At 38.8% G+C, this 70,938-nt stretch overlaps 1 protein-coding gene and 1 long non-coding RNA gene across 2 annotated transcripts; one reads left to right on the top strand and one right to left on the bottom strand.

Moving 5' to 3' along the window:
* Positions 1-24,571: 24,571 nt before the first annotated feature.
* On the bottom strand, positions 24,572-44,798 carry LOC148743017 (uncharacterized). The gene is made up of 3 exons (XR_015990243.1): positions 44,727-44,798; positions 37,139-37,210; positions 24,572-24,644 (listed from the first exon to the last, which is right to left on the bottom strand). It is a non-coding gene; the product is annotated as an uncharacterized LOC148743017 (long non-coding RNA).
* A 5,024-nt stretch (positions 44,799-49,822) lies between these two features.
* LOC148743016 (uncharacterized) lies at positions 49,823-50,713 on the top strand. The gene has a single exon (XM_088749455.1). The coding sequence runs from the start codon at positions 49,823-49,825 to the stop codon at positions 50,711-50,713; it is 891 nt and encodes a 296-aa protein (XP_088605581.1).
* The last annotated feature ends 20,225 nt before the right edge of the window (positions 50,714-70,938 follow it).

Below are 70,938 nucleotides of genomic sequence, written 5' to 3'. Positions count from 1 at the left end.
ATTATCTACATCTTATAAATATGGCTAAAAATAAAACTGTTCTTAAGCGCTCGGTTTTGCATATGGGGAGAGTGAAATCACTTTTGCGCCTCAGTGCGTATCTACAACTCTTCCTTTGGGGGAGGAGGCTGAGGAGTCAATGGGTTGGGTTACGGAATATCTCGTCAACCAGATTGGTTGAAATTTTTTCCCTCCTCTCGTGAGGCTTCGGTAGGCCAGCTGTTTCTAGTGCTACACTATATGACAGGTCAGGATAGATGATTCTGAGTGCTCTTCTTTGGATCCGTTCCAAATCTTCGCTGATGTAGTTTGGTAGAGAACGGTGGAATACAGGACTTGAGTATTCCAAGACGGACCTAATATATGTCAGATAGAACTGCACAAGTTCGCTTGGTGCAACTCCGGATCTCTTCAGTTGTCTCAAAAAGTAGAGACGAGAGGAACATTTTCTACTTAGTTCAGAGGTGTGCATGTTCCACTTTAAATCTTGGCTAATGGTCACGCCTAGCACTTTGGCACTGGTGACTAATTAAAGGGGTTTGCCATTTAGGACCAGGGGTTCAAAATCGTAGTTACTGTTAGAGAATCCAATTCGTAGTTCTTTGCACTTGGCCTCATTCAGTTGGATTCCATCGATACTCGCTTGTCTTGAAAGGTCATCTTCAGCTTCTGGGAGTTTGCTCTCACTGCCCTTAGTAACTATTTCGGAACAAGATGTGTCGTCCACGTATTTCCACTAGTCAGCTGGGGTTTCCAAGTCGTTAATCAAGATGAGAAATAACCAGGGACCTAATTTTGTCCCCTGGGGGACGCCGGATGGTACAGAGCGCCATTCAGAGTGACAATCTTGAGCAAGTTTAACTCTTTGTTTCCGGTTCATCAAAAAGTCAACAATCCAGCTTTTGGTTTGATTCGGATATCATATGTTGCTAGTTTTTGAACGAGAACACTATGATCGATAAGGTCAAAAGCCTTACGGAAGTCAAGTAGAGCTACTCTTGCCGTGGCACCATTTCCGTCGGTGTTAACAAGCCAATTATGCGTCATGTTGACCAGAGCATGTGTGGTAGACGATTTGGGAATAGATCCGAATTGACGAGGGTCGATACTTTGTAACACGGCTGGTTTAACATATTTCTCAACAGTGTGGTCTTCAGCGAGTTTGGACAAGATAGGCGTGTGAGAAATGGGACGGAGGTGCTTGTTAATATCATTTATGGGCCTTTGTTTTGGGACCGCAACTACATCAGCCTCTTTCTAGGAAGGCGGAAGGCGGGATTCGTGGATCGAAGAGTTAAGGATCACAGAGACTGGTCCCGCCAAGAGATCAGCGTTTTCGTTTAATAACCATACCGGGATGCCGTCTGGCCCTTGTGCTTTGGAGAGGCTGAGTGCGGACAGTTTCATAAAGGTTGAAAACTCCGATATCGTATTTACTGCATGAATTTCTCTGTTGGTTTGTGGTGGATCAGAAGGATTATGGGTAAGAGGTTCAAAACTCTGCATTGGAGTCAGGAACGCTGAATTGATGTAATTCGCCAGATCACCAGGTGAAAAACCTAGGTGTTGCAGTAATTTGCTGGTGTTAACACGCGTTTCTGAGTCATGTGACATGCCGCTGAGCTTTTTCACCTCTTTCCACCACACGAATGGCTTGCACTCCCTCAAATGGCTGACTTTTGCTTCGTAGTACTTTGCCCGGCAGATCTAACGCTCGCGATTCACGCAATTTCTAAGCGTTCGAAAGGTGTCCAAATTTCCTTTGGCAAGGGTGTCCGAATTTCCTTTTTGCAATGGACAATTTATTGATAGAACCATTGTGTTTAACATCTTTGTTTGTCCTCTTCATCGACTCGTAATAAGATACTTGAGCCCGAAGGATACATCAGTGTTGTCCCTTTCAAATGGTCTGACTGTGTAACTTGTTCGAGATTTCCAGGCTGAACTGTTTTTCATTTCTGAAGTGCTGGTCACGTTTAGATACTTATAAATGTGTTGCACAACCATTGTAATCAGCACACTCGCACAAGCACCCAGAAATGCGCACGCACAAACATGTAACTACCCGATACCACCAGCACACATACGACCTACTTAAGTCTGAAAACGTTACGCTTTTGAATGATTACACTTTGGATTCAAAACTAAACTTTTTCAAATGAGATCATGTTCACGCTGCTGACATATGCTACCTAGTCAGAAAAAAAAAGAGAGAAAACTGAATTACTTCTCTAATGTTTGTTCGAAAAGGTGCCAAATAATTGCTACTCACAAATATTTTAACGAATATTGCTCAGCGAAGAAATCTTCAGATAAGTTCTTTAAGTTGTTATTTCCCAGCCACCTGTAAAACACATTAAGTTAAATACCCGTTAGTATCAGAAATAATTTCATTGCTTGTACTGACTACAACTTGCAAAATGCGCAACTGTTTGCGTAAGGCTTGTTCTCGATGGACAGAGAAACATGAACGGATTAAACTGAGGCCGGTTAACATGGAACTGTCTTGGAATGAATTATCTTACGTCTAAATCATATGCCATTCAAAGTGATAGAAAGGATCTTTTTCCCCCTAATTATTAACTATGTTGTTAAAGAGGATTTATACAAGTACCCAATGTTTTTGAACTGCAGTAATTTGTTAGTATTTTATTCCGATTTTCAAAAAACATTAAAAAGCAAATAACTTACAGATCATTTAGCCTGTAGCCCTTGAACAGATCACTTGGAAGAGTCTCCAGTTTGTTGAAGTCCAGAGTTCTGCATAAAAAGATACATTTATTTTCTCGACGTTCCTCGATTACTCAGTTGAGAGTGTACGATTCTCTTTTGATCTTGTCCACAGATGTAAAAAAAATAGAGACAGACTGTGGTTGCACACTAAAGTTAACATTGAAAGTAACAAGAATAAAGATTTTTGAACAAAAGCTTAGACATTTCTCAGCAATGCAAGTGAAACGAACTCATTACAGCGTCCACTGATGATTTAAAAGAAGGAAGATTCAAGTGAATTTCAAATTAGTCTAACTATGTTACAGAGAACAGTTTGATGGTCAAAAGCACTCATTAACAGTTATCAGTTATATATAAGTTGATCAATTCTGTCCTATTAAACTTTGCTTATTGTTTTGGTATGATTCGTTTTCGGCCAATAGCCCTATTGTTCGTTATCCTCTGAGACTTTTATACCGGATGGTTTAGATCGCGCCTGGCAGGCATCGAGTTCGGGCAAGAATAAATTCGGCGCAACAATTTTTGCCTCGGGATAGTATCCTTGGGAATTTATGTAGCCCAAGAGATTTGAAGTAAGAAATATTGTGGGAGACAGAAAAGTGATTGATTGCCACTAAGCAAAGGGCAGCGCTGATTTCACAGTTTTTGTTGTTACGACCACTTTTTTTTTCGTGTTCTCTAACTTGCTCAGTTTAGGGCTCCAACTTGGATTTGTGGTATTTGAAGAGGGTTCAGAATGCATTACATTCCCTGGAAGTGAAAACCGCCAGTTATACCACAAACTAAACATCCTCAATAAATACTGCGAGAAAACTGTGGTTACCTCCAGCTTAATATCATAAGTTGACTCAATAGCATTATGATGCGTTATAAACTTTGAGTTATTTTTTAAGAACAGAAATCGAGAAAGAGAATCCTTTTGATTATTCCAAAGGCGCCAAAAAGAGAAACCTAAGGAAAATATTGTTGCCCACACTTTCCTAATAGGACACTAAATCTTTCCTGAGTTTTTAAAAGTTTTTATGAATTCGCTCTAACATGGAATAATCATATTGATTTGAAATAAGTCTTTAAGCTGTAATTTATAACTGAAAACAAGATGAATGCAAAGACGGACGACGTCTCAGGCTCAGTGAATCGTGTAAAAACCTGTTTGTCTGCTTTCCTTGGAATCCTCCAAAATCAATTTAAGGCGCTAATTGTTTTTGAACTGTTTTTTCCCTGCTATCAAAAACGTCTGCCTTTCTTCAGAGGTAAAAGTTGTTTAAAATTTTCAATGAACTATTTGCTCACTCTTTGGCAGAGTTTGTTATCAGCTTAAAACCATTATATTAACCAAGAGTTGATTATGTGTGTCTGAGAGCCGGGTTTTTCTCTTTATAAAGCGCAAGACTAGCCAATCACAATTTACTTCCTAATGAGTGAAACTTCTTATCATGTTCAATGCTGATACATCGTGCAATTGCAGTTTTCAAATCACAAACTCGACCATCGTTTAGAAATCTGACCACACATATATTCAGAAAAAGATGCAAGTTTAGAGTCATTATTTAAGTGCTGTGCTCGCTCTGCGAGTTCAATTTTAAAACTCGAGCAACAGGTACGTCACTGCGTAAGCGGCTTAGAGACGAGCTACTCAAATAATTTACTCACAGCCAACTATAGAAATTGAACATCTAAGAGCTTATTAAAGGAGCTACAGAAATCCAGTAGCGATGCAACCAGCATTAAACAAGTAGCCCATTCATTTTGTGGCGCACAAGGATGGAAACAGCCCACTTTCACCTTGAAGATAGACAGTTTTCTTTCCAAAAGTTATGACCACATCTTTCTCAACTTTATGTGTTACCAACTAAAACTCTTTAATTCGAGGAATGTAATTCTACGCTGAGCACGCTTCGCCCGCTGCCAGTTCCAATTCATGAATCCTTCCCAGTGTGGCGACCGCAACTTCACAAGTACAGTCATCGCCATTCCTTTTGAACAATTTTATGGTTCAAGAATCACCAACATATTTAAACTAAGATTACTCAAACTATCCTAGGATTGGCGGTGCAAAAGTGTTCATATTCCCACTCAGTATCTCGGAGGAGGATATGTTGCTATATGTATTTCAGAACTTTAGATTTGGTAGAACTACTGATCTAGAATGGAGTAAGAATCCAAAGCCACAGAACTTACAGGTTTTCAAGGTATTTCCGCCCCGAATATACAGGGGGTAGTTGGTCAGAGGAGAGGTTCTTTATGTTGTTGTTGTTCAGGAAACTGCGTTCATTTGGAAAGAAGGAAAAAACAAGAGGTTGATTTCCTTGTATGCTGCTATTGCACTCTTACAAGATAACAACTGAGAAATGTGACAACATTAGATATCTTTCTGAACGCTTCGTACAACAGGAATTAATAACTGCTCTTGGGGAGATTTTCCTTAAACTAAGGCGTAAATGACTGGAACGCGAGCTCTGTCTGTTTGGCTTTTCTCCTGCCAAAGAAAGGAGACTGATGGGAATCCATTTTCAGAATTCATCTTTGCGATGAAAATGTTGCCTCTCTTTTTTAACATGATAATATCTGCCGTACTCAGTTTCAATTTACTTTTATCACTACTTAATTTACTTCTGTTTTAAAAAGTTCACTTTTTATTGATGCTTTGCCAAGTTATATAACACATGCCAATAGAAAATTATTTCCTTTTCTTAGTGTCTTTGAATCAGTTGGTAATTAGGGGATTGAACAGATTAGTGCTGGAAACAGACCAATCAAAATGGACTAGAATCTATTTACAAAAGAAGTTTACGGGAGAAATGTCTGCGGAATAGTATTTGGAAAAGCTGGAAATAAATTGCGAAGGGGTTTGAATTTTCTGTTATCTAACTGGGAATAGACCGCTCTCCAGGTATCCGTCTGCTTGAAAATGACAGAATCAATGTCAGGTAAAGACCTTTGCGATTCAAAAAGGATCATCCCCATAAAATCATTTATTATCCGTCTGACCTCGCCAAAAAAGGCAAAAGGGGAGCCTAGACTTTCGTTCGACCATATCTGCTTCACCAAAATATCAAAATGACCATAGATATTTCTTTCATGTTGAGGTTTGCGATTGCCTTTATACTTGTTTCCTGACAGGGCGTGGCGTTGAACTCAGAAAAGCGATGGAAAAAAATCAAAATTTTAAAGCTGCACAGCGCTGCATGTTGCCAAGAACTCGTACCGACTAGCACCTTATGACCTTCAAGTAATTTATAGTTGAAGTGGAAACCTGAAAAAGCCCTATTGTGCAGCTAATTTTATAGTCGGATCTGTTTACCCGGGCGGGTGGTCTACAAGTTTTAAACCACCGTGAACGAGAGATATCTTAAATAGAATGAACGCAGTAATTTCTGTGTCAACAAACCATGTCATCACTCTCTCATACAGACTTAATTGGCTCAGTTGATAATATGGTTATCGTATGTCCAAACAATAAACACAAAGTATCCGTCCTAGTAACCACATTGGCGCAATAAAGAGAGAGAAAACAAAACAAAATAAAACAAACAAAAACACTCCTCTTCTCAAGGTGAACTCTCTCTTTTTTTTTTTTCCTACCTGTTTCGCTTTAAAAAGATATGTTAAAAAGTTATCGCACTAGATGGAAAAATTTAAACCGCGGTCAATATCGGTTTTTGGCCAGCGAAATAACTGAATTTGGTTCAAACCAGTCCTTCTGAGATATGGCAATGAAATAAATAGTTATTTTCACAAAAATCACGCGAATAGAGTTAGTTAAAGTGAGAAAATGATTTATAACTCTATAGCAAGCGAAACAAACGTTTACTCACAGTTCGTAAATAGACCGACAATGAAAGAAGGCTCCTGAAGGTAACTTTTCCAGTTGGTTGTAGGACAAGTCGCTACACCAGAGTGAATAAGGAAAATCCAATATTAGAGAAAAATCGTTTGAAACGAGCTTCTATATATCATGAAATTATATTTTCAACTTTGGGAAATTGGCTGTTTACGAATCTTGAATACAAGAAAGTGATGCAAGAGGAAGAGAAAAATTGATGAGAATTTATTCATTATAATCAAGTGAATGAGGGCAACAAGGGTAAAAAAGAGGCTGCGTTGGCTATGATTTAGTTATAATGGAATATATCGCTGGAGTGTGGTATGCGGGTGAGCAGCCTAATGAGAATGTGCAACATGATTTCAATGAAAGTAAAATTAAGAATATACAAGACCGCCATATTGCCATATCTGACAAACTGCAGCCTCGTTTGGCACTTTTGCAGAGGCTCAGATCAAAGAAAGTTTGAGAGGGTCAATGAAAGGCGTCTGCGAGCTGTATTTTGTGATTGGAAATCGTCATATGGCAAGTTACTAACACGTGCACGGATGACTAGTCTTTACAAAAGACACCTGCAGTATATTGCAATCCTCACGTATAAAGTGAAAGATAAGTTAACAGCTTTGAATGTTATCTTTTCAGCGTATCATAGATTAGTTATAATCGACGAAATTCAGACTTCTTCATCCCTAGGTTCAATATTGTAAAATATGGTAAGCACTCCATTAGATACATTAGACCACTCTTATGGTCCAAACTGTCTGATAAGGATAGGGCCCTAGCCTCGTTATCGGCCTTTAAAGTCTTATAGTTGAGAGCAAATGTTCAAATTGTTACCTGTGTAACACTTGATACTCTACTTATTAAGTTAATCTTTCGCTCACTTTCAGATTAATTATATTACATTGTAAACCATTTTATTATCATCATTATTATTTATTTTATATACAGATATAATTTTTTAATGCTATTAATGAATTTTTTATAGTAACTATTCTACTTTAAATATTCTCAAATGTAACCTTAAGCTTTATACAGATTTTATTAACTAGGTGTCCCCGATTAGCAGGCCACTTGTGGCCAGCTAGAAGAGTTTGACACATTACTAAAGTTGATTGATTGAAGGGTTATTTATTGAAGTATACTGCGCTGCAGGGTACCTATAGCCAGATAGATTGAGAGAAAGAAAAGTTCCAATTTAAAATGACGCAACTGAAAGGAAAAAAATAACAGGACGAGTCAAATGACTTAAGAAGACTGCTCTATCTTCAACCCCTCACCCCATTTCCCCTCATTTTTCAAAGGTTTTCTTCGCTTCGATCTTTAATGCTCCTTGTACTGTTATTGTAACCCAGAAATCCTGTATTCTTTGATAGCCATTGAACTAAAAACAAGTCATCTTTTTCATGACATAAGCTCTCCAGCCTCTCGCAGCTTGAAAGATCACCCAATATACGTGATATGGTACGCTTCACCACCTGTGAATTCCTGCACCAATCAGTTGACTCTGGATCACCCACAAGTCCCGGTAAGTTAGTTGTTATAAAAGTTGTATAGAGTCAGAAACATATCACTCGTTTTCGAGATATTTTATTTGGTCAGAAAGTTAACGCTTACAGCTTGTATTGATAATTTAATATAATATTGCCAAAGAAATAAGCCTGGGATGGCTGAGCTATATGTCGCATTGGAAGCAAGGATATATATATATATTTTGAATTAATTTCGTTGTCAAAACTGGTCATTGAGAATGACCCAGTGATGTGATAGTTGTTAATGCCGAGAACTGAACCCAGTCAACTATCTTCCCTTCTTCCATATAATAGATACGAGGGAGTTTTGTGTGGATTGTAAGAATTGGAGTAAATCAGATTATCTTCCCTTGTTCCATATAATAGATACAAGAGAGTTTTGTGTGGATTGTAAGGATTGGAGTAAGTCAGATTATCTTCCCTTGTTCCATATAATAAATACAAGAGAGTTTTGTGTGGATTGTTAGGATTGGAGTAAGTCAGATTATCTTCCCTTGTTCCATATAATAGATACAAGGGAGTTTTGTGTGGATTGTAAGGATTGGAGTAAGTCAGATTATCTTCCCTTGTTCCATATAATAGATACAAGAGAGTTTTGTGTGGATTGTAACGATTGGAGTAAATCAGATTATCTTCCCTTGTTCCATATAATAGATACAAGAGAGTTTTGTGTGGATTGTAAGGATTGGAGTAAATCAGATTAATACAAATGCGAATTATTGCAGCATATGCCGCACTAATTGCTACTAATCAGAGGCAGAGTTTCTAGGGTTCACTAGTCCTTCCAAAAACATGCCTCAGGAAGTCCACACTCGAGATGAAGTAAAGGTGTCAGTATTGACAATAACTTTTTTAAAAGTGCGTTACCCTCGCTCTGGAAGTCTCAGCATATAAATTGTGAGATTCTTTGTTTTCGGTGATCGAGATTGCTCACTGCAGTATTCAGCAAGCACCAACAAAAACATGTAAAAATCATGCGAGCAATTGGTGTGTCCCCTGCTCTTTCACCCAGGAATGTTTGACAAAGAAATTTTTCAGTTACTTCGGTTAGGAAAACTGCAAGTTGAATCATCGTGCTTCAACAATCCAGAACAACAACCAGGCTCTAGCTTGTCGTACATTGTTCATAATGCACGCACATATAATGCAAGCCTTTTCACCGGGGGGTATGTAGAAGATCTAGAGTGCATTCTTAAAGTGAGGCTCATAGGAAAATTGGACAAGGCTTTACACGAATCCTGTATGCTTAGCTTTTTAAATTTAGCATTTACATTAAGATCGGCTTGTGGCGAATTGTTTTTCAATATATTTTCGACTACTTTAGGGGTATTTTTCAAACCTCCTCTTCTGGACATTTTATTTCATCAAGAAAATGGTGTCTAACAGATTTTACTTTTATCCTTTGATAAAGTTTATTAATATTCCAAGAAGTGTTAATGAAACAGTTTTAATATAGGGTCCTAAACATGGTTTTAACGCAAAACGCACACTATAGAATAAGGTAGAGGTAATGATCTACCCTCGTTCTTTGGTTTCCAGTCACCTCGAATACGAAAATGCGTGATAAAGTTACTCATACTCGTTGCTGCGTACACTGAATAAGCTGACTTCTAGTTCCCTCATCTCTAATTAGTCATTATTGAGGGAGGGGTTTCCTTCACACATAGACGTCCCGTTTCAGTGAGACAACTTTAAAACATACAGGGACCTCGGAGTAAAGTGACGTTTGAGGCTCCGAGTGCATTGTTTAAGTATGGAATTACCATGGATTATTGCTCACTATTTCAAGATTACAGAATAAAGCCCGAGTCTTATTCAAGGTGTTAATCCACACCAGGTATAATGGAACATGCTTCCTGTTGTATTTTCAGTTTTCGATGTCTGTTAGATTGAAAAAGCCTCGGATGCTGATGTATTTTCACATCAGTAAGACTTAAAGCAAGGCTTTTCGTGGACTCTGCAGCATCAGACAGGGCAGAAAATGTCTCTCTAATGCAATGGACAAAGACACCGGTCTTCGCTTTTGTATCTCCGCACCTTTATCACAGCAACTCACTTCCTCTTGTTCTACCTAAATATCAATTTGATTGTTTATAGAAAGTTCAGAATGCCACAGCTGGGGTGATTTTCCAGATTACGAACTTTGAATACATTACACCGGCTCTCATGGACGTACACTTGCTTCCTGTATCATTCAGAGTTCAATTCTAAATTTGTTTCTTTATGTTTTCAAGTCGTTAAACAATCTAAGATCTCTAAAGCCTGCCTCCAACTATGCTCTTCATTAGTCTACACAATCTCTTCTGTCCGTTCCACGGTCAACTGTTCTAGACTTGGGGATCGCACTTTTGCTCATGCTGCCCTTGCCTTATGGCACTCGTTGCCGTACGTTACCAATGAGATCCTTGGCCGCCTGGCTACTTTTAAGAAAAAAGTCAAAACATTTCTTTTTATGAAAGCGTTCAGCACTAATTTATGGTCCATGATAAAACGCTTTTGAACATGCGCATAGTTTTTTGCGTTATTAAAATGTTTTTTATTTCATTATTATTTTTATTAATTTATATGCAAGAACCCATTTACGATACGGGCAAAACAAAGCTCATCCGAACCCAAGTCTAAGTCTCATCCATTCCTTCTTCTTTTCCTTCTTCTTTTTCTTTCCTTTTAATGGTTTGTAGATACGCCAGTTGACACGTGCAGGTTGTCTGCAACTTTATAATTTGGCGATTAGTTACGCCGCCGATAAACTACTTTTGATACCGCACGAATTCACTTCCAGTTTGCTCAATAAAGTGTCGTTCCTAGTCTTTTACAACGCTTGTGACATGGCTAAAACTGCAAAGCTGACCTCAGGCAATTTTCTTTACTATGGATACTGTCTATCTGATACCAATCCGCGGAAAAGGATTGCCTAACTGTAACTCTTTTTTTGTGAAAACACCGTTTCACAGAGAGGTTTTGGAAATTGCTCGCTCCGAGGATCGACTATGTCGATAGCGTCATGTCTTTGTACAGTGTAAATAGAATAATTTTGTCATGCCATTACCATGGCAATCAGCCGCAAAAAAATAGTCCTTCTCTGTAGCTCTATTTTACAATGTGCCGGGGTCCCCTATATGCTAAAGTTCATTTCAGATTCCAGACTGTTGGCTTTTTGTGGCCTTCAGGATGCTGATACAACCATCTCACACACTGAAACACACGTTCCTGTTCGCAGGTTGAATATTTCGTTCATAGCGAGATAGATTTCGTCGAAGTTAGAGGAAACAACGAAATTTGAAGAAAGGTGTATCATGTGTGTGATTGACACTTCCCAATTTGGTCATGCCATGTGCTTAGTGATCTCTTGTTGAATGTGAGTGAATCTGTAGAAAGGAAGCCCTTAAAGATTGAAACATGAAAGTGATGGATCATTTCCTATAAGTAGCCGTTCATGCAGGTGAACTAGAATTTTCTCAAAGAACAGTGATTCAAATCAAATCGTGCCAACCAACGCTTTATTGCTGACACTTAACCAAGCGTAAACTGAGCGTTGTATATAATAGTTATAAATCTCCTCAGTATCGCTTAGCCGTGCCTCGTCGATCTGTAATATTTTGGATTGTATACGTTCCTTCTGTTTCTTGAACTTTTAGTCATTTTCGCAACACCACTCATTTTCAATTACCATGTAGATTATCGCTTTGGCGTGACACTGTATTTCTTCGTAAAGTTTTCATCGGTCGCGCTCCAAAAAGACGAGAATAGGACATATTTCGATATTTCTTCACATTTCTGTGCAGAAATATCAACATTCTGTTAACATTCCGCTAACATTCTTTCATTTGTAAGGACCTCTTGAGGTAATTGTTTGTACTGTGCTCAAGAAGTGTTTCATAAATTAGGCTTTCCTCAAAGTGCCAGGGTGTGCAGTCAAAATCAACTAACAAAATTCTTAATCTAATTGACAAAAATCATTGATAAGAACGCAGTGTTAACTCATTTACTCTCTGAATGATAGACACGCGACCTCTTTATATAATTTCAAACCCTTCCCAAAAGCTCACGAGTAATGAAATTGCAACATATGAAAATGGTTAAACTAGCTATGGAGGTTCAGTTGTGATTAGACATCGACACGAGGGAAGGTACCAAATCACAATCATTTGCCTTGAAAAGCACTTCTAAGCTGTGTGTGCTAATTCAAAAATCTACCCTGTCAAGAGAAGTCTTTTGGACTCTGTAATACCTTGTGCTTCCATAATTTTTCCGTTTTTCCGGAGATAGTGATCAAGATGGGAAAGGAATTCACTAGACTGAAATAACGAGAGGTAATTCAAATACAACGGAATCAGTTCACTTTTTTTTGCTTCTGCAAATTGGACTGTCATCATCTATTAAAGTAACTTATGAAATCAACAAGTCGTCCATTTGAGGCTCCATTTACCTTTAAAAGCTATTATAAGTTCTTCATCGAGTTCAAGTTATGTTTCGCCATACCTCGCCGTAGCGTGCAGTGCGCGCTTTGTCAGATATTGTCTGAGATCCCAAGATCACAGCCGACATATACCGAACAGACGGTGTGGTTATCACTTCTAGTTATAGTCATATCCAGTGTATGGTTACAATCAGTGATCGCTTCCGACAGTTCTACGTTCATTAAGACGTGGCTCTAGAAACTACAAAACTCCGTCAAAATCACCTTTTCGAAATGTCTTTTACACACCAAACGAGAATACGATACTTTTTTTTATCGATTTCTCTCACCTTGATGAATCCTGAAATAAGTACCGACTTTCTTCACTTAAGGAGGATTGTTTTTAGATAAATTCAAGCATTGAGATTCAACAATCCAGAACAACCAGGCTCTAACCTGTTGCATACAATTCGTACTGTGAACGTTTATGGTGCAGACTTTCTCTGCAGAGGTAAGCTTGGAATACATTGGTAAGGATGGACCCTAACGTTAACAAATTTCAGTTCACTATGAATTCCTATCTCACTCGAGACAAGTAACATTGGTGGATTAGGTTTAAAGGAAGATCTTTTTCGATGAATATGAAGTGAGACCCTCCATACAACTAGCCAAGATAAAACTCTTTGGTAGAAGTATGCTGTAGACAGATAATTGAGGATTTTTCTAGTTTAGTGCAACAAAAGGTAATAGTGAAAATTTAGACTTTTATGAGTTTTGAAATATTAAAAATAAAGGAATTAAGACCAAAGGTAGTTGTTTTAGGTTTACTAAGTGGAAGAATGAAATTACCACGAAGATTATAGGAAGAGGAACGGAGTGATAACATATTCTTCATAAACAGGAAAATGAACGAAAAACAAACTCTGAAATAACAGTATGAGGAAGTTATGAACGCGCTTCCAAAACTAGTGCTTATAGCGTATAGATTTTGAAAATAGCAGGAGTTTTGATAGGTTTTTTTTTTGGGGTCGGCCTGTCAAAATCTAATAAAACTGACGGCGTTTGTTTAACTGAATTACCAGCCTTCAAGCTTTCACAGACATCCAAACAAGCTGGACTGTATACCTTAGCAGATGAAAGGCTAAAAAAGATGTGAGGCTTTTTTCATATTCCTATTGGTTCCAGAGAGAATCGATCGTTTATGAAGTCGAACAAAAGAAAATATTTCGACCAATATTCCTACCAATATTCGTCAAAATCAGACAAAACTACATACCCTTTGAATTCGTTTAATTGAGTTAACTCGCGTTAACTGAAACAAATATCAAGTTTGCGGCCCCCAAAGAAATTGAGTGTAGGTTTTTGTCGAAAGTCAAGGGTAAAATGTCAAAGGTTCAAGAAGAGTAATCGCTATTTATTATCTATTCGTTTACTTTTTTTCTTATTCTTACATGTACCTTGTGGTCAGAAATGTCCGGAAGCTAACTTGGGCGTCTCTTCTTTTCTACTTGCATATGTTTCAGTGCGTTATAAAGTTCGTAGAGGAGGGATTTTTGATAGCGTGTTACTGTCTAAGTAATCTTTGTTTCGATTTGTTGTATGTCTCTTGAAAGCTGGGATGCTAGATATGGAAAATAAACTAGAGAATTCCCTTCGTTTGTGCGGTGCAATACAACTGTTAACGAAATATGCTAATCGAGATCTCAGACGAAAGTCCGTGAAAACCCTCAGAAATTGCCAGACTCGGTCCTAAAAAAAGAAGGCAATGTTTCACTGCAAACGCATCTCTTTTGGAATTACGTTTGTTCAAAAAAAAAATTGAGGAAGGGAAATCAGCGAGACATTGTATGTTTTTAGGATTGACTCTGACAATTTTCAATAAAGTAAAGCCGGAACTAGAGGAGAGCGATGCAAGTTATCCACGCCTGAAATGATTTTATCTCGTCCATTACCGCTACCCGTTTCATCTGTAGCTTGCTCATGAACATATGTTTCAGCTTCGCAAAACGCTGTTATTGGGGAGCATTTGACCTATTTGGCGGTCTACATTACAGTAGAGTCCACATTAAGCTGATGCGCGAGATAGAGTGATGTCAATTAACGATTATCTTTAGCGAAACAGAAACTATTGTGACCAAGACGATTTAAACCAATTCACGTAATGATCAATGCGTCCGAAACCTAGTTAACTCTCACTTTTATTTACCCAGTGAAAATTGCAAGTGAGAAAGTTTGAAATGCGCTGTTACATAGAGCTCTCAACTTGCCCCCACCCCCCTCCTCCCTCGCTTTCTTTAACGCAAATAAAACTCGTTTCTCTCACCACTTTATCCACAACTTTTTACAGCTCAATCTGCACAAGCTAATAATTTCTTAATAAGTTGCCACTCCTATAAAGCACCCTCATTCCAATAAGCTCTCCATTTTTCAGCCAAGATATTGAAGAAGTGCTAAAGCGTTTATTCGAGGAAGTGTCTTAAACAGAATTGATTGACCAGGTTTGACAGTGGCCGTGCAACTTCTCAAGATAAGATTCCCTGATAAGATTAATACATTTAGAAATAATTCAAGATTTTACTGACTTTTTGCAACGCAGTTTGACACATTTACGCCCAAGATATTTTTTAGTAATTATGCCAGAATCATGCTCGATCCTCTGACTACGGTATTATACACGGTATTATAAAGGCGCAGTTGAATATTTTTATAGAAACTGCGCGGTATAAATTTAAATTTAATAATAATAATAATACACAAATTTATGCCGGTATAATTTATCTGAGCCTATCCGTGACCGTAAAATAGCTTCAATTAAGGTCTTCCAGATCTCACCATTTTTACTGGTCGTCAGTTCTGGATCTCAAAGACTCTTTGGATCTGAAGACTGGGAGGCCAGTCTCCAAATGTTACTAAATATGCAAACTATAATATCATTCTTCGTATTACAACTTTCACCCAAACGCATATTTTATTGAGAAACACACCGTCTCTTCTCTTCTTACAATTAGAATGTTCTATGCCTGGCATACGAGAGAATCGTTCAGACTGGGTGTCTATCATCCCCTCAGCGAATAAAGGGACACATGTCTCTGGGATATTAAAAGAAACGTCTTGCTATCTAATTTTTAATTGAATCAGCTCTTTGCTAGTCTCAAAAGCCGAAACACTCACGACGTACAAATTCCAAGAATCAGCAAGATTCTTTTTGTAGGACTGTTGATTTAAGCAAACAAGAGGCTCCAACTAATAATTCGGTAGGGATGGGTGTCAATCAACCACAGTTTAAAAACCAGGCGTCAGTGTGTTATGAAGGACAATAGAGTTACCTATAGTTTGAATTCTCTATTCTAGTACCTCAAATCGCTTCTATACGAATTTGTTGCTAGATAAATGGCGATCGCTAAAAGTGCGAGAAACACTCGTACGAATGTAATTAAATGAAAAACTCTGGTCTTTGAAGCCCGGTCTAAGACTTCAATGGATGTCACTGTGAGATTATATTCGTACGGCACCCGAACTAATTTATTTCTGAGAGAGCGATCGAGAACTAGAGATTATTCAAATACAGCTGAATCAGTTCACCTTTTTTTTTTGGCCTTCACATATCGGACAGTTATCGGAATGCCACTGTCAGGTTATATTTGTGGAATTATTGTTAAAAGTTATCGCTCTTGATGGGCGAAATTCAGACCGCGGTCAATATCGGCTTTAGCCAGCCAAATGATTCAATTTGGTTTAAACCTGTTCTTCTCAGATATGGCCAAGAGACAAACAGTTATTTTTATAAATATCATACGAATAAAGTTAGGCAAGGAAAGAAAAATGATCTACAGCCCTATCAAACCTTAAGGGTGTTGTTTTTCAAATTCTGTACGTCTACTTAAACGGTATTTTTCGAAATTCCTACGCTGGACATTTAGTTTCACATAGAAAATAGTGTGTAACAGATTTCTCTTTCATCTTATCTTAGAGTTTAATGATATTTCAAGGTGTTAATGATAAAGATCTGAGATAGGGTCGTAAAGGTGGTTTTAATGTAAAACGTATCTGATAGAATAGGAAACTGGTCAAGATAGGCACTCGTCCTCTAGTTTCCCGCCATTTCGAATACGAACATTATCCTTATTGCGTACAATAACTTGACTTTTATCTCTCTTTTGTCAACATTGAAGGCGAAAATTCTTTACACGTGGGCATGCTATTTCAGTGAAACAACTGTGAAATGCACAAGAATTTCTGAGTAGAGTGACGTTTGAGGCTCCAATTGGGTAGTTCAAATACGGAATAACCGAGGATTATCGCTCACAAGTTCAAGATTACAGAATAATGCTCGAGTCTTATATTTAACAATTACTCGCCGACGGCGAGGTGAATATCGTCGAATAATCCCCGAGACGGAGTCGAGGGGATTATTCGACAATATTCACCGAAAATGAGGCGAATAACTGTTTTAGTATAATTCAAGAGCTGAACAACAGAGAATTTTCCAAAATCATAACATTTTAGTAACATACAATGAAATATATGAGGTTCATATATTTTGTACTGCGGTATTAGATACATATGATGCACGATCCTCGCAGTAGATAGCTTCAATAGCGCTATCTACTGCGAGGATCGTGCATCATATGTATCTAATACCGCAGTACAAAATATATGAACTTCATATATTTCATTGTATCTCATTTATCACTTTCACGGGTTTATTACGAATCAACTTAACGGCCTGCTCCCAGTTGGCTTGTTAGCTCAATTGGTAGAGCGCTGCACTAGTATCGCAGAGGTCAATGGTTCGAATCCCGTGCAGGCCTGATTTTTTTCAGGTCTGATTTTTGCTATTGCTTAAATAGCGCTATCTACTGCGAGGATCGTGCATCATATGTATTTTAGTAACATTTATTAACATTTTATTTTAATATTTTACATAAACCGCGTGGAGCGGTTTAGAAAGCGTCATCTAAGGAACCGCTCGACCAATCAAATTGCTGGAAACTCTGCTCAGCTCTGAAATTATACTAAAAGGTGTTTATCCATAGCAGGCATTATGGAGCATGATTCCTGTTGTATTTTCAGTTTTCAGTGTTTGGGGGATCGAAATGCTTCAGAAGCTGATAGATTTTCACATCGGTAAGATCTGAAGCAAGGCTTTTCGTGGACTCTGCAGGCATCAGACAAAGTAAAAAAATTCCTCTCTCAGTGTGCAACCGACAAAGACACTGATCCACGCTTTTGTATCTTCGCAACATAATTACTGTAACTCACTTCTTTTTGTTTTAACTAAATATCAGTGTGATCGTTCACAGAAAGTTCAGAACGCCACAGCTGGGATGGTTTTCTTGATAATGAAATTTGAACACGTTACACCGGCTCTCATAGACCTGCACTTGCTACCTGTATCGTTTAGAGTTCAATTTAAAATTTCCTTCCGTCTCTCTTCAAGACGTTAGACCATCTGAGATCTGTTATCTCTAAAACCTGCCCCCAACTATGCTCTTCGCTAGTCTACACATTTCTTCTGTTCATTCCACGGTCACCTGCTCTAGACTTGGGGACTGCGTTTAAGCTCCTGCTGCTTCTGCCTTATGGCACTCGTTGCCATGCGTTACCAACCAGATCCTTTAGCCACCTAGCTACTTTTCAGAAAGAACTCAAAACCTTTCTTTTTAGGAGAGCATTCAGTACCAGTTTATAATACATGATAAAGCGCTTTTAAATGTATGCATAGTTTTTAGCGTGATTTAATTTTTTTTTGTTTTTGTTTTTTTTTATTACTTATAAGAAAGAAACGATTTACGATACGGGCAGAAGAAAGCTCATCAGAAGCAAAGTTTGTTTCGCCCCTTCCTGCTTCTTTTCCTTCTTCTTTTTCGCTCCTTTTAATTGATTTGTAGATGCGCCAGTTGACATGTGGTTGTCTGCAACTTTATAACTCGGCGATTAGTTACGCCGCCCATAAATTACTTTTGGTACCGCATGAGTCCGCTTCCAGTTTACTCAATAAAAGTGCCGTTCGTAGTCTGTTACAACGCTGGTGACATAGCTAAAACTGCAAAGCTGACCTTGGACAATTTTCGTGCTTGTGGATATTGTCTATCCGATACCAATCCGCGGGAAAGGATTACCTAAGTGTAACTCTTTTTTGTAAAAACACCGTTTCACAGGAGTGGTTTTGGAAATTGCTCGCTCCAAAGATCGACAATTTCGATAGTCATGTGTCGCACACTGTAAATAGAATAGTTTTGTGCCGTAACCATGGCAATCAGCCGCAAATAAGTCCTTTTTCCTGCATAGCTCTGTGTTACAATGCACTGAGGTCCCCTGAATGCTAAAGTTCATTCCAGATTCCAGACTGTTGGGTTTTTAAGGCCTTCAGGATGCTGATACAACCATTTTACACACTGATCCACACGCTCCTTTTCGAAGGTTGAATATTTCGTTCATAGCGAGATGGATTTCGTCGAAGTTAAGAGGAAACAATCAAATTTGAAGAAAGGTATATCATCTGTGTGATTGAGACTTCCCGATTTGGTCATGCCATGTGCTTCAGTTAGTGATCGCTTATTGAATGTGAGTGAATCTGTAGAAAGGAAGCCCTTAAAGATTGAAACATGAAAGTGATGGATCATTTCCTATAAGTCGCCGTGCAGGTGAATTGGAAATCTCTCAAAGAGCAGTGATTGGAATCAAATCGTGCCAACCAACGCCTTATTGCTGACACTTAGTCCAGCGTAAACTGAGCGTTATCTATAAAAAATTACAAATCTCCTCAGTATCGCTTAGCCGCTCCTCATTGATATGTAATGGTTTAGATTGTATGGGCTGCCTTAGTTTCTTACACTTTTAGTCATTTTCGTAACACCAATCACTTTCAATTACCATGTACATTATCGCATTCGCGTTACGCTGTATTTCTCCGTAAAGTTTTCATCGGTCGCGCTCCACAAATGACGAGAATAGGACATATTTCCATATTTCTTCACGATTCTGTACAGAAACGTTAACATTCTGTTAACGTTCTGTTAACATTCTTTACCTCTTGAGGTAAATGCATGTTTATACTATTCTTAAGAAGTGTTTCATAAATTAGGCTTTCCTGAAAGTGCCAGGGTGTGGCGGTCGAAATCAATCAAGAAAATTCTTAATCAAATTAATAAAAGTTGCTGATAAGAGTGCAGTGTTAACTCATTTACTCTCTGAATGATTGACACGCGACTTCTTCATATAATTTCAAACCCTTTACAAAAGCTCACGAGTAAGGAAATTGCAACATATGAAAATGGTTAAACTAGCCATGGGGGTTCAGTTGTGATTAGACATCGATGTGAGAGAAGGTACCATATAACAATCATTTGCCTTGAGAAGCACTTCTAAGGTGTGTGTATCTACCCTGTCGAGAGAGGTTTTTTCGTCTCTGTAAATTCTTGTGGCTCCGAACTTGTTGTTGAGATTATAGACACGATTTAAAAATTTCAAGGAAAAACTTTTGACCCCTCTGCATTGTCTGCTAAAGGATTTCAACATTATGAGAGGTGACCTGTCTTATACCTCTCCACGTAACCATTGAAAATGAGGCTCGGAACATAATTTTATTTTACAAATTAAAATGTCAAGACTAGTGTAAATGAATTGTCAATAAGTGGGAAAATTTAGTAGAATCCAATTAGTATTATATACGTGACAGATCTCTTGTTGTAAGATTATAAATTAATTAATGAAACGAATACATTGAAAAAATCTCTCTTTCTTGGTATAGCGAGTTTGACAATGATCTCCTGAATGATGGTCGAATGGGCCTGCGATACTGCGCATTGAAAGCCAACATTTTACTCCAATTAGTGATTGAGTTCTCAGATATATTGCATTGCTAAGGTGACTCAAAGAAATATTTTATTTATTTATTTATTTATCAACAATATTTTAGCAGAGATGCCCAGTTCAGCATATGCTGACTTAAATGGTTTAAATGGGGCTCTGCATACCCACCCATCCCACCCCAGGGGAGGACATCCATCACACAGTAATCTCGTGCGGGGGAAATTAACATCTCTTACCCCTAACAGTCATGACGGACAAATTTCAACAATCAGCAAAATGCTTTATTGTAGGATTGCTGATTTGAGCAAACAAGAGGCTCCAAATGATATTTCGGTAAGGATGGGTGTCAATCAGCCACAGTTTAAAAACCAGGCGTCAGTGTATTATGAAGGACAATGGAGTTGCCGGCGGGTTGGATTCTCCATTCTATTACCTCAAGTCGTTCCTGTACGAATTTGCTGCTGGATAAATTGCGATCTAAAAGTACGAGAAACACTTGCACAAATGTAATTAAATGAAAAACTCTGATCTTGGTAACCGGTCTAATTAAGACTTCGATGGACGCATGTCACTGTCAGGTTATATTCGTAGGGTACCCAAACTAAATTATCTCTAAGAGAGCGATCAAGAACTAGAGATTATTCAAATACATCTGAATCAGTCCACCTATGTTTTTTTTTGCCTTTACACATCGGACTGTCATCGGAAAGTCACTGTCAGGTTATATTTGTGAAATTCTGCGTGAGACTGTTTCAGTCTCTCCTATGTTCTCAGAGTTCTCTTTTTTGGTATATAGAACAAAGCGGGTTTGACAATGATAATCTGGATATGGTCGTATGAGCCTGCGATGCTGCGCGTTCGGAGCCAATACTTTATTGTACATAGTGATTGAGTTCTCAGATATATTGCGTTGCCAAGGTAACTTAAAAAGATTTCTTGAAAGGGGAGACCCTTAGACCTCTAAGAACAAAATCCTCTCAAATATTCGAGGAGAAAATTACAAATAAAGCGCATTTGCTAAAGAGAGGCTACCCAGGGGACCTCATTAGTACAACCCTCTCAGAGGTGAATTAAAAAACAGGAAGTTAGCTCTTCAACAGAAACAAAAGACGAACCAACGAGTCTTGCCTTTTGTTACACAATACCAACCATCAGTGCTAAACCTAAAGAAAACTCTCATGAGACATTGGCATTTAATAGAAACACAACCACTACTGAACGAAATATACAAAAATCCGCTTCTCGTATCTTACAAAAGAGGAAGGTCGCCCAAAGAAATACTCGTTATGGCCAAACTTTGAGTAGGCTACTCTAAACACGCGCTGGGGAGTCATGTAGGCCTGTCAACCCCATTTTACATTGATTGCTACTATTAGACAGGCCCCCTTCTCAGCAGTGATAAATCACGTGTCCTGAATGACTCACAATGAGCAATATCACATTCAATGAATGAATAACATTGAGCAATAAACTGCAAAAACATCAATTTCACTTAAGACTAAGCAACATATTGCCCCGAAAACAAAGCAATCAATGAAGAACAGCACTAAACTAATGCAGGAAACTCTCTCCCTGCAAATACATTGCAGTATCTGCTCAAAATATTGCATTTTAGCCTATACGAAAAACACAACTTATGCCCCAAGGGAAAGGATCGTGGATACGTAAACACAATTGGCCAAAAGTAAGAGCCAATAGAAACAAAGGATTTTCGATCCTTCCAGCGAGTACGAAATGGTTGTGAAACACCTCAGTGTGACTGATACCGAGAACGAATCTCTATCAGTCTATTTTGTTAATCGGCAACTGACGAGATCCACAAGATTAGGATCGAAACCGCGGTCTTGCCTGACCATCTACAGAAAATGTTGAAAGACATTATAACGGCAGATAAGCTACTAAACGCCCAGGGCCAAAGCAATGCGATTCAGAGATTGAAGAAAACATGGAAGCCTCATATGACACCGCCACTGAAGTCTGAGGATAACGAACAAATCCCTCTGTACCAAATGCCTAGCAGAACATGCCAAGAATCCCAACAATATAGGGCGAGGGCCAAATAAGAGCAGACGAAGATTTCAAAAATGAGATAAAGCAAATCCTTAAAATTGTGGAGCAAGAAACAGTAAAGGCGATCACGTGCTTCTATGAACGTGAAATTGGTCGTCTTAAGACCGAAAAAACTAAAATAAAACGAGCCAAAACGGCTGGAACACTGAACACTAAAAACTGTATTACGATCGAATCAGCGCGCGTGGCGAAAGCTAAAAATAAACAATCAAGACAACTTAACGATCGAGACAGTGAACAAAATAGCTGTACACCTACAAAGGCGAACGATTCGAAAAAGACGCAATCCCTGATGTGCGTACTTATTTTAAACAACCTGAGACATTTCAGTATACACACTATAGTTCCTGTCACCCACAAGGAATTAAAAAAGACTTCTTAAAAGGGGAGACCCTCAGACTTCTAAGAACAAATTCCTCTCAAATATTCGAGGAGAAAATTACAAATGAAGCGCATTTGCTAAAGAGAGGCTACCAAGAGGACCTCACTGGCACAACCCTCTCAGAAGTGAATTAAAAAACGGGAAATTAGCTCTTCAACAGAAACAAAAGACGAACCAACGAATCTTGCCTTTTGTTACACAGTAGGACCGGGATGACAAAAACCGATAGACATTACAGTAGAGTGCTAATTTAAGCTGACGCATAAAATTGAATGACGTCAATTAACGATTATCTTTATAATTAGCGAAACAGACACTTTTGTGCACAAGACGAATTAACCCGATTCCCATAAAGTTGAATGCGCGCGAGACCTATTCAATTCTCACTTTTATTTACCCAATTAAAAAGGAATCATCAAGTGAGAAAGTTTCAAATGCACTGTTACATAAGGCTTTCAACTTGCCCACCACCCCTTCCCTCGATTACTTGAACACAAATAAAGCCTGTCTCTATTGCCACTTTATCTACAACCTTTTACGGCTGAATCAGAACTGGTTAATATCTACTTAGTAAATTGCCACTCCTATAAAGCACCCTCATTCCAATCAGCTCCCCTTTTCCCAGCCGAGATTTTGCAGAAGTGCCCAAGCGCTTATTCGAGGAAGTACATTAAACAGAATTGGTTGATTAGGTTTGAAAGAGGCCATGCAACTTCTCAAAATAAGATTTTCTGTTAGGGTTATTACATTTAAAAATAGTTCAAGATTTCACCGAGTTTTTGAAACGAACTTTGACGCATTTACGCCCAAGAATTTTGGTAATCATGCCGGAATCATACTCGATCTTCTGACTACAGTATTATACAAAAAATTATGCCAGTATGGTTTATCTGAACCTATCAGTGACCGTCAAATAGCCTCAATGACAGTCTATCAGATCTTTTTACTGCTCGTCAGTTCTGGATCTCAAGGGCTCTTTGGATCTGAAGACTGGGAGGCCAGTCTCCAAATGTTTCTAAATATACTAACTTTAAAATCATTCTCGGTATTACAATTTTCGCCCAAACACATATTTCATTGAGAAACACACCGTCTCTTCGCTCCTTGCAATTGGAATTTTCTCTGCCAAGCATATGACGAATCGCTCAGACTGGGTGTACATCATCCCTACAGCGAATAAAGTAGCACGTGTCTCTGGGATATTAAAAGAAACGCCTTGCAATCTAATGGAATCAGCTTTTTGCTAGGCTCAAAACCCGAAACAGTCACGACGTACAAATTCCAAGAATCAGGAAGATTCCTTTTTTAGGATTGCTGACTCTAGCCAACAAGAGGCTCCAACTAATATCTCGGTAAGGACGAGTGTCAGTCAGCCAGAGTTTAAAAATCAGGCGTCAGTGTATTATGAAGGACAGTGGAGCTGCCGACAGATTGAATTCTCCATTCTATTACCTCAAATCGCCTTTGTACGAATTTGCAGCTAGATAAACTGCTATCAAAAAGTGCAAGATACACTCGCACAAATGTAATTAAATGAAAAACTCTGATCTTCGAAGCCTGGTCTAAGACTTCAATGGATGTCACTGTCAGGTTATATTCGTACGGCACCCGGCCGAACTAAATTATTTCTGATATAGCAATCGAGATTATTCAAATACAACTGAATCAGTTCACCTTGTTTTTTTTCGCCTTCACATATCGGACTGTCATCGGAATGTCACTGTCAGGTTATATTTGTACAATTATGCGTGAGGCTTTTTCAGTCCCTCAAACGTTAGAGCGATAAATAAAGATTTTACGTTGTTTGGTACTTACAGTTTGCTGAGCGATGTAGTCCTGTCGAAAACTCCCAGGGGTAAGTTCTTTAACTGATTATTGGACAAGTCCCTGTCAACAAGAAGTCATCCATCATGTCAGATGGTTAGATTTGCAATGTCAGAGAACGCGTAGAACTTTATATGACTCTTACCCGGGGTGGAGAGTACTCAAAAAAGCTGCTGATTTAATTTTCACCTTGAAATACATAAGTAAGGATGGGCCTTAACCTTAACAAATCAGTTAACTATGATTTCCTATCTGATCTGAGACAAATAACATTGATCGATTAGGTTTCAAGGAAGGATTTTTCGATGAATATGAAGTGGGACGCTAGAATGGTTACAATTCCATCGATAAAATTTACGTCGCTAACAACGAAAATAAAGCAACATTTTCTAAAGCTCACAAAAGACTTGATAACGGATTATTAGGTAAACTGAGTCTTTTCACACATTTTTTTTCACACATTTATTTTTTTCATATTATATGAATATACCTAACGTGAACAAATGATTCTAAATGGTCCAAGCGAGTTAATTATTAAAGCAAAAGACCACACTTTCTATCGGTATACTGGCGTAATAAACCACGCAGGGTATAAGAAGTCGTAAAGGGGTTTACGTCAGCGGTCAAAATGAAAGAAACCGTATGCTCTCTGACTTTCTCAGCCTTTTCTCGTCTTCAAAAGTGAAACAGTCAATACGGACAAATGACTAGAATAAGTGAGTCTCTTTTTTTTTTCTTTTTTTTTTTCAAAGGATTGCTGATTTCACCAAATAAGAGACTCCAACGAATATTTCGGCGAGGAAGGCTGTCAATCAGCCACAATTAAAAAAAAAAAACAAAACAAAAAGAAACAAAACAAAAAGAGAAACAGACAACGAAGTTGTAGCGGTTTGGATTTTCCATTCTGTAACCTCAAATCGAATGTGTTGCTCAATAAATGGCAATCGCTAAAAATTGTGAGAAACACTTGCACAAATTTAATTAAATGGCATACTCTGATCTTTCAAACCCGGTCAAACATTTTAAAAGTGTCATAGTCAGGTTATATTCGTACGGCACCCGAACTTAATTCTTCCTGAGATATTGATGAAGAAGGGAAAAGAATTAACTGGAATTACTGCAATAGCTAGAGATTATTCCAATACAACTGAATTCACCTTGTTTTCCCTTAAACCATCGAACTGCCCTCATGCATTAAAGTAACTTACGAAATTCATAGTCGTCGATTTGATTTTCCATTTACTCTAACAGCATTTATTTGACATTAGGTCCAATTTTAACATCAGAAGTAAAATCAAGAAAGTCGTCGAAGCTCCTTGTCGCATTGCAAGTGTTCCCAGCAGTTACCTTATCGAGTCCAAGTGATATATTTTGCTTAAGCCATAAATTGCGATAACGTACTGTGCGCTCTTTGTTACATTGCTGTAGAGATATATCAGTGACATATATTGGAAGAAATTTACCTTTACGCTGCACTTTTAATCATCTCAGTTGATAGTCTCTCACCGTTAACTGTGGTGAAGTAATTTTTTTGTTCTTTGGACTATTTTCTCCATAAAGGTTTTGTGATCGATTTTAATTAGAATCCCCTTCAAGAAGACTTTTTTATTCAGTTGCGGCACAAACGATGTTCATATTTCCCATGTAATGCACCTTTTTGCGTGACCAATTGTAGTCATTTAAGCTAAGAGGACTTTTCGACTACTGTGTATAAAACTCGAGTCCCGGAGTTGTCGAGCAGAGCATTATGATGAGCTTGAACCATTTTTAAGGCTGACATCGTTCTAGACGGATTTTAAGGAAATACTTCAACAGTATTGCGTAACGGTCTAAGATCCCAAGATCACGGTCTACCTAACTATGAATTTGATCGTTAACAGAAATTCCAGAAAGCCACAACCAGGGTAATTGCACAAATTAAGAAATTTGAACACATTACATCAGCTCTCATAGACCTACTCTTGCCGGCTTCCTGTATCATTCAGAGCTCAATTTAAAATGTTTCTTTCTATTTTTAAGACGTTAAACAATCTAAGATCTGTTATCTCTATAACCTGCCTCCAACTATGCTCTTTGCTAACCTACACAATCTCTTTTGTTCGTTTCCCGATCACCTGCTCTAGACTCGGGGGATCGCGCTTTTGCTCATGCTGCTCCTGCCTAATGACATTCGTTGCCGTACGTTACCCACCAGATCCTTTAGCCGCGTAGCTACTTTTAAGAAAGAACTCAAAACGTTTATTTTTAAGAAAGCTTTGGTTTCTAGTCTTTGATAAATGATAAGGTGCTTTTAAACATGCGCATAGTTTTTAGTGTTATTTAAATGGTTTTTTTTTGTTTTTGCTTATTTTATTAATTTTATTCAAGAACCCATTTAATTACGATACGGGCAGAACAAATTTAAAGTTCATCAATTTCGTCCCTTCTCGCTTCTTTTCCTTCTTCTTTTTCTTTCCTTTTAATGGATTCATCGATGCGCCAGTTGACATGTGCCTTGTATAGGGGTGGTTGTCTGCAACTAATAATTTGACGATTAGTTACACCGCCCATAAATTACTTTTGATACCGCATGAGTTCACTTCCAGTTTATTTACACAATGACCCACACGCTTCTGTTTGCAGGCTGAATATTTCGTTCATAGCGAAATAGGTTTCGTCGAGGTTAAGAGGAAACAATCAAATTTGAGGAAAGGTATGTCATGTGTGTGATTGGTACTTCCCAATTTGGACATACCATGTGCTTAGTGATCGCGCGTAGAATGTGAGTGAGTCTGTAGTAAAGGAAGACCTTAAGATTGAGACAAGAAAATGATGGGTAATTTCCTATAAGTCGCCGTGCAGGTGAATTCAAATTTCCTCAAAGAACAGTGATTAGAATCAAATCGTGCCAACCAACGGCCCATGATTGCTGACACTTAGCCCAGCGTAAACTGAGAGTTCTACGTGAAAGTTATAAATCTCCTCAGTATCGCTTAGCCGTTCCTCTGTCAGACCCTTGTGATGTTGCTTTTGGTGTGCCGCAAGGTTCAATCCTTGGACCATTGTTGTCTGTGCTGTTCATCAATGATTTACCTACTGCTATCAGCAAATGTAATATATTATTATATGCTGATGATGCTGTTGTTTTTGCAGCCCACAAGGACATTAAAATCGTGGAGGAAATTTTGAATGCAGAACTAGATGAAGTGAATAAATTGACTCTCAGTAAGTTTCTTTTATCAACAAAAGAAAAACAGAATTTGTAGTTTCTGGAACTGGTGCTATGCTTTCTAAAGCTACTTACGCAGTAGTTGTCAAAATAGGTGATTATGAATTAAATAGAGTTTATGATTTTAAGTATTTAGGCATTGTTCTTGATGATAGTCTTACGTGGAAAGACCATGTTCGTCATGTTATTTCTAAGGTCGGTTAAAGAGTTGGTGCCTTAGGGTGCCTTAGAAGGAATATCACTATACATGCAGCTCTTGAGATGTATAATTCATTAATTTTGCCCATTTTTGATTATTTCGATGTTGTTTGGTCCAGCTGCAATAAAGCAGATATGGAAAGTCTTGAATCTTTGCAAAGGCGGGCCTCGAAAATTATAGTTAAATCTAAATGAGGTACAACATCCACCGAGTATCTTCATTTTCAGAGTTTAGAAGATCACCGTAACGCTCATATTTTAGGTTTAGTGAAATCATAATGTACCACAGTTTTTAAAAAATTATTTCAGGTTGAATAAGGAAGTCATCATTAAGAGAAACAAGAAGAACCAATTTTATATACTTACCTTCAGTAAGAACTGAGACAACCAAGAAAATTTTTTATTATAATGGCTCAGTTGTTTATAATAACTATTTATTAAATAAGAATCACTTTTAATTGTTATACTGTACTTTTTTAACTAGTTACTCAGTTTCTTACTATTTGTTTTTAAAACTTTTTGTTAGCTTTTAACTTAGGACTCCCATTGATAACAGATATACCTTTAAGTATCCTGAAGGGACCACCCTAGTTAAATAAAGGTTTGCAACAATAATATGTAATAGTTTGAATTATATGGGTTGTCTCAGTTTCTTAAACTTTTATTCATTTTGGTAACATCAATCATCTCCAATTACCATGTACATTATCGCATTGGCGTCACGCAGTATTTCTCCGTAAATGTTTCATCGGTCGCCCTCCAAAAAAACGAGAATAGGACATATTTCGACATTTCTACACAATTCTGTACAGAAATACCAACATTCTGTTAACGTTCTGTTAACATTCTTTACCTCTTGAGGTAGTTTTTTGTACCGTTCTCAAGAAGTGTTTCATAAATTAAGCTTTCCTCAAAGTGCCAGGGTGTGGCAGTCAAAATCAATTAACAAAATTCTTAACAATTAAGCTAACAAGCAAACTGGGAGCAGGCCGTTAAGTTGATTCGTAATAAACCCGTGATGATAAATCAGAGACAATGAATATATGAAGTTCATATATTTTGAAATGCGGTTTTAGATACGTATAAAAACACGGGTTTATTACGAATTAACGTAACGGCCTGCTCCCAGTTTGCTTGTTAGATCAATTGGTAGAGCGCTGCACTAGTATCGCAGAGGTCAGTGGTTCGAATCCCGTACATGACAACCTCAACAAATAGCTAGGTATTGCCTTCGAAAAGTAGGCGGCATCCATCGGGATTCGTGGTATCAAAACAAATGGTCGGAATTAGGGCCACATTTCGCGGTTCATGATCATTCATTTAATATCGCTTCCGAGCTGAATTTTTCCAGAATCAGAATATGAACTCTCCATATCTAAAAGCTGAGGAGGAAATGAAGGTTTTAGGCTTTTGAAGTGAAGAAATAATCGCCTAACTTTAGATGATGACGATCCCGTTCGATGATATACTGTTCTCACAAAGGTCCGCACAAAAGAGAAGACCGCTGATAGCTTGTGTCGCATGATTTTGTTCTATCCAAATTTACACCCCAATGCAATATTTGGGGAGAAAATTGTGGCTGAAAAGAATAAATGCTTTTACCTGGAGTTTGATATGATATAATTGATAAATTAATTTCAAATGTCCTGAGCTTGCTTCTCTCGGTTCTGTGTCGATTGTGTCCACAGAGCAGCAACCTGTCAATAACCGGAGAAATCGGCTACCAACGTGATAAAAACTTTGACAAATGTTTGGTATGAACAGATGTTATAAGTGTTGCTCCTAGTAAATTTTCAATCGTTTTTATAAAAAATATAACACTGACTGCGAGAAGCTGAACACACTAATCCCTGTTTTTGTTAAAAATAATTTTCACATGAAGAGCAAGGCTCAGTGCGACGCCTATATAGTGTATCAGACACTGCTTGACATGTCGTCAAACAAGGTGCTATCTTTCACTGATTTAGTTATGAATTCTAAGTGCGTCAAGCATGACAAAATTGAATGTCAGAGATATTATAAGCCTTGAGTATTACACTATAACGACGCCGTTAGAACTTGATATAGGAACTAAAGGCAGTTTGTATCTGTAGAGCATATTCTACACTTTCAGCAGCTGGATAAGACATGTTTAACATAATTCTACTGTGAAGCACGTTGACAATCCCTAATCCCGTCCGACAGTTTTTCTACGAGGATCTGCTTTTTGTTTCTCAGTTTTACAGGGATCTCAAAATGACCACAGATGGCTCGCAACAAAACCACATTGAATTTCTGAAGTGTGTTACTGTGGTAACGTTCACAGGGGTCATACGTGCCGTAGCAGGTTGGATGTGAGACTTTGATCTCTTTTTTAACTTTGTCTACCAGATCTTGTCTCTCAGAATTCTCCTGGACGCATTGGACATCTTCCTCCTCGTCCAACGATATCCCGATCACACCCTGATCTTTGCGTCACATTGCTGCTAGCCAGGAAAAAAAGCTCTTAACTTGGCTCTTTGTCAGCCACTGTTCTCTAGTGAACAAACGTGCATTTGACTCATTTTTCGCATTTCGTATGTCCACTGCAACTTGGGCGAGGTCTACCTTTCGCCCAGTTCCTTCTCCAATTGTAAACTGTGCCGTTAGGTATTCTTTTACGTTCTTTGAAAATCTATCACTGCCCCTCGGTTTGACTACGGCCCATCCTGTTCGTAGAGGCGAGTGGCGCGAAGTATACCCAGGAAAAGTGAGTGGTGTACTGGGATCTGACGAACAGCTCAAACATTCGATACCAGCGGTATCTATCGACGAGAAATTAAGGGCCCAGTCCATTATGATTACATCATACTGGCTTAACCTGCTGACTGTATCCTTTCCAGCGTCCAGGTGCAGCTCTAGTTGCAAAATCGTTTCGAACACTTCAACACATCCAAGCACAGAGCATTCAATCAATGGCGTTGTACTCTCTGTTTCCTTGCTGTCCTTTGAACCACGCTTGACCACACGGTTTTCCGGAGGATCATAAGATCCTTCAGATTCTATGGCTTGAAGGGACGTTTGACCTTGGTGCTTGATATAAATGACGTCATATGGAATAGACTTCCCTTTACCGATGCCATAACATCTCCAAACTCTATCTCAGACGGGTATCTCCATATTCGAAGTTGTAGAAGCTACTAAAATGCTCAATCTCATTTATACAGAGAGTGTTCTTTGATTCGTGGACTATGCTAACTGCAGTGGTTGTTCCCTTCACTGGGTGTTGCGTCAAGGCATCTCTCATGTCCACGGCAGTTAGAACATCGTGCCCTTCGTTGCAGTAAGCACGAATAGAGGACCTTATAAGGCAGAGGATACAATCACAAATGTCCTCACCAGACTGCGACTCCGAGTACTGATAACTATGAACTTCAACCTCAGCTCCTTTTGCGACATCTCTCACAGCTGTTACTATGGAGCTGTTGTGATAGCAACCGCCTTCATCTGATCTCAGATGGACTTTTTGCAGCATGACCTCAGATTGACTTTTTGCATTCTGACATTTATCGCACCTCAGTATATGTGTAGATCTTATCTTGATTTAAACCGTGCTCCACATTTCAGGACAATACCTTATTGGTAAGCTAGAATTTAGATAAGAATCATATTTACGGGAACCTGTTGGAACGAGTTGTGCAAAGATAGTATTAATTTCCCTTGACATGTCGAAATGAACTGCATCTCTAGTATTTAGCTGCTTTTTCCGGCCGCTGTACAACGGGTGCTGGCAAGTGCGACGTGGTCGCCAGTTTTTACCCATGTTTTCTCTATGCTTTTCGCATATCCAAAATTCTTCAAGTTGATCTTGATCAGGGGAAAGGTAGTGTGGCAACCGTGACCTGTTAACGATAAGCTCATATTCTTGTACCTTTCCTCTGAGCTGACCTACGTGACATGCTTGTAGATGATTACTGATGTCACCTGTGCATTCTGAAAGCTTTATCAACCTCGCTGAAGACTCGCTACAGGCTGACGCCTTTCTAGTTTCGAAAAAGCACTTGCATGCCATACTACACTTGCAGGCCTTCCAGAAAAAATAAAGGGCCAGCAGGTTCACCCGCAATGGTTATTGCGGACCTCTATGAAAATGGAACCACGGCTGTGTTCCATAGCGCTATCGTTCAGCTTTATATTCCAAATTTTAGCCAACAAACTTCGGCATATAGACTTGTGGAGTTCTATGACTGATTCTTGAAGAGAATGCAGCGGCGATCCAAAGTTTCAACAGGATATTAAGCGTGAAAAATGGCTTTAGTTTTCGAGTTTAGTTCGCAACAATCAGTTAAAGAAGAGTGTCGATAGATGCCGACCGCTGAAGTTTGGAGTTATTAGCTGGGGTTATCATTAAGTTCACTAGTTTGGGGAGCGAGAAACATCAGAAATTTCACATAAACCCAAGATGCGCCGAAGGTAAGCTGTATTTATAGCGAAATCTGCTCTAGTGGTTCGATTTTAGTGTAGGTGAAAAAATCGCGAATACTCGTGCATGTGCTAATTCAAAAGGTCATAACTTTTAAAAAATCGAAAGCGTACAGGGAATTTTACACGTTTTTGCCTATAAAGGTCTAAAATTCACGGCTGTATAGGCTAGAGTTGTCAACCAGGTCCCAAATCCCAAAACGTAACGTCTAAATAAAGGTTATTTACGGCCATCGGCCGATGACGACTTATAGTGGTCAGAATATGTTAAAATTCGCCTTTTCAAATATATTGAGAGGGAAAATTCTAACTTTCTTGGCAAACTAAAAAGGCTTTTAAGCAATCTGATATAAATTCGGTGGCTTAACTATGCGAATCAAATATTTTACAATGTTACAAAACATGTCTATTTTTCATTGATCGAGGCGTTGCGACGGTACCTATGGACTGGGAAATAATTAGGGCCCCTACCGCAGTCAGATAATTATTTCGAATCAAACGAGATCTAATTTAGTTCTTTCCTAAGTAAAGTCTTTCTGTTGACAAAGTTTCTGGCAAAATTATTTTTGACGCGAAATTGACCCGGGGGAAATAAGAGAGACAGCCTCTTAAGTCAGAAGCTCGTCAAACACGACTATTAATGATTCAGTCACGATTAATAGCCGTACTTTTCCCGATTATTAATCGTAATAGAACACTCTTTGCGACTAATGATGCGAAGAAAAGCCCTTTGCGATTAACTATCTTAATTTTAGGACTTAACGCCAAATAATCGTTGAATTTTTCTCTCCGAAAATTAATTTTTAATCTTAATTGTTAAGTTTAACATCATGTCTAATGTTGCGAGCCCACTCTGTTTAAGTTTCTTCATCGCATTTATCGCAGTGATTGTTATTTTAAACATTCAGTTAACTTCACGCGTAATTTAGGTTTTCAGTTGTTCACCCATAGTTGCTCACCTTTTTTTTGCTACATATTTACCTTAAATATATGAACGTCATATATACCATAAATATATGAACGTCACATATACATTGTATCTGATATATACCTTAGTTATGGAGGCAGTCAAGGCATAAGTTTTGAGTTAATTAAAAGGGCTTTACTAAAGTTAATTTTTTTTGTTTGTCTTAAACACTGAGGCCGAGAGCCAACGTAGCTCCTTTGTACTTTAGATCAAATTGTGTAATTAAAAACGGATCTTCCTCTGTATTAGCTCTTTTGTCTTCTGTTCGAGGAGCAATGGCTACTTTTTGTACAACAGGTGGCCCTATTTAAAGTGCCCCTGAGACGAAAACTGACCATTTTAGTTTGGATTAATTTGTTCACAGAATGTTGAATTGGGTCAAGTTAAAACCCTTTTCGCCTTTAAAAACTCAAAACAAACCTCCGAGGACCAATTTTTACCACTTCAAAGTCGTCCAAAAATCGTCCGCCATTGCTGAAATTATGTTCCAGCCAAGCCCGCAATTGTACAGCAGAAAACGTCATCATGACGTCAAAGGCTCAACAAACTTATGTTTCCTTTGTCACAACTCTCTTTGTTCGTTGCACAGAGAATCACACATATTACTTTTTTGAGAAAACTGTTTCGTTTTCAGTCGTGAAATGACAATGCCTCCCGTTTAGCTCAATGGATTGAGCGCTGGACTGTTGTGCGGGAGGTCGAGGGTTCAAGCCCCGGCCTGACCAACACTCAAGGTCTTATAATAATTGAGAAGAATATGCTAGCTTTCTATAACTTCAAGAAATGGTTAGATATTCTACTTTTCTCGGATAGGGACGAATAAATGAAGGTCCCGTCTCCTATAAGGTTAGGGGTAGGAGACGTTAATTTACCACACCTGAAATTACTGTGTGATGGATGTCCTCCCTTGGGGTGGGATGGGTGGGATTTATTGGGTGGACTACTCGCATGGTTCGCATATATTCCGTTCTAGTCCTACCCTACTGGGATAATGCAGTGAAAATGGTTAGAAATGTCGACTTTCTCTGACGATGAAATGTCTCAGAAATCATCTGATACTTCTGTGGATAGTTTTGCGCCGGCAAGCGATGAATTTTTGCCATGCGAATAGAGATAGACATAGAACGACACGGACTCGCCCTGTGGCTTTTGAGGTCGCATCGCTTTATTACCTTCAAACTGTATTTTTGTTTGTCGTAAGGGATTTTCCATTTTTGTAAGAAATAATCGGATGATATATAAAATTGTTTTCGGCAATGGCTGATTGTGTATCAAGGCGGATATTGGGAGTTTGTGAAAGCCATTTCCAACCCATCAATGTGTTTGCACCGATGCATTTGGTCAATGATCTCATTAACCCTTTCCTGAGTATTTTTTACTATCTCTGCTTTGACAGGTTTGAAGTGAACTCTGTTGTTGACTTGTACTTTGGCCTCTTTTGTTTGTTCTGTCTTATTCATGATGACTGTTGTTGTGCTGCTTCGGTGAGGTTTAAAGCAGAGTTTGTTTCAACTCTTTTAGAGCCGTGACCTCATTGCGTTACAAAGTATTTTTTTGGCTTAGATACAGTCTGCAAGTTGTGTTATGACAATTTTCCAAGTAGCTCTAAAGGGCGATAAAAGACTGAACCGGCGGCATTCAGTTTGATATGAAATGGAAGTGGTTCTTTGTTTTGTCCGAGAAAGGTGTAACGGAGGCGCTTTCGTCTTGCGAATAAATCTCGCAAGGTTGGCCTGATTTTGCATTCGTTTGTCACGGGTGTTGAGATGAATTTGAGACCCTTTGATCGCACGCTGACTTGGCTGTCAGATGGTTGATAGTTTGAGAGGTTTTTTTAAGAAATTTTATTTTTCTCGGTTCTTTGGCGTCAAGCCTGCATTTTGAAGTGTTTCTATGCTCTGTGTGTCTTAAGCTGTTTGTTCTACTTTTGCTGATATTGAAGCCAGCTTTTTTTACAGTCAGAGCTCACAATTATATTTTTCATCTCTTTTATATAAAGGTGAGTTCTTTAAGGTCAGAAATCTCATTCCTCAATTTGGCTATGTTATCATTGCTATTTAAAATGTTCACCGAGTTCTTTTCCTTGTGTAAGGTATTCTTCCAGAGAGTTGTTAACGGCGGACAATGATTAACTCACATGTATAGGTGACAAAAGCCGTGGAGATTCGTAGCTTCCCTTTCGTCGAGATCGCACTGTGGACGGTTTCCCTTATCTCTCTTTTGAACGGTAGGCACTGAACCCGACAGAATTCTTCGCCTAGATCCTTCAAATTACACCGATCTCTCGAAACAGTCCTCCGAGAAGTGTTCGGAGCAGATCCCAAATATTCCTGCAGGATTGAAGTCCACTAAGCGAGTTCGCGCAAATCGCATCCGTTTATCTCGCTCTGACCCATTTGGAAGGCTCTGATGCAGAAAAATACCTGCAGCATGGTCTGCACGATTACTTCAGCTTTGAATTACGCATCAATCCCTCATCATTTTTATTTAGTTTTTGTAAGAATAGAGTAAAGCACTCTGTTGTGTTTGCTTGACATTTTGCCATGTGAGATTTTCGCGTTGAGCCTTTGACGTCATCTCCTCTGAGTTCTGCAATCAACTTCCGGAACATGGTCAAATAATGGCGGACGCGAAATCGCGAATTTAACGGCCCGAAAAAAATATAGTTCTGGTGCTCGGTCTAGACTGAAATTTAGCAGACTATGCGAAGGAGACAGACTAAAAACAAAAATTAAAAAAAAATGATGCACGAGAATTTTGATCTCAGGGGCACTTTAAATATCAAGCAGTCCTTTTCGCCACTGAAAAGCACATCGAGTCATTTCTTACCACGAAATGCTTAGCGATAGGTAGCCTTTTAACTGCATGCATTTTACTTTGGTGGATCCAGACTTTTTATTCCCTGCTCTTGAGAATGAGACATCCCCTAACCCATCAAGCCCAGTTATTGATGTAAAGATATCTGATTAAATAATAAAGTTGAGAGGGTGCTAGGGTTTCTTTACTCGCAGACCATCTCTAGCCTCGTTTTGTTCGCCAATGATAACGAGATAAATTTTAGCTGGAAGAAGTTTGCGTTCGAACTTTGCAAATGGCGAAAAGGCAGGCAAGTGGTGGGAAAAGCTTTGACTTAGGACTGTTAAGACTTCTGACTTAGGATTTTAAACCAATCAGAGTCAGCTTTCAATGAAATTAAAAGGTGCTCTAGTTTAGTCATGGGGAAAAGACCCAATCAATAAGTGCATAATGATTATTAATAGTTATGTGAATATTCACATCACCATCACTGTTTTGATTCTGGCAGCTTGCTTGTGTTCTGTCGTTCGTTTGTGTAAAGTTTTTACCAGTATGGCTGATAATGAGGTAAGACGATTGAAGATGTGATGTCGTGAACAAGTTATGCATAGGGCTTGATTTTCATTGGCTCTAATGGTTCAAATCAGGAATCATTTTTGTATTGTCATCGGTTTCTGTGCCACGTTTGTAATACTTAAGGGCTATGGGGTGTCCTAGGAGAGTAAATAGGCACTGGTGCAAGAGGGCAGAGATATGTCTAATTCTGCACAGGAAAAGAGCGAAACGAACTGAACCAGCGAAACAGATATATCCTGGCGCGGAACTGAGTACTGTACTACATCTAAACATCATTTAAAAGTTATATGAAGTCCCTTAATGCGGCTACAGCTGCATAGAGCTGGAGCTCGGACAATCCATGAAATATTAACTTATGAATGCGTTACTTACAGGTGATACAACTTGGAGTTGTAATTGAAGACTCCAGGTGGTAGCTCCTTAATTTGGTTATCATTCAAGGACCTAAGAAATGGAGATAGCCTATTATCAGATCTCTCCTCCATTCCAAGAGTTAGTGGATGTCATTGAGTCCTTTTCACCATTTTTTGTAAAAATTAAGTTCGATAACTTAAACTGGGTATGTGTCAAAGTACCATTTGAAGAGTGTTGCAAATTCTCTCAATGGACAAAATGAAGCAAAATAGTTGTCACATTTAGTGCATCTGATCAAGATTTTGTTCTTAATATTTTCCCCCAGCTAGTTTAGGTTTTTCAAACTTCTGAACGATATTCCAGACAGAACCGTGCTTTACTTCATTGGAAATTTCTCAACTCAATCCTAAAAAAATACGTTGTCTCAATGCAAACTTAACTCTTTTGGAATGACGTGACTTTGTTAAAAAAAAAGGGGGAAATCAGTGAGACGTTCTTCCTTTTTAGGATTGAGTATGGTAACTTCCAATTGATTAAAGACGGACTAGAGGAGTCCGATGTATATTATCCATGCCTGAAGCCTTTTAACTGGTGGCATTTTACTTTGGTGGATCCAAACTTTTTATTCCCTGCTCTTAAGAATGATAAGTCCCCTAACCCATCAAGCCCGGTTATCGGCGTAAAGATATACGATTAAATAGTAAAGTTGAAACGGTGTTATGGTTTCTTTACTTGCAAACCATCTCTAGCCTCGTTTTGTTCGCCATGAATAACAAGGTCAATTTTGGCTTGAAGAAATTTGCATTGGAAATTTGCTAATGGGAAAAGGCAGGCAAGAGGTGGGCAAAGCTTTCACTCAGTTAGGACTCTTAGGACTTTTGACTTAGGATTTTAAACCAATCAGAGTCAGCTTTTAATGAAATGAAAAGGTGTTCTGGTTTAGTCATAGAGTAAAGACCCAATCAATGACTGCATAATGACTATTAATAGTTCTATGAATATTGACATCAGCACAACTGTTTTGACTCTTGCAGCTTGCTTGTGTTCTGTCGTTCGTTCGTGGAAAGTTTTACCAGTCTGGCTGATAATGAAGTAAGACGATTGAAGATGTGATGCTGTGAAAAAGTTATGTACAGAGCTTGATTTGTATTAGCTCTAATGGCTCGAATCAGGAATCATTTTGGTATTTTTATTAGCTTCTGTGCCACGCTGATATTTCTTATGGGCTATGTGGTGTCCTGAGGGCCTAAATGGGGTTTAGTGTTTGGTGTTATTTGCCCATATTTTCTAGTGTTTACTGTTTCCCACGCACGAGATTACTGTGTGATGGATGTCCTCCCCTGTGTGGGATAGGAGGGAAGCTGAGATCGTTACATGGACTGAAGCGACTGCCAAGGGTGCCTGATAATGCTGACGTCCGATCTCAGCCTTATCATTGTAACTAGACACGTTTGTTGTTTAGAGTGCTTAAGACTTTCTACTTTCTACTTTCTACTTTCTACTTTCTCTCTCTGTTAAATTAGCCATATTTTTAACCTTTACTGTTCTTGAGAAAAATACTGTTTAGTGTTTGAAAGGAAATCCCAAAGTTTTTTTAGAATTTTTAAATCTTATCTAGTCTTTTAAATTCTGCATAAAAATCAAGAAAATTACTCGCGAATAGTGAGCCAAAGCTGAAATGCTCTTGTCTACATTCTGGGGAGTACTAGGACGAATCAGTGTTTACGAATGTAAAGGGAAATGGCGGTAAGAAGGGAAACAACAAAGAACAAAGAGGGAGCCCTGCTGCCAGCTATATATTCCAGTACGCCATCGTGTACAAGAGTAACATTTCAAAAGGATGCTCAGGACATTTCAGGGACAGGCAATGAAGAACGAGTCGACCAGGATACAAATATTCCACGAGCTATAGACGAAGTACCGAGAATCACCTTTGTTGACGAAAGCATTCTCGGAGTTGTCGCATTTGGTGACGTGACAGACCTCCCCGAGCAAGAGGATGAATTCGACACCGACTCGGAGAGCGATGCGGACGATGCTACAGACATAACGTTCAGCATAATTGGTCGCGCCATCGACGCTCATTTCCGCCTGAATCTCTAGAAACATCTTGGTAAAAGAAATAGTCTGTCATTGCATTCATTACTAGTCAAATTTGAACACTCATTTATGTTGGAAATTGGCCGAGAAACCTCTTTGATACGATAAACATGGGCCGAACATAAATATTTACCCTTTTAGGCCGTGGTTTATTATAATGATTATCATAACCGTATATAATTTTCAAGGCTCTCTTTTGGACATGCTCTAAACTTAGGCTCAAATAATTGGGGAGGCTATAATGGTAGACCTGACATCCATAAAGTAAGACAGATTGAATACAAGCAACATAAAAATTAACTAATTCTGGTGATGGTACCTTAGCTCGCTTTAACTGAGTTAAAAAGTAAAGGCGCCTAGCGGCCTTTTTAATTGTCTCAGTAACGTGAGTGTTCCACTTGAGGTTGTCTTGAAAATACACACTCAGTAATTTCACGACACTAACGGCACTAACATTAGAGCCATTAATTTCTATCAGATCGTAGGAAGGAGGGGAGCGCACAAAGGAAACTCTTAGCTCATTACATTTTTTTCGGATGGAGTTGAAATGAATTGAGTGTTGACCAGGTTGCTACTTCGTTTATCATAGACTGAGCATTGCTAGGACCACCCTTGCTTATGATTTCATACACTGTCGTGTCATCTACATATTTTATACAATCACTGGCTGATGGTACTTTCAAATCGTTTATCATAACCAAGAATAGCCACGGTCCCAATTTTGTTCCCTGCGGTACTCCTGCTCGGACCGATCCCCACTCTGAGAGACAATCATGTGCAAGTTTGACCCTTTGTTTCCTATTTTTAAGAAAGGCTATTATCCAATTAATGATGTAAGGGTTGATGTTGCAGGTCGAGAGTTTCGATAGCAAGAGGCTGTGGTCTATCAGATCGAAGGCTTTTCTATAGTCCAACGCAAAGATCCGCACGGTGTTCCCCGTTCCGTCTGTTGCTTGCGCCCAATTGTGCATCAGATTTATTAATGCGTGCGCAGTGGAGGATCCTGGAATACACCCAAATTGATCGGGTTCCAGGCGTTTTAGAAGTGCTGGTTTCACATGTTCATGGACGACGTAGTGTTCGGCAATTTTGGACAACGTTGGCGTCAATGAAATAGGTCTCAAATCCTTCGCCGCATCCTCAACTATCTTTGTTTTGGGAAGAGGGGTGATGTTTGCACATTTCCAAATGTCCGGTAAAGTGCCTTGACTAATAGAGGAATTGATGATACAACGAAGGAGTTGAGCGAGTTCAGGAGCGAAGTCACGCAATACCCAGTTTGGGATATTATCTGGGCCCCCAGCTTTGGAGGAGATGACCGTACTAAGGCATTTGAAGGTAGCTTCCAGTGAAATAATGGGATTTTTAAAACCCTCAGCGCTCACAGTTTCGATATCATCTAAAAGTGGGTCAAACGAAGCTTGAGGTTCCAGCAGAGCTGTATTGATTTCATTAGCCAAGATCTTAAGGTTGATTGAGGTAGCTGGTTTACTTGCTAGGAGCTGATTTGCGACACTTGTAGACGTTTTGTTCATTCCACATAACCGCCTACATTCGGACCACCACATTTTAGGATTGTTTTCGGTCAAAACGCTGACTTTAGTGTTGTAATAAGAGCGTTTGCAGAGCTTCCGTTCCCTGTTCACTTTGTTCCGGTAGTAGTGGAACAATGGTTTGTTGTCTTGGCAATATACTCTTTGACGGTGTGCTATAAGTGCCTTGAGTTTGGATGAAATCCATGGTGCGTCGTTTCGGTGGAACTTAACTCGCTTTTTGGGAAGGATAGAATCTAACCCTATGTGAATTAGGTGACTGAAGTGAGCATACTGTTCTTGAACGCTATCTATAGTGTCGATTAATGACCAGTCGACCCCCGTCCTATAACGACCAAAGGCCTGTTTGGACTCAGCGTTAACAGCACGTGTAGTAACCGTTCTGTTTGCAGGAATATTGGCCTTCGATCTAATTTTTGGAAACAAACCAACAGTACAATGATCGGATAGTCCGAATTGCGGGAATGGAGAAGGTTTCTCGTAGTGTTCTGTAAGATTAGTTAACACTCTGTCGAGTGTACGATCCCCTCTTGTTGGAAAATGGACGACTTGCGTGAGGCGGAACTGCTTAATAACTGGTGAAACATTTGCCCTGTTCCAGTCGCCAGCGAGAATTATACCTGCGCCAGGGATATCACTCTCTATCCTAGAGAGAGAATCCATCATGTAATCAAGGAGGGGCTCATCTTTGGCAGGTGGTGGAGGATGGTATACCGTACCTATGATAAGGCAGCTATAACCCCGAGGCAATAGGTTGGGCGTGATCTTGGCCCACAAAACCTCAGGGCTCTCGGGGTCAGGGAACTCATAGTCCCGTAGAATTGAGAATTTGATAGAATCTTCTACATATAGAGCCACACCCCCATGTAGCCTGTGGGTCCTATCTTTGCGTATAATGTTGTAGCCACTAATGTCAACTACGCTGTCATCAATAGAATCTTTCAGCCACGTCTCCGTTATACAACAAAGATCAAACTTGTGGGTGTTCAAAAAAATACGAAGTTTGTCTATTTTTGGCGCCAAACTCATTACATTAGACACAGCTATTGACGGTACGAATTGCAAGGTGTTTTTGCTGGCGTCGTTGTTTCTCTTAGGCTTGATAATAGCCAGATTGTTGAAATTGACGGCTCTTTGTTCTGTGTAACGGCTGGAGGAGACACGCGTAGTTACTCTCACGGGAATTGTTGAAAGTCTCGGTAAAGTGTGATTATTGAACCGTAAAAATTGATTCAAGGTGGAAGAGTTATAGCAATTAACAGTTCTTTGTCTTGTGTAACTACTGGAGATGACGCGCGTAGTTGTTCTCACGGGAATTACTGAAAGCCCCGGTAAAGTGTGATTGTTCGACTGTGAATAATTATTCAAGGTGGAAAAATCATTCGTTTCTGAAGAATATTTGCTTCGGCCTGTATTTAATTGTGCTTTAGTAAGTCTTCCAGACCGTTTCCCTCGGTACTTGAAAATTCCATCCGCTCGAATGTTCTTAAATAAAACTGACCGTCTCTCCTGAAGGCTGTAATTTTTCCGGAGCGACACCAGTTCACGCCGAGAATACTGTAGGGTCGTTGTTTGGCGAATTGGAGAACCAAGTTGCCGAATTAAATCTCGAGTGGGTCTCTGCCGGCTACCAATGGCGATAATAGATTGAGCAGGACCGGAGTTGGTCGAAATATCAACGTACACCGTGATGTCCAATGGAGGGTCGTGGCCAGGGATGTCTAAGGAGACAAACCCGTGTTTAGTGTGCTTCTGCATTGGAACTCTTGATCGATGAAAACCATGTTTGACGATACAAGTGCATTTCTTCTTGAGTTGAACACCAGTGTGCAGGGGTTCCCACCTTGATTTAAAAATGGCCTCGAAGAATAGTAAATGGTTTAGAAATACAGCGCTTAACCAGGATAAAATAGTGATAGAAACTAGAGCTACTCTAAACGTGGCCGTCATGATTGGCGCCGAGTGCATTGAGCCGAGTGCATTCCACCTTGAATGGCTATCTTTTCTTCGGTGCTAAAGATGTCTGACTGAGCATTCCTTGAACCTTGCAAAACATCTGCACCCCTGATACATTTTGGTCTGGTACACTTATTCTAGAGTATTTGACATTGAGAAAATGCCAACTAACTGCAAGTGGTCTTTACCACTAAAACGAAAAGCCCAACTACGCAAAACATACATAAGCAGTACATTTCGCCATTGAAAAGCGCAGCGAATCATTTCTTACCACGAAACACATGTTGATATGTGGTCTTTTAACTGCGTGCATTTTAATTCGGTGGATCCAAAGTTTTTATTTCCTGCCCTCGAGAATGATAAGTTCCCCAGCCTATCGAGCCTGATTATTGTTGTGGAGATCTCTGCTTAAATAGTAAAGTTGAGAGAGTGCCAAGAATTTAAGATTTGACTAAAGTTTTTAAACCACTCAAAGTCATCTTGTGATAAAATTTAACAGAGACCTAATCTGTTAGTGCACAACGATTACTAATATTTATGTGACTATTCATAACAGCATAAATGTTTTGATTCTTGCAGGTCCTTTGTGTTCAATCCATTTTTTGTGAAAAGTCTAACCAGTCTTGCTGATGATGAAGTAAGGCGATTGGACACGTAATGTTGTAACCTGTTATATCTAAGGCTTGATTTGTATTAGCTTAATGGTTCGAGTCATGAATTATTGCCTTATCGTTCTCAGTCTCCGAGCCACAGATATCAAGAATATAACGTGCTAGTGAGCGTTCTAAAAGAGCAAATAGGAACTAGGACGAGGGGACAGATATTGATCTATTTTCGCACGGGAAAAGAGAGAAACCAGTAACTACAGTTACCGCCTAGCTTGTTACGGGACTGAGAAGAGAGCACTGAAGTAACATCATTTCAAAATTTTTATGAAGTCCCTTAATGCAGCTGAGGCTGCATGGAACTGGAGTTTGGCAAAAAAATTACTTAGATCAATTTTTCAAATAGCCAACTTTTTTCAGTTCAGCATATGCATTCATTGTATGCAAAAAGTCCAAATCATTCAATTATTTTTATCATGATTGCTCGCGTCGAGGAAAAAACCACATGGAAAGTGTTCCTATGACTTGTTTTGAAACTAAATGAGATAAGTTAGTTACGATTGAAATCGCATTTCTGGTAAATACAAAGCCGTAATTTGAAGAATAAGGTAAATTTGACGTTCAGAACAGTTTTTTAGAGGTATCGTAGTGATATTATAACTTTTGATCAGGTGATGACATGGATTGAATAAATTAGATTAATAAAAGTAAATAATGTCCCTTCAACAACTTTTTTGAAAGGTGTGGTACTGATGACAATGAGAATGGTATTTGAATCAAAATTTGGAATCGCATTGTTCGTAAATGATTTGAGTCAATTCAGATGTTTAAGCCTGTGATGGTATCAGTATTAGTCCCTTAAAATTTTGTGTCGTGGAGCACACAATGGATCTTTTTTTACGCAAAACTCTTGCAGCTCCAAAAATCGAATGAATAAATCGTTACGCAGTTTTTTTGATGTTTTGCGTAAACGTTCATTGGGGTTTTGAAATTACTTTTCTTTTTTTTTTCTAGAATAATTCGTTGTCAATGGTCATCAAGATGTGTTCCCTTATGAAGACGAAATAGATGTCCTCAAAGAGCGGAATTCGTCACCTATCATAGTTAGAAATCTTATTTAAGTATCCAGAAACTGATGAGAAAAGACACTTGCCTCTGTTTAACTCACACGCTCTAACAGTCACGCCACTCTCTTTTAATCGCATATTAAGGCTATCGGAGACCCTTGAACTTAAATACTTTAAGACCCAGCTTTTAACAAAAACTGTAGCTTTACAAACTCTTTCTGATGCAAGAAACCAAAAAAGGAGCTTAACATCAATGTTAATGAAGAGATCTTGAGGTCATATTCTAAACAATCCATCAAACATTAACTTATGAAGTATTACTTACAGGTGAGTCAACTCGGAGTTGTTATTGAAGACTCCAGGTGGTAGCTCCTTGATTTTATTTCCATTAAAGTACCTAAGAAATGGAAATAACTAAGTTTAAGATATATGCGTTATTAGCCAAGCGTGAGGTCAAGAGGGCTGGATATTGGCCGAATTCTCTTTTTGCATTTTTATTGACCGAGATTTTAAAGAAGTGCCCAGGCGTTAATTCGAGTAAGTACGTTAAAAGGAACTAGTTGATTTGGTTTGACAGAAGCCATGCAACTTCTTAAGATATAATTCCCTGATAGGATTATTACATTTACAGATAATTCAAGATTTTTGCAACGCAGTTTGACGCATTTACGCATAAGTAATTACGCCGGAATCATACTCGATCTTCTGACAACAGCATTATACACAAACTTATGCTGGTATAACTCATCCGAGCCTATCAGTGACCGTCAAATAGCTTCAATTAAGGTCTTTCAGATCTCACTATTTTTACTGCTTATCGGTTCTGGATCTCGAAGACTCTTTGGATCTGCAGACTGCGAGGCCAGTCTCCAAATGTTTCGAAATATACTAACTTTAAAATCATTCTCAGTATTACAATTTTCACCCAAACACATACTTATTTCATTGAGTGACCGTCTTTTCACTCCTTAAAAATGGAATGTTCTCGCCTAGCATATGAGAGAATCGCTCAGGCAGGGTGTATATCATCTCCTCAGCGAATAAAGTGGCACGTGTCTCTGGGATTTCAAAAGAAACGTCATGCTATCTAACTTTTTTAAACTTACTCAGCTATTTGCTAGTCTCCAAAACCGAAACAGTCATGACGGACAAATTCCAAGAATCAGCAATATTGTTTTTGTAGGATTGCTGATTTGAGAAACCAAAAGGCTCCAACTATTATTTCGGTAAGGACTGGTGTCAATCAGCCACAGTTTAAAAACGACGCGTCAGTGTATTAGAAAGGACAATGGAGTTGCCGGCGGTTTGGATTCTCTATTTTATAACTTCAAAACGCTTCCCATCGAATTTGTTGCTGGATAAAGGACCACCGCTGAAAGTGCGAGAAACACTCGCAGAAATGTAATTAAATGATAAACTCTGATCTTGGAGGGCCGGTCTAAGATTTCAATGAATGTCACTGTCTGGCTACATTCGTACGGCACCCGAGCTAAATTATTTCTGAGATGGGGATCAAGAGGGAAAAGGAATTCACTAGACTGAAACGAATCGGACTGTTATCATGTATTAAAGTAACTTATGAATTACATAAGGTCGTCTATTTGAGGTTCCATTTACCTTAGAAAGAAATTATTTGGGTCTTGTTCCAGTCTAAATATTTTCAATAAAATCAAGAAAGCCGTCGAAGCTCTGCGTAGCAGTGTAAGTGTTTCCAACAAGTTCTTTATCGAGTTCAAGTGATGTTTCGCCATAAATCGCCGTAACCTGCTGTGCGCTCTTTTTCATATATTGTCTGAGATTCCTATATCGCGGTCGACATATACCGAACAGACGGTGTGGTTATCATTTCTTGTGATAGTCATATCCAGTGTACGGTTACAATCAGTGATCGCCTCTGGCAGGTCTACGTTCAAAAAGACATAGCTCTAGAAACTACATAGCTCGGTGAAAATCACCTTTTTGATGTACTTTTTACACACCAAACGAGAAATACAATACTTTTTTTATCGGTTTCTCTCGCCTTGATGAAAGCTGAAATAAGTGCCAACTTTCTCGACAAAAAGTGGATTGTTTTCCGGAAAAATTAACCATTGGGATTCAACAATCCAGAACAACCAGGCTCTAAACTGTTACATAGAGTTCGCACTGCAAACGTTTATGGTGCAGACTTTCTCGTCTTCGTTTGGTGGGGAGATAGGGTTTGTGAAAAGGGACTGGGGGCTTTGGGGCGAGGATGTAGAGCTAGACCGACGGTGTTTTATCGCTCGCCGTACGTTGACTTTTTTTCTCCCCCGACTTTATATTTTTCATTTGCAAGTAGTGAAATTCTGCCCGAAACCACCTCAGTCCCTCCCATTACTCACCTGGATGTAACAGCAGTAAATAAATATTTACCTTGGTTGGTACTTACAGTTCTTTGAGCCATGTAATCCTTTTCAAAACTAACAGGGGTAAGGTGAACTGATTATAGGACAAGTCCCTATCAACAAGAAATAATTCCATCAGGTAGTTAGATTTACATTGTTAAATAATGCTGAGAACTTTACATGACCCTCACCGGGTGGAGAGGGCTAAAAAAGTTGCTGATTTAATTTTCACTTCAAAATAAATGGTGAGGATGGGCCTTAACGTTACCAAATATCAGTTAACTATGATTTCCTATCTCATCTGAGACAAATAACATTGCTCGATTAGCTTTGAAGGAAGGGTTTTCGATTAATATGAAGGACTCTCCAAACAAGTAGCCATGATAAAACTCTTAGGTAAAAGTATTACATAGCAAGATAATTCACGATTTCTCTAAATCGGTGAAAATTTTGACTTTTATGATTTTTCAGTTATCAAAAAAAAAAAAAAAAAAAACTCTATGTCAGCGTTAAGGATGGTATGCCACTCATACTGGTGTATCACAAACCAATCAGATTGTCTCATAAGGGTATGTATCACGTGCCAATCAGATTGCCGCAAATTTTTTGTGTATCACAAACCAGTCAGATTGTCGCATTAGAGTATGAATCAAGTACCAACCAGATAAGAGAACTGGGGTATGCTTGTACAAATTAGAATACTGTCACTCATGCCAATCATGTAAGGAAATTAGGGTACCACAATAAGTTGCGAAGGAATCAACCCAACTTTGACACACGTCAAGATTAAAAATAAAGAGAATCGTGAGCTCATCTAGCTAGTGTAATAGTTCATGTCCTTCGTGAGGACTTTTTTTCGCTATGATTGGTCGGGATTAGAAAGGTCGTCTGGCCGAAATTTTCCCACCATTCGCAAGTTAAAACATGTTTTGTAAACCGGTCCTTTGCATCAATGATATTCGATTGTTAATCTTGTTTTTGCCTCCTTGTTGCTCTTTTTGCAAAGGTTGAAAAGACCAGTAAGTTATTTCGAATTTCTGCGTCGACTGCCTCAGTAAATATCCGTTTCTTTGCTTCTGAAAGTTCTCCATGAATTAAACGTTGTACTTCTGAGTGGTCCAAGCGAGTTCAATATTAAAGCAAAAGACCGCACTTTCTATCGATCGGTCCACTGGCGTAAAAACCCACACGGAAAGAAAAAAGTCGTAATGGGGTTTATGTCAGCGGTGAAAATTTATGCCCTCTAGCTTTTAAAACTTTCTCAGCCTTTGCTAGTCTTCAGAATTAAAGTGAAATGGTCAAGACGAACTAATTCTGAGAATCAGGTAGATTTTCTCGCCGGAATGCTGATTTAGGGCTACTGTCAACAAGATAGAGTGCACAGAAACATTGTCCCATGTTGCGCTTGTATAGAAGAAACCCTAATACATGTATACATAAACTTAGAGTAGCTAGCGAGCTAAAAGATAATGATGATAATGACAATAATAATAATAATAATAATAAGAATAATAATAATGGTGGCAAGTATTGCAGACGTGGTTTAAGTTTAACCGTTAAATTAAAGTCCGCGCCTAACGAAAGTAAGCCAAGTTCAGAGCGCCAAAGCTTATTGCGAGAAGTGATTAGGACACTTTGCTGTGTGTCGAGCAGTTTTGCTAGACTGTGAAGTGTCTCTGAATTGGAATTTTCAGCTACATTTAATTTTTTTGGATTTGTGAGTTGATTTATTATGGTAGAAGGACGACTACATCACCAGGCAAGCGGAAGGTTGGGGTGAAGTGAGCAGATGAACAGAGATTTGTTGGAGTGTTAAAAGATGGCCTTGGAATTGGTGAAGTCGGACAACCCACCACGGTTGGAAAGTGGGAGAAAGATGGGTTATATGCAAGCGATGCGAGCTCAGTCGATAGAGAAGGGATATGGTAATTTGGCTTTGACCAAACAGAATTTAAGGGATTAGGCCGCCAGACTCGAGAAGTTTGTCGGTAGTGTTGTAGATACGGTGCGTGCAGTGATCGTACGAGGCGAGCCAGCGCAAAGTAAACCGAGTTTATTGGAAGATTTGAATCATGATGATATCACTGCTGAGATACGGAATGCTAATTTTCTAGAAAACAGGACTAAAGTTAGCGAGCCGCGACGAGAAGAGCCTGCAAATAGGCCATTTTACAGTAGTGTACTTAGTTGCCAAGCCTTTGATTCAGAGTGAGGCTAAAGGTGACCTTGTTGTGATAGAGACCAGTATCTAGTTAGCATTATAACAAACTGATTTACATTCGAAAAGCAGCAAGGTTTGTATCATAACAAGGTCACCTCTAGCCTCACTACTGTTCAAAGGCTTAGCAACCAAGCACACAGCTGTAAAAGGGACTATTTGCATACACAAGATCAGTCTGAAGAGATGATGAACACCTTGAATGATTTCCAATGGGAGCTGTTGGAACAATCGTCACTGTTACTCGCGTTAGTAAACACGCGTGAGGGTGAATATTCAAACCGGACCATAGATACGTGCATAAAACAAAAGCCAACTAAAAGCGACTAAAAGTCCATCAATAATGTGATCAGTGTGCTAATGGAGAGGGAAAAAGCGACACCTACGGACAGTCCATTCATGTACATATAGCTTGCTAAATGTATTCTGTACTCTGTGGTAGCTGCATTTTTCGTGTTGAAAGGATGGAAAAAGAACCCAAAGGACAAAGCGACAAAGTAAATTCGGGGTAGCCGAGTGAGAACTAGAAAAGAACTTATATAGAGAGTGTTGGAGATGGGAGAAGAAGTACTTGTAAAGCAACAGCTGAGTTGGAGAGGCTAAAGAAAAACTGGAAGTTGAACAAAAAGGAAAAGAAAAACCGCGCTCTTTTGCAAAAAGAATGTGGTTTGTTGAGAGCATCATCCCTTGTGAGCGATATCGATAGCTAGGCAGAAATCCGTGCTTCGAAAACTAAAGGCTAGTTTTAGTAGAAGGTAAAGGTAAGATAAACCCAAAGAACTAAACCGCAAGTTTACAGAAGAGTGCCGTGGCCGCGTACATACAACTAAAACGAAGATGGCAGCGGAAGATCCAGGCAATGCTCGACCAAAATACAAGAAGGAATGTGAAGACCAGGATAGAGTAAATAAGGGCGTGTTTAGTGACATTACTGAGGCCGCGGAGTTTTGGAGAACGTTTTGGGAAGAGAATGGGTCTGGAGATGAAATTGCTGAATGCCTTGAGGAAGTGGAGATTGCATTTAGTGTACGCGTGCCCCGTCTATCAGAAGAGGTTTGGGGTCTAACGAAAATGGAATCTTTTAAGATCATATTGAAAAATAAGAATTGGAATGCACCAGGCCTGGATAGGGTAGTAAAGTATCGGTGGAAGAGCACATACTCACTACACGAAGGCATGGTATCTGCATTTAAAGCAGTTGCAGATACCTCAACAACATACCCTGAATGGTTTACAGAGAGAAAGACCAGTCAGTTACCGAAGGTAGCCGAGTTCACAGGTGAAAATCAGCTCTCTATCACGTGCCTGAATACATCATACAAGTGGTTCACCTCATGCGCCTTGGGTCCTATGGATGAACACGTGGACAAGGATGAGCTAATGGAAAAGAGCCAGAGAGGAGCGAAAGCGGAATGTAGTGGAACTACTGATAATCTTATGATAGATCGTATGGTTACGTTGGACTGTCATGAAAACAAGCGTAACCTCAGTGTCGCATGGATAGATGTGCGCAAGGCATATGACTGTGTTGACCATGATTGGTTGAGGAAGATCATGTGGCTCCACAAGTTTCCGAAATGGATTTTTGAGGTTGTCAGTAAGCTGTGCGATAGCTGGAACACAAAGATTGCGGCACACACCGTGAAGGGAAACGAGCTGTCACCACCCATACGGTTCAACAGAGGCCTTCCACAGGGGGATGGGCTATGTCCGAGCCTAATAATTTGAACATATCAGCAAAGTTGAAATGGTAAATTGGCCACCGTTACGATTATAAAAGCTGAAGTTTCGAGCGTTAGCCCTTCGCTCCGACGAAGGGCTAACGAAGGGCTATTGTATTGTAAGAACCGAGTTATGGCCACTAACCAGCTTGCATTGCCGGTGTTGTCATATCTTATGACATCTCGGCAATGGTGTGTAAAGCACAGTACAGGGGTTATAAGATTAACCGATACAACGGGATCATAGATGTGTTGGGAGGCTGGAGTGTGGACATGGAAAGATCCCTCAGGATGCTCCAAGGTTCTAGATGCAGAGAAATCTTAAGGCTAATGTAGGGAGCAGTCATTTCAAGTACGCTCCACATCGCCCAGATATTCAAGGCTGCTGTTTAACTGACCTCAAGATAGATTCTAAATACTTAGCGAAATTGATGGTGACCAGTGGTCAGTCTTTCTAGCGAATGTTAATACGTAGTTTTTAAATTAGGTTTTTAAAGGAACACGAGCTATCTTAATTAGTGTTATTACTTTCCCACCATTTTTGCTCGTTGTATATTATAGAAAGTTCTAATCCTGGTGGGAACATAGGTTACGTTGTTACGCCCTATGTTTTTTTCTCTTTTTAGTAAGCTCAGCACTAGAAGTTCAGTACTGCGATAAAAATAATAATAATAATATTAAACACACAAAGTAGAGAAAAGAAAATATTAGTTACAAATTCTCAATCTTAAGTTTAAGTATGTCAAGCGAAAAAAGAATCCCCATGAAGGTAATATCCTGTATTTTGTTTTAAAGTCTGCAGAGAAACTAGTACGAAATATTAAAAGTCCAGCTGTGCATTCCACTGCTTAGCTGAGAAGTAACAAAAGGAGTTAAGACCAAAGGTAGTTTTATCAGGTTTACTGGGGGAAAGAATTTAGTTATCACGAAGATCATAGGAAGAGGACAGGAGTGAAAACATATTCTTCATATAAGCAGGAAAATGAGCGAAAAACAAACTCTTATATTACAGTAAGAGGAAATTCTGAACGCGCTTTAAAAACTAGCACATATAGCGTGTAGAGTTTTGAAAATAGCAAAAGTTCTGATAGGTTTTGTTTTGGTTCGGCACGTGCAAGTCTGATAAAACTGACGGCGTTTGTTTAACTGAACTACCAGCCTTCGCGTTACCGCGGACATCCAAAAAAGCTGGACAATATAATTCAGCAGTTGAAAGGCCAGAAAAGATGTAAAGCTTTTTCAATATTCCTACTGGTTCCAGAGGAAATCGGTGTATTGTGAAGTTGGACAAAAGAAAATATTTCGACGAGTATTCTGACCAATTTTCCTCAAAATCCGACAAATTCGTTTAAGTAGAGTTAAATAAATAAATAAATAAATGATTTAACAATGGACATCCACTGGGTGGCTATTCTTGTCCACTGTTCCAGATCGAATTGGAATTTGGAAATGTTGGTTTTTGCGGAGGGAGGAAAACCGGAGGACCCGGAGAAAAACCCTCGGAGCAAGGACGAGAACCAACAAGAAACTCAACCCACATGAGACGCCAGGTCCGGGAATCGAACCCGGGCCACAGTGGTGGGAGGCGAGTGCTCTCACCACTGCGCCATCCCTGCTCCCCAAGAGTTAACTCGCGTTAAAATAGACATCAAGGTTGCGGCTTCAAAATTGACTTTAAGTTTTTGTCGAAAACCAAGATTGAAATGTCAAAGGTTCAAAAAGAGTAAGCGCCATTTATTATCTATTCATTTACTTTATCTTTTATCTTATTTTTACTTGTACCTTGTGGCCAGAAATATCCGGAAGTTAACTTGCGCGTTTCCTCTCTTTGGCGCTTTCTCACATTGTCATTTTTTATTTGCGCATGTTTCAGTGCGTTATAAATTTCGTAGGGGAAGGATTTTTCACAGCCTGTTACTGTCTAAGTAATCTTTGTTTCGATTTGTTGGATGTTTTTCGAAACCTGCGATGCTAGATATGGAAAAGAAACTAGATAATTTAGGGTTTGAAGTGATATTCAATCCGCCTGGGCACTGGGATTGCTTCTATACCTTGGCTGCAAAGGCTCTGGGCATTGAAACCCAGAGCATGAAGAACATGACTCTTATTTCTCAATGTTTTGGGAAATGTACAAATTCACTTCTTTTGTGCGGTACAATACAACTGTAAACGAAATATGCAAATCAAGATCTCAGACGAAAGTCCGGAGAAAACCGTCAAAACTTGCTGAAGACTTTCGGATTATTACACGGTCCTAAATACGCTACAATAAAAATGGTGATTATTATTCTTTAATATATTCATTTATGTATCTTTTTTGTTTTTGTTTTTGTTTTTTTTGCGATGTACACTCGACTGTTTAGGTTCTATGGGTCTTTAGCGGTCCAAAGTCCTAGTCAAGAGATACGAAAATCCGTTTGCTTTTTTGCACCTTTTATTTCATGTGGCGAAGTGTTAGCTTTTCTTCCAGCCCACAACATTATTCTACTCATTTCATCTATCTTGGCCTATTCCGGGGTGTTAGCTTTGAAACGCTATTTATTTTATTTTTACTTTAGATTATTGCTTAACCGCCTATTGTCTATGCTTAGTTAATGTTTATCTACGTCACGGATTATTTTTGTCGATTACTGTAATTGGTGTGAAAATGTTACGCAATTAATGTCAGTCATTCGCTCATATCACGGGCTTGCGACAAAGAGAGAACCATGTTTTGATCGCTGTCAAGAGGTCGTGCGCTCCGCTACTCAGTGTAAAATTGTTTTGTCTACTCCGCTACCCGCGCTTTTCAAATACGCTAGGAGCTCTACCAAAGTAAGTTACCTATATTGTTTATGCTCGATTTAGTTTATCGTTTCCTTCATTATTAGTTCAGTTGATTTCAAGAATAGGTCATTGTGCTGTGTCATCGTTTGTAAGTCAATTAATTAGCTTCGTTTCATTTTCTGTTACCTTCTAGTTCGAACCACACACACATAATTCTACCACATTTGCTATCGCAATCACACCAAGTATTCAGCAACTACCTTATTTATCGCTACCTGGCTACGTTCCATTTTGTATCACATAAAATTAAAACACCTGGGATTGTTACACGTGGTGCTTGTGCGTTCGTTTTGGGATTCTATGTACTGGCTATCCTTCCACTGCTAAGCGACGCTACCCTGTGATTCTCTGGAATTCACATAGGGAGGTGGTCCATAATGAGGGTGGTGTCCTTTAAGTTATTTTTTCAGTATTTAGGATGATTTGTGCACCATGTTGTCACCTTATGCATCTGTTTAAGATTTTTTTCTTAGCATTTTCCCCCACCAAGCCTAGGTTATGCAAACTTCTGAGCGATATTCCAGACAAAACCCTGCTTTTCTCAATTGGAATTTACTACACTAAACCCTAAAGAGAAAGCATTGTTTCACTGCAAACTCATCTCTTTTGGAATTACGTTTGTTCAAAAAAAAAGAAAAAAGGAAAGAAAAAAAAAGGGGAAAAAATAAATCAGTGAAACATTCTTCTTTTTTTCGGAATGAGGACGGAAATTTTAAATTGAGTAAAGCCGGGACAAGAGGAGTGCGATGCGAGTTGTCCACGCCTGAAATAATCTTATTACATCCATCACCGCCGCCCGTTTCATCTGTCGGTTGCTCATAATAAGCATTTCTCGTAATTTGACCTATTTAGCGGTTTGTTTGCAATTATATTCGGTTAAACTTCATTCTATTTAAACCCTATCCGAATTTAACTTATTTACTTGTATTCTCATAGAGAAGAAACTTTAGTCAACTCTCTCACGATACCAAAAGCCCGCGCTTAACCTGTTCGAAAAGCGAAAGAAAAGAAAAACGTCGTTGGTAAACACAGTTTTTAAATAGAAATGAAATTCAATGAGAACTAAACCCGAGAAGACTTTAAATATGTGACATTTACCTAAAAAGCCATTTGCGAAGAAATACGAAATTCTAAATTCTTGATCGTAATGGCGGCCGTCTAGAAAAATTTCTGCTTCAAATTTCTTTGGAGAGGAGTATGATTAAGAAAAACATTCGCTGTCAGATGCAGTTATTGACCATACAATGCACGATTAAGAAGTCTAAGGCTCGTCAAACACGACTATTAGTGACTCAGTCACGATTAATAGCCGTACTTTCCATGATTATTAATTGTAGTGGAACACTCTTTGCGACTAATAATGGCAAGAAAAGCCCTTTGCCATTAACAATCTTAATTTTAGGACTTGACGCCAAATAATCGTTGAATTTTTCTCTCCGCAAATTAATTTTCAATCTTAATTGTATATAACATCATGTCTAATGTTGCGTGCGCACTCTTTTTAAGTTTCCTCATCGCATTTATCGTAGTGATTGTCACGTTAAACGTTCAGTTAACTTGACTCGTAATTTAGTTTTTCAGTTGTTCAGTTAATTTTAGCCAGGCTAATTAGTTATTGTAATTGCTCACCCGTTCAGTTTTTCCACATATATACCTTAGTTACGGAGGCAGTCAAGGCATAAGTTTTATGAATATTCACATAAGTTATGTGAATATTCACATCAGCATAAATGTTTTGACTTTTTGCAGCTTGCTTGTGTTGTCGTTCGTTTGTGAAAAGTTTTACCAGTCTGGCTAATAATGAGGTAAGACGATTGACGTTGGGATGTTGTGAACAAGGTATGAATAGGGCTTGATTTTTATTAGCTCTAATGGTTCGAATCAAAAATCCTTTTTGTATTGTAATCGGTTTCTGTGCCACGTTGATATTACTTAAGGGCTATGGGGTGTCCTAGGAGAGTAAATGGGCACTGGTGCGAGAGGGTAGAGATATGTCTAATTCTGCACAGGAAAGAGCGAAACAAGGAACTAGCTCAATGGATAGAGCGCTGGACTGTTGTGCGGGAGGTCGAGGGTCCGAGCCCCGGCCTGACCAACACTCAAGGTCTTAAAATGATTGAGAAGAATATGCGACCTTTTTATAAGATCAGGAAATGGTTAGATATTCTAGTCTTCTCGGATAGAGACGAATAAATGGAGGTCCCGTCTGCTGCAAGGTTAGGGGTAGGAGACGTTAATTTCCCACGCACGAGATTACTGTGTGATGGATGTCCTCCCCTGGGGTGGGATGGGTGGGTTACTGGGCCCGCAGTAATTGATGTAAAGCTGTTGTGGTGTCCCTGCCTGTCGGAAAATTTAATAAATCAGATAGCTCCTGGCGCGGAACTGTGTTCTGTACTACATCTAAACATCATTTAAAAACTTTGATGAAGTCCCTGAATGCAGCTAGAGCTGCAAAGAGCTGGAGCTCGGACAATTCATTAAATGTTAACTTATGAATGTGTTACTTACAGGTGATACAACTTGGAGTTGTAAGTGAAGACTCCAAACGGTAGCTCCTTAATTTGGATATTATTCAAGGACCTAAGAAATGGAGATAGCTTAATTAAAGATCTCTCCTTGATTCCAAGAGTTAGTCGATGTCACTGAGTCCTTTTCACCATTTTTTGTAAAAATTGAGCTAGATAACTTGAACTGGGTATGTGTCAAAGTAGGATTTTAAGAATGTTGCGAATTCTCTTAATGAACAAAAATGTAGCAAATTAGTAAACTCCTAACATTTTAAACACATTTAAAGTGTTTCGTATAAAACTTCTTTCAAAATAGAAAATAATCCCAAATTTGTTTACAAATTCTTCATCATGTGGCACGTTGGGAGCGAGGCAAAGTTTAGAGGCTGTTGCGGATGAATGATTAACTGACGCGTTGTCAGCCGATACGCAAGGTGAAAATTTTGCATCTCACGTTTCATTGACTAAATATTACAAAAGTGTGGGAGTGTAAGATTTGGGGGGAATACCTACGTCGTTAAATAGCTACAGTAGGCTGAGGTACCAATTGGAACCCAAGTCCCAATAGCAAGAATAGTAATTTAGGTGTGCATTCAACATTTTGTTTCCTCTTTGCGTTTTATTTTTTGTTTTTGTTTTTTGTTTTTGTTTTTGTTTTTTGTTTTTGTTTTTGTTTTTTGTTTTTTTGTTTTTTTGTTTCGTTTTTGTTTCGCTTTCGTTATGTTTGTTGGTCCATCTGGAAAAAAAATGAAGTTGTGTTTTTCATCCTTTTCTCTGTGCTGAAGATGTCTGACTGAGCATTCCTTGAACCTTGCAAAATATCTGCACCCTTGATACATTTTGGTCTGGTGCACTTATTCTAGAGTATCTGACATTGAGAAAATGCCAACTAACTGCAAGTGATCTTTACCAATAAAACAAGAAGCCCAACTAAACACAACAGAAATAAGGAGTACGTTTCGCCATTGCAATTGAAAAACGGTACGAATCTTTTCTTACAGCAAAACACATGGTGATATGTGGTCTTTTCATGCATTTTAATTCGGTGGATCCAAATTTTTATTTCTTTCCCTCGAGAATGATAAGTTTCCCAGCCTATCGAGCCTGATTATTATTGTGGAGATCTCTGCTTAAATAGTAGAGTTGAGAGAGTTCCAAGAATTTAAGGTTTGACTTAACTTTTGAAACCAATCAAAGTCAACTTGTGATAAAATTTAACAGAAAGCACAATTTGGGTTTATTACGTCAGATTAAAAGTTGTTATTGAGTTTGTAGTATGGCCTGGCTAACCTGTGTTACATGCACAAAATATTGATAGAAAGAACCACTTCCTGGAGTTAAGATCCTTGTCTCAAGGACATAGGGATGACGTATTTTTAACAATCTTTAAGGAGTAAGTGCTCTCTTTTGAGATCTTTACTTACTCATTTTGAAAAAAAATAGGTCTTACTACGAGAAACTTCAGTCACCTTAAAGTAAGGACTGTTATAAGTTTTAGGCAGTATTTGTCACTCACTGTCAGTGTATATTCCTTGTTTTGAGAACTGATAGTTACTCTCAATTTGAGTGATATCAATCCTCATCTTTAGAACTTCTTGTTCCTCACTCCAGGACGCATTTTTAAGAAAAAAAAATCCTTAATTCAAGGTATTTCGAAACATATAAACTTAACAGTGCACTAATAACATACGTATACACAGTGCGAGTTACACCATTGAAGAAAGAGCATATCGATTGATTGAACTTATGCTTGAGCTTCTTTCACTGCAGTTCCCACTTGTGAACCACTTTCCAACGTCGATACAGCTCCAGGAATACCTAACAAGCCTAAAAAAAGCCACTTTACGAGCAGTTGACCGTGAGCGACACTTCAATATCGGACTATCGGTGAGCAGCGACTCGAGTCGTTTGAGCCCGCGTTTGAAATTACCAAAAGATCAGCGTTTTAAATGTAAAATATATAGGTTGATAAAGTTTCAGAAGTCTTTAACAAAATGCTGCGGTGGCTTTACAGTAAATAGCGGGGCGGTAAATGTCGATCCCAGGCTAACGACGCAGGTGGTTCAAAACCGCCTTCCATATTACATTTTGCGTTTTGCTTAACTTTTCTTTGTTTTCTTTTTGGACACAATAATCATTTTCCTGGATTTATACATTTAAAAATAGAAGTATTGACGCCATAGCTGAGATATACGCTGCAAGAGATCAAAGTTTTTCGGAGATTGGGCAAACTTTAATTAATTCACAAATGAAAAACGTTTACTTTTGTACTCTTTCAAGATTATCATTGGCTTCTTTTTCACCCCAACACTATTCTTAGCAACAAAGGTCACCATTTCGTTTGTTTATCACTCGCCAAAAACTATCAAATGCGTTCAAAAGCCTAAAATAGAAAAAAGTTTACAGGAATCGACCAATCGAGCGAGCGAGCGAGCGCCATTCATCACATCATACCTACAACTCGCTCTTACGCAAGCGCAATTCACGAGTTAATAAAGGGCTAGTGATTGTCCTGAAAGAGTAAATAGGAACTGGGACAAGGGGGCTGAGATCTATCTATTTTCGCACGGGAAGACAGAGAAACCACTAACTCCAGTTACCACCTGCTACGGGACTGAGAAAATGGTACTGAAGTAACATCATTTAAAAAATTTTATGAAGACCCTTAATGCAACTGAAGCTGCATGGAGCTGAAGTTTAGAAAAACAATACGATACTCAGATAATTTTTTCAAATAGCCAACTTTCTTCAGTCCAGCATATGCATTCGTTGCATGCAAAAAGGTCAAAATCAATTATTTTTATCATGATTGCTTGCGTTAAGGGAAAAAACCCGTGGAAAGTGATCCTATTACTTGTTTTGAAACTAAATTAGATAAGTAACGATTCAAATCGCATTTCTGGTAAAACACAAAACCGTGATTTGAAGATTAAGATAAATTTGTCCCCCGGAACAGTTTTTTATAGGCATTGTGGTTGGTATTATAACCTTTGACTGGGTGGCTGATACGGGTTGAATAAATTAGATTAATAAAAAATAAACAGCGTCCCTTCAACAACCTTTTTGAAACCTGTGGTACTGATGACAATGAGAATGGTATTTCTATGACAGTGTGGAACCGGGTTTTTGGTGAATAATCTGAGTAAATTTAGATGTTAATGTTTTTAGCCTGTTATGGGGTCAGTATTAGTCCCTTAAAATTTTGTGTCGTGTAGCGCGCAATAGATGTTTTTTTACACACAACTCGCACAGCTCGACAAATCGAATGAATAAATAATTACGCAGTTGTTTTGATGTTGTTTAAGTGTAAACGTTCATTGGGGTTTTGAAATGGTTTTTCCTTTTTTCTTTATAGAATAGTTCGTTATTAATGGTCATTAAGATGTGTTCGCTTATGAAAACGAATTAGATGTCCTCAGAGAGCGGAATTGGTCACCTACCATAGTTAGAAATCTTATTCAAGTACCCAGTAACTGATGAAAAAAGATGCTTACCTCTGTTTAACTCACACGCTCTAACAATGCCACTCTCTTTTAATCTCATATTATGGCTGTCGGAGACCCCTGAACTTAAACACCCTAATACTCAGCTTTTAATTAACAATTGGTTTATGCTTTAGCGTGCGCTATCGAGTTATGGAGCACGCGGGAAGTTTGGAGAGCACGAAAGAAGCGTAATAATTGCCGCAGGCAATACCTGAGAGCAACTCTAGCTTCTTGAGAGCTCTCCAAACTTCCCACGTGCTCCATAACTCGATAGTGCACAGCTCAAAGCGTGAACCAATTGTTTTAGAACATAGCCGATTGAATTGTGCATCCAATCCGAAGCGAAAAACGGACAACAATATCAATTGAAGCGAATCGTGACAGCGCCGATACCGAGTCTCCTTTTCCGTTGTTTTTCTCTTTTTCTGCCTCATTTAAGAACTCTGGCCAAAGGGAACAGGTCGACAAATTGTCTTCGTTTTGGAACTAGTAGGCCGAGTCTCTGTTTGTGTCCATTATTGTCGCGATGTATATTATTTTTCCCCGCGCTAAGAATAGCCGCTCGCGCGAAAAAAAAATTTCTTGCGAAGCGATTTGCTCACGCTATCAGCGTGCACTATCGGGATTTTGAGCACGCTTACGTATACTGAATTTGATTGCGTGGCTCTGCTAGCTATGTTCTAACAAAAATTGGAGTTTTGCAAACTCTTTCTGAAGCAAGAAATCAAAGAAGGAGCTTAACACCTATGTTAATGAGATTGCACTGTTAATAAAGAGATTTAGAGGTCATATTCTAAACAATCTGTCAAATATAAGCTTATGAATGTATTACTTACAGGTGAGTCAAATTGGAGTTGTTATTAAAGGCTCCAAGTGGTAGCTCCTTGATTTTATTTCCATTAAAGTACCTAAGGAATGGAAATAACTAAGTTTAAGATATATGCGTTATTAACCAAGCGTGAGGTCAAGATGGCCGGATATCCAGCCATCTTGACCGAACAAGCTTGGTTAATAAAGGATTTATCATATTGCAAAAAGATTTCGCTTTATTTAGAATTAATAATAACCCGTTTGCTTCGAGTGCAGGGAAGGAAAGCCAGCTGTGTTTGCAGTACAACAAACTCACGAGAGTCGTTTCTGTTTTATTTGTTTCGACTATCTTCTAACGCTTTTTGCGTTTCTGTGCTGTAATTGTCCAAGAGTTACGAAAGTAGTTCTTATTCTATTTCTTTCATGAGCGGGATCAAGGTGGGTAATCCCGAGTGGGCAAGAAGGGCCGATCTTTCCCGCTCCGGCAGCCAATCAGAACACAAGATTCGCTTCACCTTTCCCACGGGCGCTGCTTGCGATGTAATAAGTAACCTTAATGGGTGGTCATGATTCCTAGAGTGAGTCCATGTTATTGCGTCCTTTTAGAAAAGAGCTCGGGAACTGGAGCTAAAGTTCTATTTCATTAACACATGTACATATTTTCTAGCAAATGTGATGAAAGGCGTTTTCTGTATTTTTGTACTTCAGCTTTTTAATCAGAGGCGGTAGCACTATATATTGACCTCCTTAATTACAACTTTCATAAGCGGAAGAAGCAGCAATGGAGAAGTCCTCCCGATTTTGAGCTCTAAAAGTTACCAAAAGAAAGTCTCGGTGTTTGAACCTGGAAGCCTAAAAGTACATAGCACAAAGATAAGTGTGCTGTTCATGTTTTCGAAATTAGAAAGCTGCACGGGACAAAAAAAATGCCTTTTTACTAGAACTGAATAGTGTGTTAAAAGATTACGATTTTAACCGAGTGCAAATTAACAAAAATCATTGATAAGCCAGTGCAGTGTTAACTAATTTACTCTCGAAATATTTGACATCTGACCTCTCCGTATAATTTCAAACCGTTCACAAAAGCTCACGAGTAAAGAAATTGCGAAAGATGAAAATGGGTAAACTAGCTGTATGGGTTCAGTTGTGATTAGACATCGAGAGAAAGTACCACATCACAATCGTTTGCTTTGAAGGTGCGTGTTTGTGCTATTCCATTCAAAATGCAAATGTATCTATCGTGTTTAGAGAGATTTTCTCGACTCTGCAGTGTGGCTCCCAACAGCATCCGCAATGTATTTGGAATCAGTTAACAACTTCAAAAGATTGTTGTTGAGATCATAGACACGATTTAAAAAGTTAAAGGAAAAAAAATTGGACCCTTTACGAGAGGCGATCTGTCCAATACCTCTCCACGGAACTAGACAAATTAAACCTATTCACGCAATGATGAATGCGCCCGAAACCTATTTAATTCTCCCGTAGAGGGCAACTAGTACAAAAATTAAATCGAGAAAGGCTGAACTAACCAAACCACAGTTCTCTTAATATAACCACACTGTTAACTTTCTTTAAAGCGTAATCTTAGGTGAGCAGTTTTGACAAGATTTTCATGTCGTGACTGAGCCCTGATAAGGGCTAACTACTCCTGGGGGATAAAAAACATCTGGGATCTTATGATCACATGGCATTAAGTCTTACTCACTTTTACTTACCCCGTTAACAAGGAATCATCAAGTGAGAAAGTTTGAAATGTGTTGTTAGAGAGAGCTTTCAACTTGCCCCACCCTCCCCTCCCACACTCCTCCCTCCTTGACCAGTGTCCAATTTTTTCTAAATATATCAACTTTAAAATCATTCTCCGTATTACAATTTTCGCCCAGACACATACTTGTTTTATTTCATGAGTAACACACCGTCTCTTCGCTCCTTACAATTAGAATGTTCTTTGCCTAGCATATGAGAGAATCGCTCAGACTGGGCGTCTATAATCCCCTCGGCGGATAAAGTGGCTCGTGTCTCTGGGATATTAAAAGAATCGTCTTGCTATCTAATTTTTAAATTGAATCAGCTCTTTGCTAGTCTAAAAAACGGAAACAGTCACGACGGACAAATTCCAAGAATCAGCAATATTACTTTAGTAGGATTGCTGATTTGAGCAAACAAGACGCTCCAACTAAAATTTCGGTAAGGACAGGTGTCAATCAGCCACAGTTCAAAAACCAGGCGTCTGTGTATTATGAAAAACAGTGGAGTTGCCGGCGGTTTGGATTCTCTATTCTATAACCTCAAACTGCCTCCACACGAGTATGTTACTGGGTAAATGGCGATCTCTAAAACTGCGAGAAACACCCACACGAATTAAATTAAATGAAGAACTGTGATCTTGGAAGCCCGGTCCAAAATGTCAATAAATGTCACTGTCAAGCTATATTTGTGCGGCACCCAAGTTAAATTATTTCTGAGATTGCCATCAAAATGGGAAAGGCATTCACCAGACTGAAATAACTCGGACTGTTATCGTGTATTAATGAATTCATTAATAAAATCTTCCCTTTGTCACTTTATTGCTATTTTCATGTCTCTAGCTATCTGTGAGTCTTACTAAAGAATAAAAATTTAGAGGGGGAGGGTAGTTGTCAAAAGCCTTGCAGGGCTCAATTTGGGATTAGAACACAAAGTGCAGGTAAGGGGAGTGGTCAGTTTTTACATTATCAGGTTAGTGCAAAATGTTTTGGGCTCAGCAAGACCAGTGCCATCTGGCTACTTGCCCCAGGGTGCTGAAGGGCAATGAAAATGCTGGTCACTTGACTTGTGCTAACCCTAACCCTAACCCAACTGTAAACCTAACGTCAAAATACAGGAAAAAGGTCAATGGAACTGAAGCGATTCCTGCAACACCAACCCTAACCATAGGTTTAAGTCGAGACTCGCCATAGCTGTCTCCTGAGGGTGTCAAATACCTTAGTCAGGTGATTTTAATTTTTTTCTTAAAGTTACTTATGAAATCTATAGGGTCGTCTATTTGAGGTTCCATTTACCTAAAAAGCAATTATTTGGGTCTCGTTCCAGTCTAAATATTGTCAATGAAATCAAGGAAGCCGTCGAGGCTCCGTGTAGCGGTGCAAGTGTTTCCAACAAGTTCTTTATCGAGTTCAAGTGATGTTTCGCCATATATAAATCTCCGTAACGTGCTGTGCACTCTTTGTCGCACATTGTCTGAGATCCCTAACTCGCGGCCGACATATATCGAACAGAAGGTCTGGTTATCACTTCTAGTGATAGTCATATCCAGCGTATGGTTACAATCAGTGATCGCTTCTGGCAGGTCTACGTTCAATAAGGCACGGCTCTAGAAACTACAAAACTCGGTCAAAATCACCTTTTTGATATACTTTATACAAATCAAACGAGAAATATAATACTTTTTATCGATTTCTCTCACCTGGATGAATTCTGAAATAAGTGCCAGCTTTCTTGACATAAAGTGGATTGTTTTCAGCTAAATTTAATTATTGGGACTCAATAATCCAGAAAAAAAAACACGCTCTAACCTGTTGCATACAATTCGTATTGGGAACGTTTATGGTGCAGACTTTTTCGGCAAAGGTCAGCTTCTCGTCCTCGTTTGGTGGGGGGATGGAGTTTGTGAAAAGGGACCGATGGGGCATGGGGGCGGTGATGTAGAATTTGACCGGCGGTGTTTGTTTTACTCGCCAGGCGTTGACTTTTTTTTTTCTCCACCGACTTTATATTTTTCATTTGCAAGTAGTGGAATTCTGCCCGAAACTGTCTCAGTCCGTCCCATTACTCGCATGGATGTTACAGCAGTATATAAAGATTTATGTTGGTTGCGGGTACTTACAGTTCTCTGAGCCATGTAGTCCTTTTCAAAACTTCCAGGGGTAAGTTCTTAAACTGATTATTGGACAAGTCCCTTTTAACAAGAAATCATTGCATCAGGTGGTTAGATTTGCACTGTTAGATAATGCCTAGAGCTTTACACGAACGACTCTCACCGGGTGGAGAGGGCTCAAAAATTTGCTGATTTAATTTTCACCTTGAAATACATAAGTAAGGATAGGCCTGAACGTTACCAAATATCAGTTAACTATGATTTCCTCTCTCATCTGAGACAAATAACATTGGTCGATGAGATCTGAAAGAAGGCTTCCTTGATAAATAAGAAGTGGAACTCTCCATATAACTAGCTAAGATAAAACTATTTGGTAGAAATATTATATAGACAGATAATTCAAGATTTTTCTGGATTGGAACAACAAAAGGTAATAGTTTAGCCGGCTCTCGATTGCCCTCTTCCCCTCCCCCCTCACTCATACGACTCATACATCGACGACTGTTTTAAATAGCTACATAAATAATTAAGTCGACATTGTATTAGAAATCATACTTCACTTCAAAAGCCACTCCCCCTAACCCTCCTTGAAATATTTTATTGCCGCTACTTTCGCTAAAATGTTTACAATCCCATCGATAAAATTTACGTCCCTGACAATGAAAATAAAGCAATAGTATCTAACGCTTACCAAAGACTTAATAACGAATATTTCGATAAACTGAAGCTTTTCACACATTGTTCTATCGATTTGTGTCCATTTTCTCTTGTGAAGGTCAGTTTATTTATTCATATAACATGAATATACCCAACGGGAACAACCGATTCTGAATGGTCCAAACGAGTTAATTTTTAAAGCAAAATGACCACATTTTCTATCAGTTTACTGGCGTAATAACCTACGCGGTGCGTAAGAAGTCGCAATGGGGTTTACGTCAGCGGTCAAAATTAAAGAAACCCAACGCTCTCTGACCTTTTAGATTTTGTCGGCCTTTGCCAGTATTCAAAAGTGAAGCAGTCGAGACGGACAAAATCCTAGAATCAACGAGTCTTTTTTTCATGGAATTGCTGATTTTAGCAATAAGAGACTCCAACTAATGCTTCGGTAAGGACGGCTGATAATTAGGCCTTTATAGATTATAATAGTAAAAGTAGCATATTATGCTAGTAGCGCTGCTTTTTTTTTTGGATAAATTATGCTAAAATTATGCTCTTTTTTCCAAATTATGCCCCTTTTTTTAAAACTATGCTCTTTGAAAGAAATGCAGATAAGTCTAAAAAATACATTTTTGATTAGAAACCGTTGGTATACAAGAAAGAAACGCAACAAATCCACAATGAAATTCAAATAAACATGTGGTTCATGTTAACATGCAGACTAGTACTGGAATATACTCTCTTGTAGCTTATCTGCGAGTTGCCTGATGAGAGGTACTGGGACCAACATGGCGTACAATGTGACTTCCGGTTCCGGTGCACCCTAAACCCGGGCTCAGACCGTTTCAGACGCCGCTCAGTGATTCACAGTGAGCTGCAAATGCTACTACTTGAACTAAGACTTAAAAAATCGAATAACGTCACCAAGTGCTTGGCAGAAGAGATGACCAATAATCAAATTGTAGCATCAAAAATGATCCGATAATTATCAAAATATGTGAGTTATGCTTGCATTGCTAGTTGACAAATTATGCCAGTTTGCTCAAATTATGCCAAAAATTATGCTAGCATAATCTATAAAGGCCTATTGTCAATCAGCCACAATTAAAAAAAAAATACCGACAATGAAGTTGCGGCGGTTTGTTCGATTTTTTTTAACCGATTTCTCTTGCCTTGAAGTAAATAGTTAACTATTATTTCATCTCTCATCTGAGAAAAATAACATTGCTCGATTAGCTTTGAAGGAAGGTTTTTCGATGAATATGAAGGACTCTCCATGCAACTAGCCATGATAAAACTCTTTGATAAGAGTATTATATAGACAGTTTTATGCCTTTTGAGATTTATTAAAAAAAAAAAATAAACAAACAAAAACAAATACTTTATGTCAGCGTAAAGAGTGGTACGTCACTCGCACCAATCAGATTGCCGCATTTTGCATTTTGGTGTGTCACAAACCAATCAGATTGCCTCATAAGGGTATATATCACTTGCTAATCAGATTGCCGCACTTTTAAAATTTGGTGTATTACAAACTAGTTAGATTGCCGCATTAGAGTACGAATCACGTTCCAACCAGATCAGAGCATTGGGGTTGTTGCTGCGCAAATCAGAATGCCGTCCCTCATGCCAATCATGTCAGGAAATAAGGGTACCACGATACGTTGCGGAGGAATCAACCCAAGTTTAACACACATCAAGAATGACATTAACAAGACTCGTGAGCTCATCTACTCAGTGTAATGGTTCATGTCCTTCGTTAGGAAGTTTTCGCTATGATCGGTTGGGATCAGAAAGGTCGTCAGGCCGAAATGTTTCTACCATTTTCAAGTTCAAACCTGTTTTGTCCACCGGCCCGTCAATTACAACGCACGCAAAGTTTTGGAAGGCAATTTTTGCTAACCCGGGTAAAAATTGCGAAAAACATTTGCATAAATCATATTTGATTGTTAATCTTGTTTTTGCCTCGTGGTTGCTCTTTTTGCAAAGGTTGAAAAGACCAACAAGTTATATTGAATTTCTTCGTCGTTTGCCTTAGTAAATGTCGGTTTCTTTGCTTCTAAAAACTCTCCATCAATTAAATATTGTACTATCCAGCTACAATTACGTGTTTACTTTTTACTCGCCACTATGGACTAGACTTTTTCGGATAAAATGCCATTTTCCAGTAAACATCGTAAGTTTTATGACACATTGTACTTTTGATTTGTGTTAATTTTCCTCTAGATCTAATGAAGGTCACTTTATTTGTAATATGAATATAACAAACATGAATAACTAGTTCTGCACTCGACCGTTTAGTCGAAAGTTCTAGTCCAGAGATAGAAAAATCCGTTCGTTTCTTTTTCGCACCTTTTATTTTATTTGGCGAAGTGTTGCCTTTTGTTCCGGCTCATAACATTATTTTACTAATTTCACCTATCTTATCCCATTCCGGTGAGATGGTCCATACTGAGGGTGGTGTCCTTTAAAGTGCCTATAACACCAATTTTTTTGCATCAAATTATAAAATAGAAGCATGTAGAGGGTGTCTGGTAAGATTTGGGAGTGGTTCTGATGTGTCTTTGATATTTTACGAGGCGATAAAAGTCCGAAATTGTAGCGAACTTAGGCTTCCCGTATCTCTTCCCGCGTGAAAGAATACTCGTACCCAAATATTCGTGACGTCAAGGTAGTAAGACCAAGTTTATTAAATTAGAGAATCAAAGTGAGTGTGAAATCTATTGTTTACGATCTTTAAGCAAAAAAATGCTATTTTGGTGTGTAGTTTGGGTTTGTTCGAATACCCCTGACTCGAAAAAGAATATTTCGCTCCACGACATTCCTTTTGAGGGCGATTAAAGGCCAGAGGCTATGAAAAGGAGAAAGAGGTGGATTCAGTTTGTGAGCGCAGTGCGCTAACTGGACACTGACGGTGAATTCACGCATATGTTCAATACCGTAATTGTTTATTTCTGAGCCGATCCTGGCTATTAGCCGAGACCCTAAACTCTAAGCTTTCAGAAGCTGTTGGATTCTTATTAAAAATAAGCCACAAGGGGACAACGACTTCAAACTCACGCGTATGTTCAATACTGCAATCATTTGCCTTTAAGCAGATCCCGTCTATAAGCCGAGACCAAAAGTTTTGTTGAAATATTTTAAAAAGGTCCTCGAGAGTTGTCAACTGAGACGAATAATATACTTAAAATTTCAGCAAAGCGAGCTGTATTCAAAGTATCCTGTATTAGTTCAAACACCTCTGAAGTGGTTTTCGCCTTTTCGGGCATAGTAGTCACGATAAAAAGCAACGTTTGGAATTAAAGCCTCAGCTGATTTCTGTCAGATCGTGTGACTTTTATTCATTCTTTACGGATAAATTCTGCGGATAAAGGTGAAGGAATTGCGCAGCGATTCAAAGTGAAACGGGCTTGAGAAGAAATTCCAGATGAGATGATGGAGAATTCGTTTATAACACGCGGGATTTTGAACGCGCTCAGCGCGACAAAAGATGATAACATCCACACGGACGAAATTTCCCGAACTACCGGACGATAGGATGGCCTTGAGGTCGAAAGCAAAGAAGATGACAAATTAACACTCATTCTTGAATTTATCACTTAACAAAGCGGCTCCATTCAAATAAAAGTGATTGGGTAACTACAACTTTGCGTAAGACCAGTAATTTGTGTAAGTTGATGATCGCACGGCTCTTAGCCGAATATACATTACATTTACGGTATTTTCTCGTAAGAATCTTACTTTTTAAAGAAATACTCGGCCGTAAGCCGAGCCCCTAGTCTTGTTAACCTTTGATTAGTTCTCAGTGTATTTTCGTGCAAAAATGGCTCAGCCTCGCAAATAAATATGGTACATTTCAAGCCGGAGGATTTCTCAACCGATCGACTCTCTCGTATCTTCCATTACAGCCGGCGATTTGAGAAAATGAGAACATTCTTTGCTCTTTTGACAACAATGCCTTCTGTAAAATTCAGCAAGGACTCGGTGCATCAATTGCCAGAAAAACACCTAATCATCCATTCACAAACTAAACTAGAAGACTAATTACAGTTTGTAAATTCCCGCTCGAAACATCTAAGATGATGCGCTGATTACAAAATATACGTTTTTGTATGTGTTCAACCATATCAAACAAATTACAAGTTGTTCTCTTCAAAACTAAATCTTACCTAAGATTTGAGAACCCGGCTTGAGAAGACGACGATGTCCAGCTTAAACATGTATATGGTCCCTAAAGTCGGAAAAAGTACACGTAACGTACCACTTTCCGTAGATTCGAGACATTTCAAACGACTTGTTAATACTCTGTCCCATTTCTTTTTGTTTTCGATACGCTAATGGCTCGTTTAAATTTGGCCCTTCTATGTTGTCCTCCTTGACCTCCATCTCACCGTTTTGAGTTGCAATTTCGGATTCAATCGCCTCATAGTCCGGAATATAATTAAACTCCGAGTCATTGGAGAAGAAACTTTCGTCAGAAAAACAGGAATTATTGGACATAATGACACGAACCTATGACCGAAATAGCCAGGGAAATACTAACTACAAAGCTCATTTCTTTGCATGATAAGAACATATGCTTACTACTGTAACGTAACGGCACCCAGTCCCCTCTTGCTCGGCCAGACATTTTATCTTCGGATTATAAAGCTTGATAAAAAATTCAGAAAACGGTAAAACACCTCTAATGTTGCTAAAACATGTTCTAGAGTCAATACATTTTGAAGTAAAATAATACAAAATAAGTGTCATAGGCAATTAAAGTTATTTTTTAGTATTTAGAATGACTTGAACGCCGAGTTATCACCTTATGCATTTCATCAAGATTTTTTTTTGCATTTTCCCCGACCAAGAATAGGTTTTTTAAACTTCTGAACAATATTCTTAGCAGAACCCTTTTTTACTCAATTGGAAATTGCCAGACTCAGTTCTAAAAAAACAATGTTTCACTGCAAACGCATCTCTTAGAGTTAAGAAAAACAACAACAACAACAAGGACGAAGGGAAATCAGTGAAAGTGGAGTGCGATACAAGTTATCCACTCCTGAAATAATTTTATCACATCCATCACCTGGCACCGCCTATTTCATCTGTTGCTTGCTCATAAACATAAGTTTCAGCTTCGCAAAAGGCTGTTATTTGGAAGCATTTGTCGTATTTTGACCTATTTGGCTGTTTGTTTGCAGTTGTATTCTGTTCAACTTCATTCTATTTAAACCCAATCCGAATTTGACGTATTTACTTGCATTCTCATAGAGAAGAAACGTTATTCAACTCTCTCTCTCGCGCTACCGAAAGCCCGCGCTGAACTTCATCGCAGAGCGAATTAAAAAAGAATACCTTCGTTGGTAAACACAGTTTTTAAATAGAAATGAAGTTCACTGAGAACCGAAATTCGAGAATACTTCAAATAGGTGACATTTATTGCTTAACTGAAAAGCCATGTGCGAAGAAATACTAAAACTAAGAGTATGATAATAAGAGCATTTGCTGTCACATGCGATTATTAAGGAAACGATGTACGATTCCTATATCCGGAAATGGACTGCAACTTCATTGTTCACTCTCAGTAAAACTCAAGAGAAGCACGATGCTCATCGCATGTTATCCAGCACCAGGAAAATACCCATAAATAGTCTGTTTTCCTGAATGTTTTTCTATAGTTTCCCCGTGCGCGCAAACGCAGCGTTTCCCAAGCGTCTTCCCACAGAATAACTAATGGTGAATGCCATGAAAACATGATGTTAGTGATTGTTTTCCTGCTCCACGAAAATACTATAGTGTATAGCTTGATTTCCTGAACGTTTAACTATAATTTTCCCGTGCGCACCAGAGCAGGATTTCAGTTTCCAAGCGTTTTACCGCAGAATTACCAACAGTGAATGCTTTGAAAAAATGATGTTTGTTGATTGTTTTCCTGCTCCACAAAAACACTAGTTTATTGCTTATTTTCCTGAACTTTTTTCTATAGCTTTCCCAAGTGCGCGAACGCTGCATTTGCCAAGCGTTTTCTCGTGATCACAGAATTACTAACGACCCTGATTAGGTGATGAAGACTTGTTGTTCGTCTATTTTTTTTCCTGCTTTA

Source organism: Stylophora pistillata, chromosome 1 (genome assembly GCF_964205215.1).
Source record: "Stylophora pistillata chromosome 1, jaStyPist1.2, whole genome shotgun sequence".
Lineage (NCBI taxonomy): Eukaryota > Metazoa > Cnidaria > Anthozoa > Scleractinia > Pocilloporidae > Stylophora > Stylophora pistillata.
The sequence above is the reverse complement of the archived record's forward strand: the minus strand, read 5'-3'. Positions and strand labels throughout refer to the sequence as shown.

What these genes read in the sequence shown, in the direction of transcription:
- LOC148743016 (XM_088749455.1), top strand. Translation starts at nt 49,823, where the DNA reads ATGGCAGCGGAAGATCCAGGCAATGCTCGACCAAAATACAAGAAGGAA.